The following is a 71,664-nucleotide window of genomic DNA, read 5'->3' as shown; positions in this document are numbered from 1 at the left end:
GAGCGTGGATGTTGTAGAAGTGAGCGTAGATGGTGTAGGAGTGAGGGTGGATGTTGTAGCGGTGAGCGTGGATGGTGTTGGGGTGAGGGTGGATGTTGTAGGGGTGAGCGTGGATGTTGTCGGGGTGAGGGTGGATGGTGTAGGGGTGAGTGTGGATGTTGTAGAGGTGAGCGTGCATGGTGTAGGGGTGAGCGTGGCTATTGTAGGGGTGAGCGTGGATGGTGTAGGGGTGAGCGTGGATGGTGTAGGGGTGAGCGTGGATGGTGTAGGGGTGAGCGTGGATGGTGTAGGGGTGAGCGTGGATGTTGTAGGGGTGAGCGTGGATGTTGCAGGAGTGAGCGTAGATGGTGTAGGGGGTGAGCGTGGAGGTTGTAAAGGTGAGGGTGGAGGTTGTAAAGGTGAGCGTGGATGGTGTAGGAGTGAGCGTGGATGTTGCAGGGGTGAGAGTGGATAGAGTTGGGTGTGGCGTGGATGGTGTTGGGGTGAGAGTGGATGGTGTCGGGGTGAGAGTGGATAGTGTCGGGGTGAGAGTGGATGGTGTCGAGGTGAGTATGGATGTTGGAGAGATGAGCGTGGATGGTATAGGGGAAAGCGTGGATGGTGTAGTGGTGAGCGTGGATGGTGTAGGGGTGAGCGTGGATGGTGTAGGGGTGAGCGTGGATGGTGTAGGAGTGAGCGTGGACATTATAAAGGTGAGCGTGGACGGTGTAGCGGTGAGCGTGGACGTTGTAGGGGTGAACGTGGATGTTGTAGGGGTGAGCGTGGATGTTGTCGGGGTGAGGGTGGATGGTGTAGGGGTGAGCGTGGATATTGCAGGAGTGAGCGTGGATGGTGTAGGGGTGAGAGTGGATGTTGTAAAGGTGAGCGTGGATGGTGTAGGGGTGAGAGTGGATGTTGAATGAGTGAGCATGGATGGTGTAGATGTGTGGATGGTATAGGGGAAAGCGTGGATGGTGTAGTGGTGAGCGTGGATGGTGTAGGGGTGAGCGTGGATGGTGTAGGGGTGAGCGTGGATGGTGTAGGAGTGAGCGTGGACATTATAAAGGTGAGCGTGGACGGTGTAGCGGTGAGCGTGGACGTTGTAGGGGTGAACGTGGATGTTGTAGGGGTGAGCGTGGATGTTGTCGGGGTGAGGGTGGATGGTGTAGGGGTGAGCGTGGATGTTGTAGAAGTGAGCGTAGATGATGTAGGAGTGAGGGTGCATGTTGTAGCGGTGAGCGTGGATGGTGTTGGGGTGATGGTGGATGCTGTAGGGGTGAGCGTGGATGTTGTCAGGGTGAGGGTGTATGGTGTAGGGGTGAGTCTGGATGTTGTAGAGGTGAGCGTGGATGGTGTAGGGGTGAGCGTGGCTATTGTAGGGGTGAGCGTGGATGGTGTAGGGGTGAGCATGGAGGTTGTAAAGGTGAGCATGGATGGTGTAGGAGTGAGCGTGGATGTTGTAGGGGTGAGAGTGAATGGGGTTGGGGTGGGCGTGGATGGTGTTGGGGTGAGTGTGGATGTTGGCGGGGTGAGCGTTGATGTTGCAGGGGTGAGCGTGGATGTTGCAGGAGTGAGCGTGAATGTTGTAGGGGTGAGCGTGGATGGTGTAGGGGTGAGAGTGGATGTTGTATGAGTGAGCATGGACGGTGTAGAGGTGAGTGTGGATGGTATAGGTGAAAGCATGGATGGTGTAGTGGTGAGCGTGGATGGTGTAGGGGTGAGAGTGGATGTGGTGGGGGTGAGCGTGGATGTGGTAGGGGTGAGCGTGGACAGTGTAGGGGTGAGCGTGGATGGTGTAGGAGTGAGCGTGGATGGTGTAGGGGTGAGCGTGGATGGTGTAGGTGTGAGCGTGGATGGTGTAGGAGTGAGCGTGGACATTGTAAAGGTGAGCGTGGACAGTGTAGCCGTGAGCGTAGACGTTGTAGGGGTGAACGTGGATGTTGTAGGGGTGAGCGTGGATGTTGTAGGCGTGAGGGTGGATGGTGTAGGGGTGAGCGTGGATGTTGTAAAAGTGAGCGTAGATGGTGTAGGAGTGAGGGTGGATGTTGTATCGGTGAGCGTGGATGGTGTTGGGGTGAGGGTGGATGTTGTAGGGGTGAGCGTGGATGTTGTCGGGGTGAGGGTGGATGGTGTAGGGGTGAGTGTGGATGTTGTAGAGGTGAGCGTGCATGGTGTAGGGGTGAGCGTGGCTATTGTAGGGGTGAGCGTGGATGGTGTAGGGGTGAGCGTGGATGGTGTAGGGGTGAGCGTGGATGGTGTAGGGGTGAGCGTGGATGGTGTAGGGGTGAGCGTGGATGTTGTAGGGGTGAGCGTGGATGTTGCAGGAGTGAGCGTAGATGGTGTAGGGGGTGAGCGTGGAGGTTGTAAAGGTGAGGGTGGAGGTTGTAAAGGTGAGCGTGGATGGTGTAGGAGTGAGCGTGGATGTTGCAGGGGTGAGAGTGGATGGGGTTGGGTGTGGCGTGGATGGTGTTGGGGTGAGAGTGGATGGTGTCGGGGTGAGAGTGGATAGTGTCGGGGTGAGAGTGGATGGTGTCGGGGTGAGTATGGATGTTGGAGAGGTGAGCGTGGATGGTGTAGGGGTGAGCGTGGATATTGCAGGAGTGAGCGTGGATGGTGTAGGGGTGAGAGTGGATGTTGTAAAGGTGAGCGTGGATGGTGTAGGGGTGAGAGTGGATGTTGTATGAGTGAGCATGGATGGTGTAGATGTGTGGATGGTATAGGGGAAAGCGTGGATGGTGTAGTGGTGAGCTTGGATGGTGTAGGGGTGAGCGTGGATGGTGTAGGGGTGAGCGTGGATGGTGTAGGAGTGAGCGTGGACATTATAAAGGTGAGCGTGGACGGTGTAGCGGTGAGCGTGGACGTTGTAGGGGTGAACGTGGATGTTGTAGGGGTGAGCGTGGATGTTGTCGGGGTGAGGGTGGATGGTGTAGGGGTGAGCGTGGATGTTGTAGGGGTGAGCGTGGATGGTGTAGGTGTGAGCGTGGATGGTGTAGGAGTGAGCGTGGACATTGTAAAGGTGAGCGTGGACAGTGTAGCCGTGAGCGTAGACGTTGTAGGGGTGAACGTGGATGTTGTAGGGGTGAGCGTGGATGTTGTAGGCGTGAGGGTGGATGGTGTAGGGGTGAGCGTGGATGTTGTAGAAGTGAGCGTAGATGGTGTAGGAGTGAGGGTGGATGTTGTAGCGGTGAGCGTGGATGGTGTTGGGGTGAGGGTGGATGTTGTAGGGGTGAGCGTGGATGTTGTCGGGGTGAGGGTGGATGGTGTAGGGGTGAGTGTGGATGTTGTAGAGGTGAGCGTGCATGGTGTAGGGGTGAGCGTGGCTATTGTAGGGGTGAGCGTGGATGGTGTAGGGGTGAGCGTGGATGGTGTAGGGGTGAGCGTGGATGGTGTAGGGGTGAGCGTGGATGGTGTAGGGGTGAGCGTGGATGTTGTAGGGGTGAGCGTGGATGTTGCAGGAGTGAGCGTAGATGGTGTAGGGGGTGAGCGTGGAGGTTGTAAAGGTGAGGGTGGAGGTTGTAAAGGTGAGCGTGGATGGTGTAGGAGTGAGCGTGGATGTTGCAGGGGTGAGAGTGGATAGAGTTGGGTGTGGCGTGGATGGTGTTGGGGTGAGAGTGGATGGTGTCGGGGTGAGAGTGGATAGTGTCGGGGTGAGAGTGGATGGTGTCGAGGTGAGTATGGATGTTGGAGAGATGAGCGTGGATGGTATAGGGGAAAGCGTGGATGGTGTAGTGGTGAGCGTGGATGGTGTAGGGGTGAGCGTGGATGGTGTAGGGGTGAGCGTGGATGGTGTAGGAGTGAGCGTGGACATTATAAAGGTGAGCGTGGACGGTGTAGCGGTGAGCGTGGACGTTGTAGGGGTGAACGTGGATGTTGTAGGGGTGAGCGTGGATGTTGTCGGGGTGAGGGTGGATGGTGTAGGGGTGAGCGTGGATATTGCAGGAGTGAGCGTGGATGGTGTAGGGGTGAGAGTGGATGTTGTAAAGGTGAGCGTGGATGGTGTAGGGGTGAGAGTGGATGTTGAATGAGTGAGCATGGATGGTGTAGATGTGTGGATGGTATAGGGGAAAGCGTGGATGGTGTAGTGGTGAGCGTGGATGGTGTAGGGGTGAGCGTGGATGGTGTAGGGGTGAGCGTGGATGGTGTAGGAGTGAGCGTGGACATTATAAAGGTGAGCGTGGACGGTGTAGCGGTGAGCGTGGACGTTGTAGGGGTGAACGTGGATGTTGTAGGGGTGAGCGTGGATGTTGTCGGGGTGAGGGTGGATGGTGTAGGGGTGAGCGTGGATGTTGTAGAAGTGAGCGTAGATGATGTAGGAGTGAGGGTGCATGTTGTAGCGGTGAGCGTGGATGGTGTTGGGGTGATGGTGGATGCTGTAGGGGTGAGCGTGGATGTTGTCAGGGTGAGGGTGTATGGTGTAGGGGTGAGTCTGGATGTTGTAGAGGTGAGCGTGGATGGTGTAGGGGTGAGCGTGGCTATTGTAGGGGTGAGCGTGGATGGTGTAGGGGTGAGCGTGGAGGTTGTAAAGGTGAGCATGGATGGTGTAGGAGTGAGCGTGGATGTTGTAGGGGTGAGAGTGAATGGGGTTGGGGTGGGCGTGGATGGTGTTGGGGTGAGTGTGGATGTTGGCGGGGTGAGCGTTGATGTTGCAGGGGTGAGCGTGGATGTTGCAGGAGTGAGCGTGAATGTTGTAGGGGTGAGCGTGGATGGTGTAGGGGTGAGAGTGGATGTTGTATGAGTGAGCATGGACGGTGTAGAGGTGAGTGTGGATGGTATAGGTGAAAGCATGGATGGTGTAGTGGTGAGCGTGGATGGTGTAGGGGTGAGAGTGGATGTGGTGGGGGTGAGCGTGGATGTGGTAGGGGTGAGCGTGGACAGTGTAGGGGTGAGCGTGGATGGTGTAGGAGTGAGCGTGGATGGTGTAGGGGTGAGCGTGGATGGTGTAGGTGTGAGCGTGGATGGTGTAGGAGTGAGCGTGGACATTGTAAAGGTGAGCGTGGACAGTGTAGCCGTGAGCGTAGACGTTGTAGGGGTGAACGTGGATGTTGTAGGGGTGAGCGTGGATGTTGTAGGCGTGAGGGTGGATGGTGTAGGGGTCAGCGTGGATGTTGTAAAAGTGAGCGTAGATGGTGTAGGAGTGAGGGTGGATGTTGTATCGGTGAGCGTGGATGGTGTTGGGGTGAGGGTGGATGTTGTAGGGGTGAGCGTGGATGTTGTCGGGGTGAGGGTGGATGGTGTAGGGGTGAGTGTGGATGTTGTAGAGGTGAGCGTGCATGGTGTAGGGGTGAGCGTGGCTATTGTAGGGGTGAGCGTGGATGGTGTAGGGGTGAGCGTGGATGGTGTAGGGGTGAGCGTGGATGGTGTAGGGGTGAGCGTGGATGGTGTAGGGGTGAGCGTGGATGTTGTAGGGGTGAGCGTGGATGTTGCAGGAGTGAGCGTAGATGGTGTAGGGGGTGAGCGTGGAGGTTGTAAAGGTGAGGGTGGAGGTTGTAAAGGTGAGCGTGGATGGTGTAGGAGTGAGCGTGGATGTTGCAGGGGTGAGAGTGGATGGGGTTGGGTGTGGCGTGGATGGTGTTGGGGTGAGAGTGGATGGTGTCGGGGTGAGAGTGGATAGTGTCGGGGTGAGAGTGGATGGTGTCGGGGTGAGTATGGATGTTGGAGAGGTGAGCGTGGATGGTGTAGGGGTGAGCGTGGATATTGCAGGAGTGAGCGTGGATGGTGTAGGGGTGAGAGTGGATGTTGTAAAGGTGAGCGTGGATGGTGTAGGGGTGAGAGTGGATGTTGTATGAGTGAGCATGGATGGTGTAGATGTGTGGATGGTATAGGGGAAAGCGTGGATGGTGTAGTGGTGAGCGTGGATGGTGTAGGGGTGAGCGTGGATGGTGTAGGGGTGAGCGTGGATGGTGTAGGAGTGAGCGTGGACATTATAAAGGTGAGCGTGGACGGTGTAGCGGTGAGCGTGGACGTTGTAGGGGTGAACGTGGATGTTGTAGGGGTGAGCGTGGATGTTGTCGGGGTGAGGGTGGATGGTGTAGGGGTGAGTGTGGATGTTGTAGGGGTGAGCGTGGATGGTGTAGGTGTGAGCGTGGATGGTGTAGGAGTGAGCGTGGACATTGTAAAGGTGAGCGTGGACAGTGTAGCCGTGAGCGTAGACGTTGTAGGGGTGAACGTGGATGTTGTAGGGGTGAGCGTGGATGTTGTAGGCGTGAGGGTGGATGGTGTAGGGGTGAGCGTGGATGTTGTAGAAGTGAGCGTAGATGGTGTAGGAGTGAGGGTGGATGTTGTAGCGGTGAGCGTGGATGGTGTTGGGGTGAGGGTGGATGTTGTAGGGGTGAGCGTGGATGTTGTCGGGGTGAGGGTGGATGGTGTAGGGGTGAGTGTGGATGTTGTAGAGGTGAGCGTGCATGGTGTAGGGGTGAGCGTGGCTATTGTAGGGGTGAGCGTGGATGGTGTAGGGGTGAGCGTGGATGGTGTAGGGGTGAGCGTGGATGGTGTAGGGGTGAGCGTGGATGGTGTAGGGGTGAGCGTGGATGTTGTAGGGGTGAGCGTGGATGTTGCAGGAGTGAGCGTAGATGGTGTAGGGGGTGAGCGTGGAGGTTGTAAAGGTGAGGGTGGAGGTTGTAAAGGTTAGCGTGGATGGTGTAGGAGTGAGCGTGGATGTTGCAGGGGTGAGAGTGGATGGGGTTGGGTGTGGCGTGGATGGTGTTGGGGTGAGAGTGGATGGTGTCGGGGTGAGAGTGGATAGTGTCGGGGTGAGAGTGGATGGTGTCGGGGTGAGTATGGATGTTGGAGAGATGAGCGTGGATGGTGTAGGGGTGAGCGTGGATATTGCAGGAGTGAGCGTGGATGGTGTAGGGGTGAGAGTGGATGTTGTAAAGGTGAGCGTGGATGGTGTAGGGGTGAGAGTGGATGTTGAATGAGTGAGCATGGATGGTGTAGATGTGTGGATGGTATAGGGGAAAGCGTGGATGGTGTAGTGGTGAGCGTGGATGGTGTAGGGGTGAGCGTGGATGGTGTAGGGGTGAGCGTGGATGGTGTAGGAGTGAGCGTGGACATTATAAAGGGGAGCGTGGATGGTGTAGCGGTGAGCGTGGACGTTGTAGGGGTGAACGTGGATGTTGTAGGGGTGAGCGTGGATGTTGTCGGGGTGAGGGTGGATGGTGTAGGGGTGAGCGTGGATGTTGTAGAAGTGAGCGAAGATGGTGTAGGAGTGAGGGTGCATGTTGTAGCGGTGAGCGTGGATGGTGTTGGGGTGATGGTGGATGTTGTAGGGGTGAGCGTGGATGTTGTCAGGGTGAGGGTGTAAGGTGTAGGGGTGAGTGTGGATGTTGTAGAGGTGAGCGTGGATGGTGTAGGGGTGAGCGTGGCTATTGTAGGGGTGAGCGTGGATGGTGTAGGGGTGAGCGTGGAGGTTGTAAAGGTGAGCATGGATGGTGTAGGAGTGAGCGTGGATGTTGTAGGGGTGAGAGTGAATGGGGTTGGGGTGGGCGTGGATGGTGTTGGGGTGAGTGTGGATGTTGGCGGGGTGAGCGTTGATGTTGCAGGGGTGAGCGTGGATGTTGCAGGACTGAGCGTGAATGTTGTAGGGGTGAGCGTGGATGGTGTAGGGGTGAGAGTGGATGTGGTGGGGGTGAGCGGGGATGTGGTAGGGGTGAGCGTGGATGTTGCAGGAGTGAGCGTGGATTTTGTATGAGAGCGTGGATGTTGAAGGGGTGAGTGTGGATGGTGTAAGGGTGAGCGTGGATGTTGGAGGAGTGAGCGTGGATGATGTAGGAGTGAGCGTAGATGGTGTAGGGGGTGAGCGTGGAGGTTGTAAAGGTGAGCATGGATGGTGTAGGAGTGAGCGTAGATGGTGTAGGGGGTGAGCGTGGAGGTTCTAAAGGTGAGCATGGATGGTGTAGGAGTGAGCGTGGATGTTGTAGGAGTGAGAGTGAATGGGGTTGGGGTGGGCGTGGATGGTGTTGGGGTGAGTGTAGATGTTGGCGAGGTGAGCGTTGATGTTGCAGGGGTGCGCGTGGATGTTGCAGGAGTGAGCGTGAATGTTGTAGGGGTGAGCGTGGATGGTGTAGGGGTGAGAGTGGATGTTGTAAAGGTGAGCGTGGATGGTGTTGGGGTGAGAGTGGATGTTGTATGAGTGAGCATGGACGGTGTAGAGGTGAGTGTGGATGGTATAGGTGAAAGAATGGATGGTGTAGTGGTGAGCGTGGATGGTGTAGGGGTGAGAGTGGATGTGGTGGGGGTGAGCGTGGATGTGGTAGGGGTGAGCGTGGACAGTGTAGGGGTGAGCGTGGATGGTGTAGGAGTGAGCGTGGATGGTGTACGGGTGAGCGTGAATGGTGTAGGTGTGAGCGTGGATGGTGTAGGAGTGAGCGTGGACATTGTAAAGGTGAGCGTGGACAGTGTAGCGGTGAGCGTGGACGTTGTAGGGGTGAACGTGGATGTTGTAGGGGTGAGCGTGGATGTTGTAGGCGTGAGGGTGGATGGTGTAGGGGTGAGCGTGGATGTTGTAGAAGTGAGCGTAGATGGTGTAGGAGTGAGGGTGGATGTTGTAGCGGTGAGCGTGGATGGTGTTGGGGTGAGGGTGGATGTTGTAGGGGTGAGCGTGGATGTTGTCGGGGTGAGGGTGGATGGTGTAGGGGTGAGTGTGGATGTTGTAGAGGTGAGAGTGCATGGTGTAGGGGTGAGCGTGGCTATTGTAAGGGTGAGCGTGGATGGTGTAGGGGTGAGCGTGGTGTAGGGGTGAGCGTGGATGGTGTAGGGGTGAGCGTGGATGGTGTAGGGGTGAGCGTGGATGTTGTAGGGGTGAGCGTGGATGATGGAGGAGTGAGCGTAGATGGTGTAGGGGGTGAGCGTGGAGGTTGTAAAGGTGAGCGTGGAGGTTGTAAAGGTGAGCGTGGATGGTGTAGGAGTGAGCGTGGATGTTGCAGGGTTGAGAGTGGATGGGGTTGGGTGTGGCGTGGATGGTGTTGGGGTGAGAGTGGATGGTGTCGGGGTGAGAGTGGATAGTGTCGGGGTGAGAGTGGATGGTGTCGGGGTGAGTATGGATGTTGGAGAGGTGAGCGTGGATGGTGTAGGGGTGAGCGTGGATATTGCAGGAGTGAGCGTGGATGGTGTAGGGGTGAGAGTGGATGTTGTAAAGGTGAGCGTGGATGGTGTAGGGGTGAGAGTGGATGTTGTATGAGTGAGCATGGATGGTGTAGATGTGTGGATGGTATAGGGGAAAGCGTGGATGGTGTAGTGGTGAGCGTGGATGGTGTAGGGGTGAGCGTGGATGGTGTAGGGGTGAGCGTGGATGGTGTAGGAGTGAGCGTGGACATTATAAAGGTGAGCGTGGACGGTGTAGCGGTGAGCGTGGACGTTGTAGGGGTGAACGTGGATGTTGTAGGGGTGAGCGTGGATGTTGTCGGGGTGAGGGTGGATGGTGTAGGGGTGAGCGTGGATGTTGTAGAAGTGAGCGTAGATGGTGTAGGAGTGAGGGTGCATGTTGTAGCGGTGAGCGTGGATGGTGTTGGGGTGATGGTGGATGTTGTAGGGGTGAGCGTGGATGTTGTCAGGGTGAGGGTGTATGGTGTAGGGGTGAGTGTGGATGTTGTAGAGGTGAGCGTGGATGGTGTAGGGGTGAGCGTGGCTATTGTAGGGGTGAGCGTGGATGGTGTAGGGGTGAGCGTGGAGGTTGTAAAGGTGAGCATGGATGGTGTAGGAGTGAGCGTGGATGTTGTAGGGGTGAGAGTGAATGGGGTTGGGGTGGGCGTGGATGGTGTTGGGGTGAGTGTGGATGTTGGCGGGGTGAGCGTTGATGTTGCAGGGGTGAGCGTGGATGTTGCAGGAGTGAGCGTGAATGTTGTAGGGGTGAGCGTGGATGGTGCAGGTGTGAGAGTGGATGTTGTAAAGGCGAGCGTGGATGGTGTAGCGGTGAGAGTGGATTTTGTATGAGTGAGCATGCACGGTGTAGAGGTGAGTGTGGATGGTATAAGGGAAAGCATGGATGGTGTAGTGGTGAGCGTGGATGGTGTAGGGGTGAGAGTGGATGTGGTGGGGGTCAGCGTGGATGTGGTAGGGGTGAGCGTGGATGATGTAGGGGTGAGCGTGGATGGTGTAAAGGTGAGCATGGATGATGTAGGAGTGAGCGTAGATGGTGTAGGGGGTGAGCGTGGAGGTTGTAAAGGTGAGCATGGATTGTGTAGGAGTGAGCGTGGATGTTGTAGGGGTGAGAGTGGATGTGGTGGGGGTGAGCGTGGATGTGGTAGGGGTGAGCGTGGATGTTGCAGGAGTGAGCGTGGATTTTGTATGAGAGCGTGGATGTTGAAGGGGTGAGTGTGGATGGTGTAAGGGTGAGCGTGGATGTTGGAGGAGTGAGCGTGGATGATGTAGGAGTGAGCGTAGATGGTGTAGGGGGTGAGCATGGAGGTTGTAAAGGTGAGCATGGATGGTGTAGGAGTGAGCGTAGATGGTGTAGGGGGTGAGCGTGGAGGTTCTAAAGGTGAGCATGGATGGTGTAGGAGTGAGCGTGGATGTTGTAGGAGTGAGAGTGAATGGGGTTGGGGTGGGCGTGGATGGTGTTGGGGTGAGTGTAGATGTTGGCGAGGTGAGCGTTGATGTTGCAGGGGTGCGCGTGGATGTTGCAGGAGTGAGCGTGAATGTTGTAGGGGTGAGCGTGGATGGTGTAGGGGTGAGAGTGGATGTTGTAAAGGTGAGCGTGGATGGTGTTGGGGTGAGAGTGGATGTTGTATGAGTGAGCATGGACGGTGTAGAGGTGAGCGTGGATGGTATAGGTGAAAGCATGGATGGTGTAGTGGTGAGCGTGGATGGTGTAGGGGTGAGAGTGGATGTGGTGGGGGTGAGCGTGGATGTGGTAGGGGTGAGCGTGGACAGTGTAGGGGTGAGCGTGGATGGTGTAGGAGTGAGCGTGGATGGTGTAGGGGTGAGCGTGGATGGTGTAGGTGTGAGCGTGGATGGTGTAGGAGTGAGCGTGGACATTGTAAAGGTGAGCGTGGACAGTGTAGCGGTGAGCATGGACGTTGTAGGGGTGAACGTGGATGTTGTAGGGGTGAGCGTGGATGTTGTAGGCGTGAGGGTGGATGGTGTAGGGGTGAGCGTGGATGTTGTAGAAGTGAGCGTAGATGGTGTAGGAGTGAGGGTGTATGTTGTAGCGGTGAGCGTGGATGGTGTTGGGGTGAGGGTGGATGTTGTAGGGGTGAGCGTGGATGTTGTCGGGGTGAGGGTGGATGGTGTAGGGGTGAGTGTGGATGTTGTAGAGGTGAGCGTGCATGGTGTAGGGGTGAGCGTGGCTATTGTAGGGGTGAGCGTGGATGGTGTAGGGGTGAGCGTGGATGGTGTAGGGGTGAGCGTGGATGGTGTAGGGGTGAGCGTGGATGGTGTAGGGGTGAGCGTGGATGTTGTAAGGGTGAGCGTGGATGTTGCAGGAGTGAGCGTAGATGGTGTAGGGGGTGAGCGTGGAGGTTGTAAAGGTGAGCGTGGAGGTTGTAAAGGTGAGCGTGGATGGTGTAGGAGTGAGCGTGCATGTTGCAGGGGTGAGAGTGGATGGGGTTGGGTGTGGCGTGGATGGTGTTGGGGTGAGAGTGGATGGTGTCGGGGTGAGAGTGGATGGTGTCGAGGTGAGTATGGATGTTGGAGAGGTGAGCGTGGATGGTGTAGGGGTGAGCGTGGATATTGCAGGAGTGAGCGTGGATGGTGTAGGGGTGAGAGTGGATGTTGTAAAGGTGAGCGTGGATGGTGTAGGGGTGAGAGTGGATGTTGTATGAGTGAGCATGGATGGTGTAGATGTGTGGATGGTATAGGGGAAAGCGTGGATGGTGTAGTGGTGAGCGTGGATGGTGTAGGGGTGAGCGTGGATGGTGTAGGGGTGAGCGTGGATGGTGTAGGAGTGAGCGTGGACATTATAAAGGTGAGCGTGGAAGGTGTAGCGGTGAGCGTGGACGTTGTAGGGGTGAACGTGGATGTTGTAGGGGTGAGTGTGGATGTTGTCGGGGTGAGGGTGGATGGTGTAGGGGTGAGCGTGGATGTTGTAGAAGTGAGCGTAGATGGTGTAGGAGTGAGGGTGCATGTTGTAGCGGTGAGCGTGGATGGTGTTGGGGTGATGGTGGATGTTGTAGGGGTGAGCGTGGATGTTGTCAGGGTGAGGGTGTATGGTGTAGGGGTGAGTGTGGATGTTGTAGAGGTGAGCGTGGATGGTGTAGGGGTGAGCGTGGCTATTGTAGGGGTGAGCGTGGATGGTGTAGGGGTGAGCTTGGATGGTGAAGGTGTGAGCGTGGATGGTGTAGGAGTGAGCGTGGATGGTGTAGTGGTGAGAGTGGATGGGGTTGGGTGTGGCGTGGATGGTGTTGGGGTGAGAGTGGATGGTGTCGGGGTGAGAGTGGATGGTGTCGAGGTGAGTATGGATGTTGGAGAGGTGAGCGTGGATGGTGTAGGGGTGAGCGTGGATATTGCAGGAGTGAGCGTGGATGGTGTAGGGGTGAGAGTGGATGTTGTAAAGGTGAGCGTGGATGGTGTAGGGGTGAGAGTGGATGTTGTATGAGTGAGCATGGATGGTGTAGATGTGTGGATGGTATAGGGGAAAGCGTGGATGGTGTAGTGGTGAGCGTGGATGGTGTAGGGGTGAGCGTGGATGGTGTAGGGGTGAGCGTGGATGGTGTAGGAGTGAGCGTGGACATTATAAAGGTGAGCGTGGACGGTGTAGCGGTGAGCGTGGACGTTGTAGGGGTGAACGTGGATGTTGTAGGGGTGAGCGTGGATGTTGTCGGGGTGAGGGTGGATGGTGTAGGGGTGAGCGTGGATGTTGTAGAAGTGAGCGTAGATGGTGTAGGAGTGAGGGTGCATGTTGTAGCGGTGAGCGTGGATGGTGTTGGGGTGATGGTGGATGTTGTAGGGGTGAGCGTGGATGTTGTCAGGGTGAGGGTGTATGGTGTAGGGGTGAGTGTGGATGTTGTAGAGGTGAGCGTGGATGGTGTAGGGGTGAGCGCGGCTATTGTAGGGGTGAGCGTGGATGGTGTAGGGGTGAGCTTGGATGGTGAAGGTGTGAGCGTGGATGGTGTAGGAGTGAGCGTGGATGGTGTAGGGGTGAGCGTGGATGGTGTAGGGGTGAGCGTGGATGTTGTAGGGGTGAGAGTGGATGTTGCAGGAGTGAGCGTAGATGGTGTAGGGGGTGAGCGTGGAGGTTGTAAAGGTGAGCGTGGAGGTTGTAAAGGTGAGCGTGGAGGTTGTAAAGGTGAGCGTGGATGGTTTAGGAGTGAGCGTGGATGTTGTAGGGGTGAGAGTGGATGGGGTTGGGTGTGGCGTGGATGGTGTTGGGGTGAGAGTGGATGGTGTCGGGGTGAGAGTGGATGGTGTCGGGGTGAGAGTGGATGGTGTCGGGGTGAGTATGGATGTTGGAGAGGTGAGTGTGGATGGTGTAGGGGTGAGCGTGGATGTTGCAGGAGTGAGCGTGGATGGTGTAGGGGTGAGAGTGGATGTTGTAAAGGTGAGCGTGGATGGTGTAGGGGTGAGAGTGGATGTTGTATGAGTGAGCATGGATGGTGTAGATGTGTGGATGGTATATGGGAAAGCGTGGATGGTGTAGTGGTGAGCGTGGATGGTGTAGGGGTGAGCATGGATGGTGTAGGGGTGAGCGTGGATGGTGGAGGAGTGAGCGTGGACATTCTAAAGGTGAGCGTGGACGGTGTAGCGGTGAGCGTGGACATTGTAGGGGTGAACGTGGATGTTGTAGGGGTGAGCGTGGATGTTGTAGAAGTGAGCGTAAATGGTGTAGGAGTGAGGGTGCATGTTGTAGCGGTGAGCGTGGATGGTGTTGGGGTGATGGTGGATGTTGTAGGGGTGAGCGTGGATGTTGTCAGGGTGAGGGTGTATGGTGTAGGGGTGAGTGTGGATGTTGTAGAGGTGAGCGTGGATGGTGTAGGGGTGAGCGTGGCTATTGTAGGGGTGAGCGTGGATGGTGTAGGGGTGAGCTTGGATGGTGAAGGTGTGAGCGTGGATGGTGTAGGAGTGAGCGTGGATGGTGTAGGGGTGAGCGTGGATGGTGTAGGGGTGAGCGTGGATGTTGTAGGGGTGAGAGTGGATGTTGCAGGAGTGAGCGTAGATGGTGTAGGGGGTGAGCGTGGAGGTTGTAAAGGTGAGCGTGGAGGTTGTAAAGGTGAGCGTGGATGGTGTAGGAGTGAGCGTGGATGTTGTAGGGGTGAGAGTGGATGGGGTTGGGTGTGGGGTGGATGGTGTTGGGGTGAGAGTGGATGGTGTTGGGGTGAGAGTGGATGGTGTCGGGGTGAGAGTGGATGGTGTCGGGGTGAGTATGGATGGTGTAGTGGTAAGCGTGGATGGTGTAGGTGTGAGCGTGGATGTTGTAGAGGTGAGCGTGAATGGTGTAGGGGTGAGCGTGGCTATTGTAGGGGTGAGCGTCGATGGTGTAGGGGTGAGCGTGGATGGTGTAGGAGTGAGCGTAGCTATTGTAGGGGTGAGCGTGGATGGTGTAGGGGTGAGTGTGGATGTTGCAGGAGTGAGCGTGGATTTTGTATGAGAGAGTGTGGATGTTTAAGGGGTGAGTGTGGATGGTGTAGGGGTGAGCGTGGATGGTGTAGGGGTGAGCGTGGATGTGGCAGGAGTGAGCGTGGGTGTTGTAGGAGTAAACGGAGATGGTGTAGGGGTGAGGGTGGATGGTGTAGGGGTGAGCGTGGACGTTGTAAAGGTGAGCATGGATGATGTAGGAGTGAGCGTAGATGGTGTAGGGGGTGAGCGTGGAGGTTGTAAAGGTGAGCATGGAGGTTGTAAAGGTGAGCATGGATGGTGTAGGAGTGAGCGTGGATGTTGTTGGGGTGAGAGTGAATGGGGTTGGGGTGGGCATGGATGGTGTTGGGGTGAGTGTGGATGTTGGCGAGGTGAGCATGGATGTTGCAGGGGTGAGCGTGGATGTTGCAGGAGTGAGCGTGAATGTTGTAGGGGTGAGCGTGGATGGGGTAGGGGTGAGTGTGGATGTTGTAGAGGTGAGCGTGGATGGTGTACGGGTGAGCGTGGCTATTGTAGGGGTGAGCGTGGATGGTATAGGGTTGAGCTTGGATGGTGAAGGTGTGAGCGTGGCTGGTGTAGGAGTGAGCGTGGCTGGTGTAAGAGTGAGCGTGGATGGTGTAGGGGTGAGCGTGGATGGTGTAGGGGTGAGCGTGGATGTTGTAGGGGTGAGAGTGGATGTTGCAGGAGTGAGCGTAGATGGTGTAGAGGGTGAGCGTGGAGGTTGTAAAGGTGAGCGTGGAGGTTGCAAAGGTGAGCGTGGATGGTGTAGAAGTGAGAGTGGATATTGTAGGGGTGAGAGTGGATGGGGTTGGGGTGGGCGTGGATGTTGGAGAGGTGAGCGTGGATGGTGTAGGGGTGAGCGTGGATGGTGTAGGGGTGAGCGTGGATGTTGCAGGAGTGAGCGTGGATGTTGTAGGGGTGAGCGTGGATGGTGTAGGGGTGAGAGTGGATGTTGTATGAGTGAGCATGGACGGTGTAGATGTGAGTGTGGATGGTATAGGGGAAAGCGTGGATGGTGTAGTGGTGAGCGTGGATGGTGTAGGGGTGAGCGTGGATGTTGTAGAGGCGAGCGTGGATGGTGTAAGGGTGAGCGTGGCTATTGTAGGGGTGAGCGTGGATGGTGTAGGGGTGAGCATGGACGTTGTAAAGGTGAGCATTGATGATGTAGGAGTGAGCGTAGATGGTGTAGGGGGTGAGCGTGGAGGTTGTGAAGGTGAGCATGGATGGTGTAGGAGTGAGCGTGGATGTTGTAGGGGTGAGAGTGAATGGGGTTGGGGTGGGCGTGGATGGTGTTGGGGTGAGTGTGGATGTTAGCGAGGTGAGTGTGGATGTTGCAGGTGTGAGCGTGGATGTTGCAGGAGTGAGCGTGAATGTTGTAGGGGTGAGAGTCAACAGAAGGTGTATATCGGATTAATTGTTTATGTGGCAGCTGCTACATTGGACAGACGGGACGTAACATCAGCGTAAGACTTAAAGAACATAAGAGAAATATTAAATTATCTCAAACACAACTGTCGGCAGTGGCAGAACATGCTTGTCAACAAGGACACTCAATTGATTTTGACAATGTTGCAGTGTTGTGTAAAACTAATTATTACTGGCAAAGACTAATTAGAGAATCCATTGAAATTGAGAGGAACAAGAATAACTTTAATCGCTCTGACAGCTACAGGCTTAGTGCGGCCTGGAAGCGTATAATTAAATAATACACATTACATTTTGATTTAAAGAATTACTAATCTACAACTCATTACTAATCATAACCAATGACTGATTACTAATCGATCATATAATTACAATACCCCCCCCCTCCGCCTCTAATCACCGCACCTGATATGAGTTAAGTGATGACGTCACCCTGCTGCTCTATATAAAACCGGGAGCAAGGGAGGGCTTTACCATTCTGGCGAATTGCCCGATGATGCTGGTTGTATTTACCAGCGAAACGTCGTACTCAAACTGTAAATGTGGATTCGCTCTTCAACACACCGGTGGGCTAAAGTAGTGAATTATTTGTCTTTTTGTCAACGTGACACCTTTTTTTGCTGATTGGCCGTGTCGGGTGGTGGAGGGTTACGACACATTTATAAATAAACGCGATCTAACCCAAAAAACCTTTATTATGAATTCGTCAATCTAGATAATTTATAAGTGCATAGCTCCATTGGCTTCCTAATATCGGAAGGAAGAGCGTTCCAGACGGCCGCAGAAGTGCATTTGAACGCACGCGATGTGTTGACCGTCTCCGTTCGATGGGTGGCAAAAAAGTGCAGTGATACCAACAACTGTTGGGGCGAGCACTGTTATTGAGCATCTATAAACGTTGTCACAGCACACAAGGAGGCGGTGTGGCCAGAGCCACACATTCCCAGCGCTGATATTTTACACACCGCACCGGATGCTCGTTTAAGGCCGAGCCAACCTAGGGGAGGCCCCAGACCGGTTCCGATATCCGATATCGCTCTCCTCTAACGTTTGACATAGCCAGGAATTCAACTTACAATGCCGGGTTCATAGAGCGGTGGCCACGGCCATGAATTTGACTCGGGAACGCCAGGTTCAAAGCAGCGATTCATAATTTACTTTGACAAGTGAAACATAAAAAAAACAATATATCCGCAACAATAACAGCAAAATAACGACACTGCTGCATGTCGTGACGCGGCGAGGCGACAGCATGACGACACCTGCGTGGGGTTCGCTGTGCTGCATCGCGTGGTTGAACTTCTTTTGCTCCGTACGTAGCCAACCGCGATAATCGGACTGCGGGGCAAGGACAGTTGTTCCCTCCACATTTAGAAACGTGCGTTTAAACAGATTATTTGATGTTCGGTTGGGGGCGAGGGAGCGGGGGGGACGACAATGCCGGCATGGCTCTCTCACCCAGCAGCACGTGGCCTCCTTCGTGCGAGAAGCACACGCCGGGCGTCGTGGGCGCGGAGGTGCAGGGCGTCACGGCGAAGCGGCGTGCTGGCTCCCCCAGGGACGCTCCGTTGAGCCGGGCCCCGCGCACGCAGCCCGGCCCTCCAGCGGCCCTGGGGTGGGGGGGGCGGTGACGGCACACCCGGGGCGCGCGACGCCTCCCGATAGAACGGCGCTCCTCCTTCTCGGCCCGCATGGCTACCGTCAGCGCCACGTAGCGCGCTAATGCAAGACAGGAAACAAATGCATTACGAGCGCAAAACAGAGCTACATACAAACAACACCAAACACCGGCATAGACTCGGCCTTGAACATGTGATCTCTCTCTCTCCACTGTTAATAACACAAAATAACTTTGCGCGCCATTGTGGAGAACATAACAAAGATAAATAAGCAGACAATTCGTTCTCCTTAACGTATTTGATTAACGTAAAAAATAAATGTATGGATTTGTACAGATCTCATCAGCCGCATCGTGGCCTTATGGAAGTGAATATAATTCTCACGTGGAAGGGCGGGTGGAAAAGTGCTGCCCCTTATTCTTTGGACAAAAGTATCTCAGAACTAGTTCAGCATTATCCGCTTCCGCGGGCTATTCTCTAGCAGGGGGCGGCACACTGCTTTGCGAGAGACACCAATAAGTCTGTCAACGAGCGTGAGCGCTCGCGATCGTGTGCTCTTACGAGTCCGTGCCATCGGAAATGCGCGCCGCTCACACGGAGTAGCAGCGCCACTTTAAGTGTCGAACAAAACTGGTCTGAGACTCAAGCATGGATGAGGAACGTCTCCCACAGGTGACCGCCTCCAGTTCCTCAGGTTTGGAGACTCCCGGCGAAACTGCGCTGGCCGCATCGCCGCACAAGGCTTGCGGGCGGGAACGGGAACAGGAGCAACAGCAGGAGTAGCAGCAGCAGGAGTAGCAGCAGCAGGAGCAGGAGCAGCAGGAGTAGCAGCAGCAGCTGGAGTAGCTGGAGTAGCTGGAGCAGCAGGAGTAGCTGCAGCAGCAGCAGGAGCAGCAGGAGTAGCAGCAGGAGCAGCAAGAGCAGCAGCAGGAGTAGCAGCAGGAGTAGCAGCAGGAGCAGCAGCAGGAGCAGCAGCAGCAGGAATAGCAGCAGCAGCAGCAAGAGCAGCAGCAGCAGGAGCAGCAGCAGGAGTAGCAGCAGCAGCAAGAGCAGCAGCAGGAGCAGCAGGAGTAGCAGCAGCAGGAGTAGCAGCAGCAGCAAGAGCAGCAGGAGCAGTAGCAGCAGAGCAGCAGGGTAACCGTGGGATGCGGATCATTGACGGCGTCGATTTGGGGTCCTGTTGAGGCCGGCGCTGTGCACTGCTCAGCAAGATAGGATGGGGCAGATTGGTACAGACCCTTGTAGATCAGACGCAGAATCTTTATTTAGACTGCAGGAGGAATGTGATGAGTTATGAGGCTCTTTTTCATAGATGTCCAGTATGGGTGGGCCAACAAGAAGAGCAGGCATGGTTTGTAAATAATCCTATGGTTTGATGGGTCACCAATGTAACCCATCTCGTATTGGGAACGTTATCGGATAAGATTTCCGCTTTGGAACTCTCAGGCGAGCCGCGCCATTTGACACAGCCCCGGGGGGGGAAGGTGGATGTCCGGTGCTGGCACAGCCGGAGGCGCCATCGCGACAGTCCACCGTTTCACGGAGTGACGCTGACGGCACAAATCGCAACAAAACTCAGAATAAAACCCTCGAATCGGGCAAAACGCCCCGACACAGCACGACGAACGTGGGCGGCTTTCTACCTGCAGGTGTCGCCGGCCCGTGCCGCTCGCGACGCCACCCAGGTAGAGCGGGGAGCGCAGGCCGAACTCCGGGCCCCTGCGGCGTGTCGGGGCGGCCTTCGCCGCCGAGCCGTCCACGTTCAGCTCCCCGTGAGCCTCAGGGCCCACCACCACCTCCACCTGCGCGACACGAAGCGGCGGACCGGCGGGCAACGTCACGCTGGGGGGTTGCCACCTCTGGGGTGCAAACACAACCGGGGCGCATCAGGATGTCACATCTAAAGTGATGTACAGATCACTATGAGCATCGAGGCCCACAGGGCTCCCCCACTACGCTGCTTTCTCTGTCTATACGGCTAGAAGGGAGATGTTTCGACTGTTGTAAGTAATGAGCTCCAATGTGTAACATCTGCAAATAACGGACTGCATTCACCATCAGCAGCTGCTGGGACAAGGGCTGCGCCTCCAGGTGCATGTCCAGGTGCCGCCTGTCGTCGTCCCCGCCGGTGGACGCGTACGCGAGCAACCCGTTGGCGTCGGTCTTCAGCTCCAGCGAGGTGCCTGTGAGAGGCACAGAGAGGGCACCGCCAACGTTGCTCACACATTAAAACTACACTATTTTTATTTGACCAGGTAAGGTGTCCTGAGCTATATAGCTCTTTTTCAGAAGTGACCCGCTTAAACACTCACAAATACGCCCACACACACACACACACTCTCCCACGTACACAAACTCCCACATAAACATTCACCCACGTAGATCTAAAACTCATTCCTTTAGAACTGCTTTTTGTGTACAGTTTGTTGGTCTTTTTCCCTGCACCTCGGACAAGCACGGTTGGCTACATACGGTGCCAAAGAAGTTCAACACACGTACGTACATTTCCACACTTCGTCAGCTGCGGTGGATCGCGCTGCGCATGCGTTTCCCCCACAAGAGGCGGTCGTGCGTGGCTCCGGCACCGGCACTGTTGCCCCCCTGCCCCCGCACGCCCCCTGCGTGTCCCCCCCACGGCCCCGCACAGCCACCCTCGCCGGGCCACGCCGGCACACCATCCTGCACGGGCCTCAGGTGCCGCGCTGATGAACCCTGGCCACACGGTCACCATCGGTCACCACCAGTCACCACCACAACCAGCCATGGTCACCACCGGTCACACAGTCACCTGTCTCTGTTTATTGTATTACCGTACTAAATTACCAGCATAAGTCTGGCCCAAGTGTGAACAATGGAGGAGGTGGATCATTTCTGTGGATGGATCCAAGACAGTCGTGGATATTCCAGACTTTTATAGCCAGGACCCATGTCTGATGACTAAGTGTTGAAGATGACAATATTGACGACGACAATGACAATGCTATCGACGATGATGTTGAGGATGATGGTGACGATGACTTTGTACGACGCGCGAGTGTGATAGCCACGTGTCCCCGCGGCGCTGCAGAGACACAGATGCACATGCACATACGCGTAGACACAGACACACGCAGAGACACAGACGCACATGCGCATACGTGTAGGCACAGACACACGCAGAGACACAGATGCACATGCACATACGCGTAGACACAGACACACGCAGAGACAGACGCACATGCACATACGTGCAGGCAGACAGACGCAGAGACACAGACGCATATGAGCATACGTGCAGGCAGACACACGCAGAGACACAGACGCACATGCGCATACGCAAAGACACAGACACACGCAGAGACACAGAAGCACATGTGCATACGCGTAGGTACAGACACACACAGAGAGACACAGATGCACACACACGCAGGCAAAGACGCACACGCGCAAGAAAGAACGACAAAGTGACACGAACACATGCACGCACGCGCTAGGGGGGGTGCACACGCATCGAGCTCGTCTCTTCTAACAAACCAGAGCCTGCGGTGGCAATACGGAAATTCCACGTTCCTATGGCCAAGACAGGGGAGACCGAGGCGGCATCTGGAGGAGTTGCACAGAGCGAAGAGCTAAATGGTTGGAGCCTTCGTTGTATCCGTCGCTCATGGTCCGCAGGGTGTCCTCTTTGTCTTCAGGACCACCGCCCCCTCTTGAGGGCGACGGACAGAATCTCACCCTGCCCACACACACAGACTGTTGGGATGAGTGCTGTTCGCGAGCACCTGTGAAGGTCAGCACGGCACACAAGAGGGTGAGTTACCAACACCATGCCCGACCACCTTTGTCTTCCTAGTGGCGATGTTTACACACTGCAAAAAATACTCATTTTTGGCCAAGTCAACCTAGGAGAGGCCCAGGACCAAATCAGATAATCGTCACTGCTGTTGGCCGTGAGTGGCAATCGAACTCAGGTTGCCGGATTCGTAGCGCATTGCGCTAACCGTTGCACCACCACTCCCCACGATGTACCACTCCCCGCAGTCACCTCTCGATTAGCCTGGGTAAGAGTGTTAAAGGCTGTATGGGGGACCTTTTGTCTTTGTTTTTATTATTGTTTGCAGTGATCAAGAAGGGCAACGTGCTTCACTTAGACATGGATGGGGGATGTGAGCCGCGTCAAGGGCCCGGTGCCCGGGCTGCTCACACACACACACACACAGCAGGAGCTGCACGTTGGAGGGCTGCCCCGTGAGTCTCTCCCCACCGCACCACTACCACCACAACCACCGCCACCGCGCGTCACACGTGACAGGAGTCACCGACCGTTGATACTGGGGTGGGTGGTGTGGCCGGCTTCAGGCCGGGCCGGTACTTGCAGGGAGTAGTAGAAGAGCAGGCCGCTTGGCTGCATGGTGCGGAACGTGAGCCTCGTCTCAGCACGGGGAAGGGCTCCTTGACGGCCAGCGACATGAACCCGTCGCCCGCCAGGTAGGCCTTGCGCGACACCTGCACGCCGAGGTCAGAGGGGGTGCGAGCGCTTGAGAGGCCGCGGGGCCAGCGGCGGGACCTCGGGGAGCACGGTTGCAAGTCGAGCGTCTCGGCTGCACGCGAGGGATGCGTGACAGACGCATCGTAAAGGTTTTTGGGTTACATCTGGCAAATCGCCCGATGACCTGGTGAAAACGTCACAGTACTCGAATTGTAAACGTTGCGGATTTACACACAAACAACAAAACCAAGTCTGCTGAAGTAGTCACTATTTGGCACGTTTTGTTCACGTGACAAACCTTACTAATTGGCCATGTCGGGTGGTGGTGGGTTAATGAAACATTTATATTCACACGGTCTATCCCAAAAATCCTTTACTATGATTAATATTGGTCACGAAAGCCTTCTACGTGTTAGACTGCGTAACACTTTCTTTCTAAACATTGTGTGACGTTACTCTTCTAACGAGACGTTTCTTTCTCGGAGGTTTTGCGAGCATGTGAGCTCTACGCACATTTTAGCGGGTTCAAAGCGTGATTCACATCTCATTGGGCGGCTACAAACCGACAAGTTGAGAGACTTCCAGTGACAATCACCCGGGTTCAGTTACGCAAACATTTGATCCTTCTAAAAACGAAATAACTTTTTTTTAACTAAGCTATTTTTATTTCACCTGGCCACAAGCCACAACTCAACAAAAGTGGCTTACAAAGTGGACATTTATAGCTGCCAAATACTTTAAACGCACGTTGATTGTAAATGTGGGAGGGAAATAAACTGGAGGACCCGGAGAACGAACGGCAAGGTGCGGTGCGCGTACCAGCACGTCGTCTGATCAGCTGGCGCTCACTCCGATCATGTTCCTTCTGCAGGTCCAGGTTGGTGTCCTGCACCTTGAGGCTCAGGAAGCAGCACTTGAGCCCCGTCTCCATCGTCACGTGGGTACGGCTCCTGCGAGACGCGACGACGCCAACCCCTTGGGGGTCAAATCTGTGCCATCGATCACCGATTCTGACACACTTCCAGGACAGTTGTATGTAGTCTCAGTAGCACTATCAGTGATTTAAACTCTAACAATGGCTGCTGCACCCCTTTCACTAAGAATGCAATGCAACCTGACAGATTCACCACCAACCACTGGGCAGACACCGGGAGTGCGCTACGATAGAGACCCATTGCTGGTAACAGACTACGAGTGCCACACACCCCTTCCCCCTAACTCTCTGTAAAATATGAAAAAAAAACTTTTTTTATTTTACCAGGTGAGCCCCACTGAGCTATAGATCTCTTTTTTAGAAGCGACCTGGCCACAAATGTTAGCCCAACAAAGTGGGTTATCATGTGGAAATGTATCGCAACCAAATACTCTAAACGCATATTTCTAAATGTAGAGGGAAAAGTCGGAGGACCCGGAGAAAAATCCACATGATCACGGGAAGAACATGCAGTCTCCAAATATACAGCAGGCGTTGGGGTCAAAATCGAACCCACGACCTCCTGTATACCAGGCGAATGCATTAACCTGACTGTCCTCAAAGATTCCTTGAGGAAGTAACCTTCTAATGTAAGTATGTATGCATGTTGAACTTCTTTCGCACCGTACCTTGGCCAACCGTGCTGTTATAATCATGATAAGTTTATATCTATGACTACAGGACTGCCAACAACACAGTCCCGTATATTTCATAAAAATGGTTGTATATTAAGTCAACACGTGTAAAAGATCGATTGAAATGAATTGGAAGGAGATAATATTTAAACTACCCCTACAGGTGGCAGTGCTACAGTATTGCATTTCAACCAATACTAAGAATTATATAATGTTAGTGCTCCTGTTAAATCAGGCTGCGCTCCTGACCTGAAGGATGGTTTGAGGATACAGCCTTCCAACATATCTGGTATAGATCATACTACTTCATGTAAAACTACAGTACAGCACTGATAGCAATACAGTCCATTACATGTTGTATTAAGGGTTGTTCATGCGTTAGAAGTAGACAGTAATTGAAATTACGCCTGCAGGTGGCAGAGAACCACGCCACGCTGGTGCGCTACACGGCGCTGCGGCAGAACCTAACGGTGCGCGTGGAGCGAATGGAGCAGGGCCATGACTGCTACACAGAGCTGGACTATAAGCTGCTGCGGGTGGAGATCAGGAAGATGGAGCAGCTGGTACAGCAGCTGAAGCTGGACGTCTCCAGCGCCACGCACGATCATCTCCACCCCTGGTTCAGTCACGATTGTCTCAAAGGCACGCAATTGTTTCCATCAGGGGTGCTGCAATGCCCACGGTTCCTTTTGGGCAGATATGCAGACTCAGCTTTTGCAGCTGAAGGTGGCACGTAAAAAGGGGAGTACCTTGGATCACTGGAATGCGGAGGCAGCAGTTCTTGCAGTCGCTGGACTGTGTTGGATGGCTTCTCATAGAGAGCTGAATTGAACTTCACGAGCAAATTTGTGAGGAAAATGTTAAAGCCACTGCTTCAGAATTTTCATAAATTTTGTGAAATCTGTACACAGTATCTGAACATGGAAAAGCTGTACTGTACTTTCTACTGCATGTACAAAATGGTGTTAAAGCTCGTGAAAAAATACACATACTGACAAAAAATTACAGCCCTTTATCATTGCACTCTGGTCATGGCGGAGCATTTGGGGGGGGGTTGGGTGGCACTTCATGTAAAATTAGGGATTTCGATCGGATCATTGGGGTTTATCTATATATAAAAAGGAAATTTGTAAATGTGTCTGTTCAAAATGTTTAGCATACTTCCTGACATGCAACTTGAAATGTGCCATGTGGGTACTTTCCAGACTGTACACAATGCAAAAATTAGAAAAATAGACTTTTGTTTTTTTTGGGGGGGAGGGGGGGGGGCGTAATAATGGATATATTTTGCACGGCAAGTGAGCTGTGACTTCACATCTGTGATGTCACCCGCGCATGCGGAAGCGTCACGCAGTGTGCCTGTTTTTAATTGTATCACTTAAAGAACCAGGCTCCAGTCTACATTATAGACTGCCAGTACACTCACCCAGCTTAATAACCAGGCTCCAGTCTACATTATAGATTGCCAGTACACTCACTCCGATGAAGAACCAGGCTACAATCTACATTAGTGTTTTAATTATTATTTATTTTTAATTTTTTATTCACTTTATTATTTTTCTATCTACGTGACTTTACCAAAAGAACCAAGGAATAGTATGAACTATTCACATATTTTGAAAAAAAAAGTGAATATCACTTTTACTGTATGATGATATACAAGAAACTGGTAGGTTATAAAAACCAAATAAGAATTGAAAGTAAAATACTTTGTTAGAGCTGCCTGAGGTTGTAATTTTAAGCATTTTTTTCCTCCGAATGAAGTGAAACACTTAATTATTGATTTCCAAATGTAATGACGCCATATTATTTATGAAAAAAATTCAGAGAAAGAACATAACACCGATTACTAGTCATTGTTGTAAATGTTCAGTGCAGTAACTCATAACATAACTTGCTTCCTCTGGTTTTCCCCTCCACATTTAGAAACATGCATTTAGAATATTTGGCTGCTATAAATGTCCACGTGATAAGCCACTTCGTTGAGCTAACATTTGTAGCCAGGTCGCTTACGAAAACGAGCTGTACAGCTCAGTGGGCCTAACCTGGTAAAATAAAAAAGGTTGCATTCTCAGGCACGTTCTTTGGCTGCTGTTCCATCATCCGCCTTGTCCAAATGCCATCATCTCTTCAAGAAATTATTCTCCTCGTGCGTTTATGACTAAAATAAAACAAATTAGGTTACCCTGTGTGTATGTATCACACGCTCGTCTTATAGACACACACAAAGACAAAAGACCCCCGCTTTAGCCTTAACATATTTTTTGTAAAATATATGGTTCAAAGAAGGCCGTATCGGGCATAGGCGGGTGTTGTCTGACCATACTTCACCAGTGCGTGCCGGTAACGCTGGGAGAGCGGGAGGTAGCGGGGCTTGACCAGGACCGGTTCAGATATCAGTCGCCTCTGATGTTCGCCGTGGTCGGGAACCGAACTCGGCTTGGATTTGAAGCGCCGTGTGCCAACCACTGTGCCACCGCTCCATCCCCACTGTACAGCACCGTACTCAACAACAACAAAAGCTTCAAAATACAATTCTGCAATAACGTATCATGCAGATAAATAACTCGTGCGTACAAAGTATGTGTGGGTGACGATCGTCCAGTAAATCAATGATCGCTCACGGAATAATTCTTCAAACAGTCGTGAAGATTAAAGCTGCAGGCATTGGCCACGCGGCACACAACACATGAGCCTCATAAACACCAATCTTGAGACTCGGTGAAGATTTGCTCAGTAAATAATTGACATTATTATGTCATTGTTATTATAGGACCAAACTTAGTACACGTAATGCTCTCGTGTGCGTGTTCGTGTAGCGGTTAGCGCGTTGCGTTGCTGTGAACCTGGCGACCCGGGTTCGATTCCCGCTCACGGCCAACACCGGTGACGATTTTATCTGAACCGGTCCTGGGCCTCCCCTAGGTCCACTCAGCCTCAAATGAGTACCTGGTGCGGTGTGTAAACATCGCCACTGGGGAGACAAAGACGGTCGGGCGTGGTGCTGGCCACCCACCCCCTCGTGTACCGTTCCGGCCTTCATAGGTGCTCGCTAACAGCACTTGCCCCTACAGTCTGTTAAGGCTACACGGGAGATATTTGTCTTTGTTGTGTCTATAAATGATGAGTAGCGATGGTAGTCTGTACTCGAGAGAGATGTTTGTACTGTACACGTGTCTGGAGCGTTATACACGAGGGGGTGGGTGGCCAGAAGCACGCCCGGCCGCCTTTGTCTCCCTTGTGGCGATGTTTACGCACGGCACTCGGCACTCATTTGAGGCTGAGTCGACTTAGAGGAGGGCGTAGAAGCGGACCGGTGTTGGCCCCGAGTGGGAATCGAACTCGGCTCGCCGGGTTTATAGCGCAGACACATCAACACACAGACATCAACACACAGACATCAACACACAGACACATCAACACACAGACACATCAACACACAAACACATCAACACACAGACACATCAACACACAGACACATCAACACAGACACATCAACACAGACACATCAACACACAGACACATCAACACAAACACATCAACACAAACACACCAACACACAGACACATCAACACACAAACACATCAACACACAGACACATCAACACACAAACACAGACACATCAACACACTGACACATCAACACACAAACACATCAACACACAGACACATCAACACACAGACACATCAACACAGACACATCAACACACACATCAACACACAAGGCACATCAACACACAGACACATCAACACACAAACACATCAACACACAACCACACACCCCTCACCCTCCCCTATAAAATATCCCAATTACTTAAATACTTCAACTAACTTTACTTTATTAAAACACGTCACGCGAGTCTAAGTCCAATCGTGTGTTCTGATTATTTTTAATTTATAAGTCAAATGGCTGTGCGCCTCGAGGCGCCGACATCAACAGCCGCTCTGGTCAATGGCCATCAAAATCAACAGCCGCGCAAACGAACCAGATCACATTTGATACACTTACAGAACGCCATCGCACGGCGTTTATATGACATGCTACGTAACGATGTTGTCGTGGATTGTAACGCGTTCACCATTGTTGTTGTTGTTTTTGTTGTGGTTCTCGTGAAGGGCGCGGTTCTCGCGAGATCTCGTGACGGGCGCGGCTCTCGCGAGATCTCGGTAACCCGGAAGAGGCGGGGTCTCAGAGACGGCAGGGCGGAAGCACGCATCAGACGGCGGAGGGAGGCGGAGAAGTTGGCTGTGACAGTGGCGCGGAACACGAAGACGGCCAAGCAACGCGAATCACAGCCCAGCAGTGCCGTGGAGTCCACGACGGCGACAACAGCTATGGCGAACGAAGCCGACATCCTCTCGCTCTGCGTGGCCATGGCGAACATGACTTTCCAAGGTGCGCGTCACTATCGCACAACACAGCAGCAATAACACACAACACAAACCTATAACATACAAAACACACATCAGCATTAATGTACAACATACAGCACTGTCGCACATGTATTATAATGTAAGTTCACAAATTAATATTCTCCACTGACTCAGATTTTAGTCCCCCCACCACCGTGTCCACAGAGCATGAAGTGTGCATGGAGACCCAGGCTACAGCCAGGAGTCCTCATAGAGGCCCCAGACCCCACATGTTTGAGGAGTTGTCTGGGTTCCCCGCACGTGGTGGAAAGAGAGGCGAATATGCACACCATATGGGCACCTGGAAAACAAGGAATGGTGCAGGATGGACACGAGGTGATGGCGGAGGCTCTTGTAGTAGCGGAGGACGAGATGCTAGAGATGGCCGAATCCCCCGCTCCCATCGTATGAGTGGACGTGGAAATGTGGACAAGGGGGATAGGTCGGGTTCCTGCCAGCGCCGGTAAGTTTAACTGAGCGCACACCGTGCATGTGTGTGCAGAGGGGACGCGGTGATTAGGCCACTGCACTATGTACCTGGGGACCTTAGTTTGATTTCCAGCCATGGCTACATCAGTGGAGATTGATATATGAACCGGTCCCCGGGCCTGCCCAAAGTCGATTTGTACCTGCTGCATTGTGAAAACTTTAGCAGCAATGGGGCAGTGAAGGCGGCCTGGTGCGGCTGACCAAACCACCCACCCCTTTACATGCCATTTAGGCCTTAATAGGCGCTCACTGACATCACTTGCTCTTACAACCTAGGTAGGCTACAAGAGGGTTATTTACTCTATATGATCCGGAAGGCCACCACAATACTCTTTTCCCATAGCGGTGAATGAGGCTCTCACCTCAATCCTCGGAGCCCACATCTGATTCTCCATGGTGCGCACGCCCTGGTTTTCATACAGCATCTAGAGATGTGTTCGAGTTAGACGCTATATACATCCATCAGTGTTTAGCTATTGCGTTATTTTTAGAGTCGGGGCATAATTTCAGCTGGGTCTGTCTGGGTCAGTAACATTTTGACTAATAACCTCAACCCGGCGCACCACATCCAGTATACATCTTGCTCTGCCTGTGGCTATTAGTCACGTTCCTATTATAGTCGACTAGCGACCTAGAATATAATGCAAACCTCGAGTAGAGCCTGGACACTGCCTCTGTCTGGGCAAAGCGCAGGTTTTTCTCATGTGCCTAATTCTTGCCCTCATCGCTGATGTTCTGTGCTGTTGTGTTTTGTTTGTGGTGCACCTGCGTTGCCACCACCAGCGGACCCTATACGATGTCCATCTGCAAGGCGCAGCGGCAGCAGCTGCTGATGGCCAAGCGGCGCATCTTCAAAGCCGATTCTGCGGTGCCAAGCCAATTGTGCTGGTTCGAGATCTCGGTAAATGTACTGGGGGGTGTGCAAACGTGGAGATGGAGTATCCTAGGTATCAGGTTTTGAGAAAGAAATGCCAATTATAAAAGGTTAACAGTTGCACCAAAATAATTATAGAATATAGAGACTTGTCATTTTGGTGACCCAGGTCACTCTCGGAAATGTATGCATTTAAACTTATTTCACACCATACATAGCCAACCATGCTGACCGGAGGTGCGGGAGGACAACTAAACACAACAAGTAGTTATAGGGAAATGAGTTGTCAATTTATATTTAAGAGTGCATAGCTCCAGTAGCTTCCTGATATTGGAAGAGCGTTCCAGAAGGCCGCAGAAGTGCATTTGAATGCGCTCGATGCAGTGACTATCTTTTTTCGATGAGTGGCCAAAAGCCACTACGAGGATGACTGGAGCTCATGTGATGGTTTATGCTCCTTGACAAAAAGTGAACACATCCTGGTCTCTTGAATTCTCAACTGGTTAAACAAACTAAACTTTGACGTTGTAAAGTATCTAGTTTAAATCGACATGCAACATTGATATATAAGAATAGATGTTAGCCTTTCTGGCAATAAAAATAGTGTTAAGATGTTATAACACCATTTTGAAACCTTTTGCAAGGAATCATGTCTGCATTAACCATATATGCTCGTGGTGAACATGCAAACAAAAAACATGCTCTGGTAGTATATGCATTGTCTTTTAAACTGATTGGTCCACACCATAGACAGCTTTCTTTAGAGCCATGCCCTCTTAAACTTGTGATGCTATGACACTTTTCCTATATGGACGCAACCATATATTTATACCTGGTTCAGTTTGTTAACATCACCAATGGGGAGACAAACACAGCTTGGTGTGGTGCTCACCACATCACCGTCTGGTGTACCTTTCCGGCCTTAATTAGTGTTCACGAAGAGCACTCGCTGCCCCCAATACTCTGTAAGCCTAAACAGGGAGTATTTTCTGTGGTTGGTTGAGCAAACCCACTGCACTCTGGTCCCGGCTCCAGTAATCACCCTGCTGTTAGAGTGGGTATCTGAGCTTGGTCAATTTGACCTAAAATAAACGTACAGGGCCATTACGTAGACAATGTTAGCAGTGACAAAGACAGCCAGGTCTGTGTGTTACTATGCCCACTGCTGTGCCAAGTCAACTCAGCGCGGCTCAGGCAGCGACAGGTTGTTTTTCTACTGCAAAAGCCGTGTCACTGAGTGACACGCAATGCGTGTAGATGACATGGTGATGCTGTGTCCTCACATTGTGCTTAAAATTGGTGCACCCCAACAGACCCTGTCATAGCAGCCAGTTTATGCTAATGGGGGATGCGACATGTGCGTGTTCTTTTTACAGAAATGTTTGAGCCAAAAATATGACCCTACCAACAAAGCTCTGGACTTGAAGGCGGTCAGAATTAATGAAGGTAATTGAAACAAACATTTGTGTTTTTTTAAGTTTACTTTGCACTCCTGCACATTGACAACTTGTCACAACTCAGCTTTATTATTTGAGCCGAGAATCGTTCATACTGTTTCTTTAGTCTCATTTGTTCTAGTTTATTCATCCTGTTAGCCTAAAGATATCATTGTCATGTCATTTTAACTAATATTTAATTAATTCATCCTTATACGCATCACTCACTGTATGCATCGCGAGGGTAGGAGTTGAGTTGAACGCAACGCGTAATGAATGCACGATCACCCTCCCCCACTCCCCAGAGCTGGAGGCACGTGGTGTCGACCTGGTTTTGAACCGGAAGGACCACATGGATGGTCTGAACAAGATCATCCGAGAGAATATTCCAATGGTACGGCCTTCTCCTCTCCCCACGTGTTTTAATGCTTTGCACCTAAGGTATAGTGTTGCTGCGTTAGCTCTCTTGGTCCATTCGTCTGTAGGGCATTATTACTCTTAAAACACATTCCTGCAGAGGGAGCTGGTAGGAACGTTGCTTGCCTCGAATGATGGCTCAACGAATTGGCGGCTTATAATTTAGAGATTGTGAGCATCCGCATACTCCAAACGCATGTTGTTGATTCTCCACGTGGAGGGAAAAATGTCGTGAAGATGGCCGGACGTGGTTGGTGGCCACCCACCCCCTCGTGTGTGCCGTGGCCGCCTTCCCCACCCCGCCCCTCCCTCCCCACCCAGCCCCTCCCCACCCTCCCCTCTCCACCCAGCCCCACCCCTCCCATTTTTGGATGGACGACAGACGGACACAATAATCCCTTGTGGGCTGGGTGGAACCAGGAGGTTCCTACCAGTACAAAATACGTACCAAACTGCAGTATAATGTGGCATTGGTATTAGCGACTAGATTAATTAGTGCTGGATTAGAGGCGCGTCGCCACACGTGGATGTTGGTGCGTGCTTCATGGTTGCGTAGCCCCCATTTTACCTCGCGGTCATCGCCGACCATCGACTTGAGATAAAACCAAAACGAGGCACGGCACGACATTTACATTGCTGCTATTGCTGCTAAACCGTAGGTGGTGGCACTGCACTGCGCTACGAACCTAGCGGCCCAAGTGTCTATTCCCGCTCACGGCCAAAATCAGTGACAATTATTCTGAACCGGTCCTGGGCTTCCACTAGGTCGACTCAGCCTCAAATGAGTACCTAGTGCGGTGAGTAAACATCGCCACTGGGGAGACAAAGGCGGTCGGCGTGGTGCTGGCCACCCACCCCCTCGTGTGCCATCCTGGCCTTCATAGGTTCTCGCTAACAGCACTTGCTCCTAGTCTGTTAAGGCTATACTGGGGATCTTTGTCTTTTGCCTCCCTTAGAGGGGAGCGGTAGTGCAGTTGTTCGCACGCTGCGCTATGAATCGAGCGACCAGAGTTCGATTTCCGCTCACGGCCAACACCAGTGACGATTATCTGAACCGGTCCTGGGCCTCCTCTCGGTCGACTTAGCCTCAAATGAGTACCTAGTGCAGTGTGTAAACATCACCACTAGGGAGACAGAGGCGGTCGGCGTGGTGCTGACCACCCTTGTGTACCGTGCTGGCTTTCATAGGTGCTCGCTCACAGCACTTTCTGCAAAAGACTGTTAAGGCTATAAGAGGGACCTTTTTCTTTTCTGTGCCTCCCTTGCTTTCCACTCCCACAGATCACATCCCTGAATCTAACGTGCAATGACCTGCACCGGTTGGATGACCTGGCAAAACTTGCCCAGCACACTCCATCTCTCAAGAAGCTGAACCTCTCCAAAAACAATGTGGGTGTGAGCGCCGTTCAATAAATCGCGACGTGACGCTCGCATGCCTGGTGCACCTCTGGTGCGAGCGTCGCGTTGGTTCAGATTCCTCGCCACAGCGAGTCGACCGTTCGTTACGCGATTCAATCCAAGTATCGATATACCTACTATTATATCTTATATCGTCTCCTTTTGTTTTGGTGCTTGTTCATTTCCGATTCGCTTGATATTATTTTAAGCATGTATTGGGTATCAGATATGCCTTTAATTAGTGGAAACGTAATTAATTATTTAAATGCAATGAATACACAAATGTGAAACGTACTATTGCAGTTTAGTACATCAACATGTATCACCTATGGGTGGTACCTGTTGATGTACTTTGTACAGTAGGCCCGCAACTCCGCATCAATACGTCAATTAACTTCAGTCATTGCACTCACAACGCATGCACCAAATGGTGTGTCGGAACCAGTTCTTTATTATTCATGCAAATTATATGCACGTTAAATTAGGCTAATGACACATAAGAGACAGACAAGGCAGACAACTAATTATATGGACAAAACATATTGGGCTGCATGAACAAGATAGGCAACAAGACAGTGCAGACAAGAGAGTACAGTGAGACATACGATGAGACGGTCAGTACAAATGGGACACAGTACATACTGGACAGGACAGACCACACAAACAAAATACAATTAATACAAACAAAAGACGAAACATAGCATGGACTCTTGAATTTGACCATTATGCTGAAATGGGCTAATTAATCAATTAAGTTGAGAGCTGATACATTCACTTAGAATATGTGATTGCAGTATTTGGCCTCCTTTGTTAACCCTTTTCAACGAATATTAAAGGAATTTCTGCATTGACTCTGCCCATTCGTAATGGAGGGCAATGTAACGTTCATAAAATGTGATCCAATATAAACGAAATGTTTGTATAATGTGTTGTTACTATCAAGGACACCCAACTGAATACCGCACACCAATGATGAAAGGGTTAACCAAAAGAGATGCAAACTATAGCACAAGGGACTGTTTACAAATATGCATACACATTTTGCCGTGACAGCTGCGCGTCAGCTTTTGCACGCTAAGGCAAATGCATTCTGCAAAGCGTTACAATCCATGCGTGGGCATGGATTGTAATGCATAACTTGTGGTAAGTTGCCCAGAAGCATGGCCCTTATGCCCCTAATTGTATGGAAATATCTCCCCTGCCATGCAGCTCAAAGATGTGAGGGAACTTTACCCACTGAAGGCCTTCAATTTGAAAGAGCTATGGCTGAACGGGAATCCGCTGTGCGACTCCTTCCACGACCCAAATGCCTACATGAGGTACCGCTCCTTCGTCATGAACGCGACATTGCCCGCTTACCCATTCGCCTGTCCGTCCACGCAGCTCCCCACTCACCCAGGCACTCACTCGTCCTCATGCTTATCCACCCACTCATCTACATGGTTTATCTTTGTGGTTGCCTGTTCAACCAATGGCTCGCCCGCACGCCTACTCCCCCACCCTCCAGCTTCACCCATGCACTCAACACCCCGCTCGCTCATGCGTTCATCCACCCGGTCACTCACACACACTCCCTTGGCCTTGTGTCCCATCTCTAACTGCATGTGTGTGTGTCAACAGCTTCGTGCGAAACCACTTTCCACAGCTCGTGATCCTGGTGAGTGACCCTCCACAGATGCCGGCCCTCAAGCTATCCCCACTCTCTGTGATATTTGTGTCTCCGTGCATTCCAGTTTCCCCACACATGCAAAAGTGCTTGTGATCAGAGGATTTTGCCAAATGCACCAAGTAAAACACTTCTGAAGAAGGTCATCATTTCCTGCCTTGGTCAAACTACTGCTGGATGAATACCTCCCCTAAGCCATTGAAATTTCTCATGATTGCGAAATTGTAATAACCCACCTAGCACCTGCCCATGAACAACTGTTAGATGGGTTCCATCTCATTGCTGCATTCTTGATCATCAGCCATTAACCCTTATGAAGACGTGTCCTGCCCGAGCCCACTTAAGTTTCTTAATTGTTTGTATAAGAGTTCACTTAAGAAAAGGTTACGTGCAGTTTACAGATGACACAGAGGAACATGAGCAGCTGTTGAATGTCATCTGTTTTTTGTTTTTGTCCTGCTGGCGGTTATCAACATCATCACTTATTGCTTCAATCATCTATCTCTAACACCATCTTTGACTATCTTCGTCACACATCTACCATCGTTACCACAATCATCACTATCATCATCATTGCCACAAACACCACCACTATTGCTGTCATCTTCATCCTGACCGCCAACATCATAATGTAATTCCATCATCACCATGATCCCTTTCACCATAACTACTACTTCCACAACAATCATTACCATCTTTACCATTATCTTCATCACCACGACTACTGTTTCCATAATCATGCTCACCACTATAATCAATCACAATCATTATCGCCATGATCTATACCACTTTTTACAACCACTACCTTCACCATTGTCACCATCAGGATGGGCAGATGCTTTCGCAGCTGCGAAGTTCTACGCCTGTGGTGCCCTCCACGCCTGCGGTGGTGCACAGAATTGCGGTACGCTTCGCTGCAACAATGAGAAATATTTATTCTCCCAACTTTTCGAGGGCCATGCGGCTCTTTGGCCACAACCCTGGCATTACTCCTACCACTTCCCATCCTCCATTTTGTCCACAGCCAGATGAAAGGAACAATATTTATTTTAAAATAATTATTATTAGAGGTTTAACGTATGCTTGAAATGGCTTAAGCATATACCAAGCTCTAATCAATCACTTGTTTACATATCCACCATTTTATTTTACAAAACATTGGCAAAAACTTAAACTTAATCAGCAGCAGCTTAACAGTTGCACCTCTTGTGCACTGACTTTGTGACATTATGACTGTTTCCGAAGTCGGCCAACATCAAAGCGTGCAGCTCCCATAGGAAAGCGAGCAAAGCGGCACAATGTAAGGGGTTTACATGACCCACTTGGAGTGGCGTCGCCCATTCAGGCTGCCATGGGATCCAGGCCAGGCCTAGTTATCTGGTTGGCAAACTGGGTAGTCATGTTGACGTCTCTCCTGTGTGCGTGCGCGCCCACTCTCGGGTGGCTGCAGGAGAACAGCTGGCAGTTCCAGCAGTGTGCGAACACCCTCATGGAACTGAACGTGAGTGCCGTCCCATCCGCACCGTTTATGGACACGACTGATAGCAAACGGTCGGGCGCATTCGCGTTTGACGAGCATCACTAACGATACCGCCCATCTCCCCTTCTATTCCACCCCTCTCTCTCCCCCCTTCCCTCATCACTGTCGCCGTCCGCCTCGGATCTCCGAAAACCGCGGTCGCCTACCTTCATCGTTCCTTTTCGTCCGACTACCGGACGGATTCCACGGGAGGCGTTCGTACAGTGAGCAGGCGTCCGCCGCAGATTGCTGGCGATCTCGGCACACATTCTCCTACCAACCCTTTCCTCCACAACCCTTATACATTGCAATTTATTTGTTTTTACCCCATTTGGGGGGAGAGGAAAAAAATAAAAAAATAACTATATTTGAAACTGTGTCCTCAAACTCACGACACACTAACACCTTGTACCCTGGTTGTTATTTCCCCCCACCTATAACCATGACATCACAAGACGCTGGCATGACGCAATGGTTGGTACACAATCCAGAAGTCGCTAGTTTGATCTGTTATCGTGGTAATCAATGGAAACGTTTCTTAAATCCATCCGGCTTATGTCCACACAACCGATATGCTTGAGTGGATAAACAATTGGAAGAACGCAAACATCCCAAAGAAGCGCCTCATTGTGGATCAAACCATCAGGAAGCTCACTGGCCCCTCACCACCGCAAGCAGTGGGACTCCATACATCAGATCCAACCTGGCCATGGCAGGAGAAATTTCCTCCACAAATTGAAAAAAAAAAGTGTCACCAAAATGCCACTGCAGGGCACCGCAACAGTGGAACACGTGCACACACCAGGAAGCTCTCTTGACCTGGTGAAGACCTCCAATACCAATAAGAGGCCACGGTCTTGGGTTATTCTTTGTGCTTTTGGGGTCCCTGACTCTGTTCACAATCATTAAGGACCATTATGGTGGGAAGGCCCGTGTAAACATACGGACCCGAGTGTCAGAGCCATTTCCTCCTGTTTACCGTGGGGTGCGACGGGGATGTCATCTGGCTCCGATACTATTTCACATAATTCCCGGTCGTGGCCAATAGCAGTGGTAAATTATATTTGAACCGGCCCTACTCCTCCCCTAAGTCGACTCAATCTTAATTGAATACCAGGTGTGGTTGGTAAAAATCAGCGCTGGGGAAACAAAGGCGTTTCTGGCAATAACACCCCAGCATGACAAGTTTGCGTCTGACTGGCAGTTTCTTAGCACAAGCCACTGTATAAAGTACAGACGATATGCATCTGACATTATATTCTCAGCATTTATGCGTTTATGTTTATAAGCAGTGTTTAGTAATAATTTTTAAAGAACCTCAAAATATTCAACTTAATTTTCGTTCACACGGTGAAAAACAAATGCAGTGCTGCTCAGCGGATTCAGGGTGAGACAACTGCAGCCAAACTGGAGTTGGTTAGAAGCACACTGCCCAGGTACGGAAACTTGTCTACTTTCTGTACTATTGCCCCATCACTCACACGATGACAAACATCCCCCCTATAGCCTTAACAGACTGTTGGGGCAGGTGGTGTTAGCGAGCACCTATTAAGGCTGGCATGGTATGCGATGGGGTAGATGGCCAGCACCATGCCCAACTGCCTTTGTCTCCCAAATGGTGTTGTTTACACACCGCACTAGGTACTCATTTGAGGCTGAGTCGACCTAGGGGAGGCCCAGGACCGTTTCACATAATCCTGACTGGTGTTGACCTTGAGCAGGAATTAAACTCAGGTCACCGGGTCTGTCGCGCTGCGCGCTAAATACGTATCATCATCATCATCACTGATATGGATAGGTGAGTTGATAGAAATTACATTTCATTCAACAGTTAATGGGCCAATTAACCAGTAGTTAATTAAATATGGGAGCAGTGGTTTACACACTGAAATATTAATTTGGAGACCCGAGTTTGAATCCAGCAATGTGACGGAGACATCGAGCGACGGAGACGAGACTGAGACAGCGAGCGACGGAGAGAGACAGAGACATCGAGCGACGGAGAGAGACAGAGACATTGAGCGACGGACAGAGACGGAGACAGCGAGCGACGGAGACATCGAGAGACGGAGACATCGAGCGACGGAGACATCGAGAGACGGCGACATCGAGAGACGGAGAGAGACGGAGACAGCGAGCGACGGAGACAGCGAGCGACGGAGACATCGAGCGATGGAGACATCGAGCGACGGAGAGAGACGGAGACATCGAGCGACGGAGAGAGACGGAGACATCGAGCGACGGAGAGAGACGGAGACAGCGAGCGACGGAGAGAGACGGAGACAGCGAGCGACGGAGAGAGACGGAGACAGCGAGCGACAGAGACGAAGACAGCGAGCGACGGAGAGAGACGGAGACAGCGAGCGACGGAGAGAGACGGAGACAGCGAGTGACGGAGAGAGACGGAGACAGCGAGCGACGGAGACGAAGACAGCGAGCGACGGAGAGAGACGGAGACAGCGAGCGACGGAGAGAGACGGAGACAGCGAGCGACGGAGAGAGACGGAGACAGCGAGCGACGGAGAGAGACGGAGACAGCGAGCGACGGAGAGAGACGGAGACAGCGAGCGACGGAGAGAGACGGAGACAGCGAGCGACGGAGAGAGACGGAGACAGCGAGCGACGGACAGAGATGGAGACAGCGAGCGACGGAGAGAGACGGAGACAGCGAGCGACGGAGACAGACGGAGACAGCGAGCGACGGAGAGAGACAGAGACAGCGAGCGATGAAGAGAGACAGGGACGACACAAAGGGACAGTGAGGGATAGGGGAAGGAAGCGGAGTGAGCGAGACGGGCAGAGCGCGGCGAGCGAGCTGCGGCTAAGCGGAATGACGGAGTCACAGACGTACTGTGAAGAGTTGTAATACAAGATGTGTCGGAGAAAACAAGAAAGTTGTTCGCGTCAAGTCGACCACTACAAATATAACCAACACTACCAAGACTTGGCCCACCCTGTTGGAGGCGACGGCCCATTATCACCATTAACATCACTACCATCATCAACATCACCATCACCAACATAATTAACTATCATCACTGCCATTACCGTCATTAACATCACCAACGTATTTATCACCATCAGTAACAGACATAGCATCACCATCATCACCAGCACCATCACTCAGCTCACTATACAGGGGGGGATGTACCGGTTCCAACATCATGTGGAGGTGTGAGGTGGTGCGAGGTGGTGTGATGAGGTGTGACAAGGCGTGTGGATGTGTGAGGTGTGTGGATGAGCGAGGGGGTGAGCGAAGATGGAATCAGGGTATATGGAGGGGCGTGAAGGTCTGGAGATGAGGGGCGTGAAAGTGTGAAGAGCGGTGTGGTGGCGGTGGTGTGTGGTGGTTTGTCGTGGTGGTGATGGTGCGTGGTGGTGTGTGGTGGTGTGTGGTGGTGTGTGGTGGTGTGTGGTGGTGCGTCGTGGTGATGGTGGTGCGTGGTGTTGTGTAGTGGTGGTGGTGTGTGGTGGTGCGTGGTGGTGTGTGATGGTGCGTGGTGGTGCGTGGTGGTGTGTCGTGGTGCGTGGTGGTGTGTGGTGGTGTGTGGTGGCGTGTGGTGGTGCGTGGTGGTGTGTTGTGGTGCGTTGTGCTGCGTGGTGGTGTGTGGTGTTGGTGGTGCGTGGTGGTGCGTGGTGGTGTGTGGTGCGTGGTGGTGCGTGGTGGTGCGTAGTGGTGTGTAGTGGTGTGTAGTGGTGTGTGGTGGCGTATGGTGGTGCGTGGTGGTGCGTGGTGGTGTGTGGTGCGTGGTGGTGGTGTGTGGTGGTGCGTGGTGGTGCGTGGTGGTGTGTCGTGGTGCGTGGTGGTGCGTAGTGGTGTGTAGTGGTGTGTGGTGGCGTGTGGTGGTGCGTGGTGGTGGTGGTGTGTGGTGGGGCGTGGTGTGTGGTGGTGCGTGGTGGTGCGTGGTGGTGTGTGGTGGTGCGTGGTGCTTGGTGGTGTGTGGTGGTGCGTGGTGGTGTGTGGTTGTGTGTGGTTGTGTGTGGTTGTGTGTCGTGGTGTGTGGTTGTGTGTCGTGGTGTGTGGTGGTGAGGTGCGTGGTGGTGGTGTGAGGTGTGTGGTGGTGTGTAGTGGTGGTGGTGCGTGGTGGTGCGTGGTGGTGTGTGGTGGTGTGAGGTGTGTGGTGGTGGTGGTGCGTGGTGGTGCGTGGTGGTGCGTGGTGGTGTGTGGTGGTGTGAGGTGTGTGGTGGTGTGTAGTGGTGGTGGTGTGTGGTGGTGCGTGGTGGTGCGTGGTGGTGTGTGGTGGTGCGTGGTGGTGTGAGGAGGTATGAGGAGTAGTCCACGTCACGCTGCTCGTTGATGACGTCGAGCGTTGCCGTCTGGCTGTGCCGCTGGTTGCAGAGCGAGCAGCTGGGCGTGCGGCACCAGGAGGAGGAGGATCAGTCCACGTGTCTCCTCCTCCTGCTCCTCCTCCTCACCGTGCTCCAAGCAGCGCGGCTCCGCGTCCTTGCGGCCGCCGGGGCCCCTGGGGGCACCGCCACCACCACAACAACGACGACGACGACGACGAAACTAGGACAACAACAATAACACTGGCACAACAACAACACTTGGAGGATGACAACACAGAGATAACAATAAACAACAATACTGGGACAACAGCGATTCCAACAACGACGACGACGCTGCGTGGAGAATCACAACAGTGATGATGACGGTGACAGCGATGACAGAGACAACAATGAACACAACAACACTGATCACAACCACTACAATAACAACGTGGCCATTAGCACCACCACCAACAACACGGGTTGCCATAGTACTACAACCACACCCCACAACAACAACCACCACCATCACCAACAACGCAACTACCAGACAGAGCAACAAGGTGACTATGACCAGCCTTGCCCTCTCCTGCTGTGCTGCCTTGCCCACCATGCCCTGAGACTGCCCTACCCCTGCCCATCCCCAGTTTTGCCCTCCTCTACACTACCCCACCCAGCCATACGCCTCTACCCCAATACTCTACCCTACACAGCCTTGCCCTCCCTGCCTCCTACCCTACTCTAAACCCTGCCCTTCCCTCCTCTCCTTCACTGCCCCCTACACCTGCGTCCTGTCCCCCTGGCCCAGTCGTGTCCTGCCCTTTGTCACTGCCCTGCTCCGTGCCCCCTGCCCTCATGCTGCTGCTGCTGCTGCGTGTAGATGTGGATGATGTTGTAGAGGAGGAGGCTGTGTTGGAGGTGTACACGCCGTGGCGGTGCAGCACCACCTCCTGGCGGCACCACGGCCCCCCCCCCCGTACCCCCAAGGAGGGTGGGAGGGGGGTGACAATGAACAGGTGAGCGTGCAGGCTAGTCACTGCACAGGTGAGTACTGTACAGGCAAGTGCACAGGCGAATGAGTATACAGGTGAGTGTGCAAGAGAATGTACAGGTGAGTGAGCGTTCATGTCAGTGTACAGGTGAACGTGCAGGTGAGTGTCACAGGCGAGCGTTCGGGCGAGCAACTGCAACGCGTCGTTGCCGCACTTGTGGCCCAGGTTGTGCTGGCAGGGCACGATGACCACGGGCTTGGAGAACATCTCCAGGCAGAGGGGCCACAGCTGCTGACGTGCTCCAGGTGGTCGTAGCGCGCCTGGGATTCGCGATCAGCAACGACGTCCGGCCCCGCACAGCGCCTCTGCACGCTCATCGCTACAGCTGTCACGCACAGGCAGAAAGCCTCGTCCCTACAGCTGTAACGCACAGGCGGACAGCCTCGTCCCTACAGCTGTCACGCACAGGTGGACAGCCTCGTCCCTACAGCTGTAACGCACAGGCGGACAGCCTCGTGCCTACAGCTGTAACGAACAGGCGGACAGCCTCGTCCCTACAGTTGTCACGCACAGGTGGACAGCCTCATCCCCAAAGCTGTCACGCACAGGCGGACAGCCTCGTCCCTACAGCTGTCACGCACAGGCGGACAGCCTCGTCCCTACAGCTGTCACGCACAGGCAGACAGCCTCATCCCTAAAACTCACGCACAGGCAGACAGCCTCGTCCCTAAAACTGTAACGCACGTGCATTGGAAGCGCTACCAACTCACGGAATTTGAAACACATTCCACTGTTACATGGACTTCCTGAGAAAGAGGTATGGTGTAGGTCTAACAATGGGCTTGTCAAATCAGAAGCTATCAGTGGGTAAGAGGTGAGTGTGCGGTTGGCAGTGACATGCAGTGGGAAATTCTAAAATGTGAGGTTTTTTTACTAAATCGGGGTAGGTTCCCAATGAATGTGTAGATTTAAGGATCAAACATAGCCTCTGGCAAGGAAACGGGTATACAAGTGAGCTGCTGGGAGATGGAACTGTTGTAAGGTTATGGCATGGTGCTTTTGTGAATGGTATACAGCTCCATTTTGTAAGAGTGCTTCTATGCAAAGACCGTGGTGCTGAAGAGACATTTCAACATCGCACATGTTATAAATAACCATTTTAATTGCATAACTCAGCCCCCAACTCACGGCGTTATAACTGCGGGCAACGAGTTTCAACCACAAATGCCTGCTAGGATGTCCCTGCCGTGTTGCCTGGCAAATGGCCCTCTGACCCGGTTAACGCGAAGACGCAATTCACCAAAAGTAAAAAATGAGTGTTGACCCAGACTCAGCGCTTGGGCGCCGCGGTGGCGAGATGTTCACTACCTCGCCTGCTGTAATATTTGGAATTTGTTTGCGTCTCTCCCCTCGGTCGCGTGTTTTTTTTTTCTCCAGGCCCTCTGGGTTTCTTCCTCCACATTTAGTATCAATCAGGATCACGCGTTTAAGAGTATTTGGCTGCTAACATTTCCACACGATGATAAGCCACTTCGTTGGACTATAATGTGTGGCCAGGTCTCTTCTGAAAAAAAGGCTACAATGGCTCAGTGGGCCCCACCTGCTAAAATAAACAAATAGTTTAGTGGCGTCCAGCGTTCAGCTCTCACGAGCCCCCTCCCCTCGCCCCACAGTTGGCCTCGGGGTTGGGCCAACCCCCCCCCCCCCCCAGGCCAATCGGGACTCAGCCCCCCTGGTCGAGGCACTGCGTCCCCACATTGAATCTACGCAGCTCAGCGACGGTAGCGAGGACCTCGGGTCGACCTTTTATCTTTCGACGTGTGTTTACAGAAACGAGTATAGCGAGTCATTCACGTTTGATGATTTTACCACGAGTCGAATAAATGTGTTCATTTTACATCGGTAAAAACACTTTTGTATGACTTAATAAACATTGCAATACTGTTTGCAATTTACTCAGGGCCCTCGTAGCCTGAATCCGGCCCTGTCTGGTCGGCGTCTCTCGCCCCTGAGGAGTCGAGCGCGCCCGGCGAGGGAAGCATGGCCTCCACCTCGTCGCGCTCGTGTCACTACGAGGAGGAGGAGGGCGAGGAGGTGGCGAGGCGGACGGAGGCCCCGAGGCAGCTGCTCGGGGCCTCTGCTGCGCGCCGGGGACGACGCGGGGCTGGCGAGCCTCGCGGCCTCCGTGCTGGTGAGCGTGCCTAGCAGTTGCACCATTCAATTCCGCTCGTCCAGACGGGGAGAATTCAATCACATTTATTCGATGCGACGTTTCTTATGGGATTTAATAAGCGACAACATTTTGACCCCAAACCGAGAGGATTCTGGGATGTTTGTGGTTTATTGGTAATAACTCTGGAAGGAAACGTCGCTGACCCATCAAGGTGGTACTCCTACTGCTCGCCTCGTCGAGAGGAATCCAAATATATGAGTCGTTAAGCTATGGGATATGAAATGGACGATCGACCAATAAAACAACATGTATTATGGGGTTGAATGCTTTTTGCTATTCACAAACTAGAACAAAAGCAGTCATGCAAATATCTGATTTAACACCGCACAGCAAAACCAGTTGCACCATTCAATTCCGCTCGTCCAGACGGGGAGAATTCAATCACATTTATTCGATGCGACGTTTCACATGGGATTTAATAAGCGACAACATTTTGACCCCAATCTGAGAGGATTCTGGGATGTTTGTGGTTTATTGGTAATAACTCTGGAAGGAGACGTCGCAGACCCATCAAGGTGGAACTCCTACTGCTCGCCTCATCGAGAGGAATCCAAAGATATGAGTAGTTCAGCTATGGGATATGAAATGGACGAGCGACCAATAAAACAACATGTATTATGGGGTTGAATGCTTTTTGCTATTCACAAAATAAAACAAAAGCAGTCATGCAAATATCTTATTTAACACAGCACAGCAAAATCAGTTGCACCATTCAATCCCGCTCGTCCAGACGGGGAGAATTCAATCACATTTATTCTTTGCGACGTTTCATATGGGATTTATTGAGCGACAACATTTTGACCCCAAATCGAGAGGATTCTGGGATGTTTGTGGTTTTTTTGTAATAACTCTGGAAGGAAACGTCGCAGACCAATCAAAGTAGTAATCGTACTGCTCGCCTCATCGAGAGGAATCCAAAGATATGAGTGGTTAAGCTATGGGATATGAAATGGATGAGCGACCAATAAATCAACATGTATTATTGGGTTGAATGCTTTTTGCTATTCACAAAATAAAACAAAAGCAGTCATGCAAATATCTTATTTAACACAGCACAGCAAAATCAGTTGCACCATTCAATCCCGCTCGTCCAGACGGGGAGAATTCAATCACATTTATTCGATGCGACGTTTCTTATGGGATTTAATGAGCGACAACATTTTGACCCCAAACCGAGAGGATTCTGGGATGTTTGTGGTTTTTTTGTAATAACTCTGGAAGGTAACGTCGCAGACCAATCAAGGTGGTACTCCTACTGCTCCCCTCATCGAGAGGAATCCAAAGATATGAGTGGTTAAGCTATGGGATATGAAATGGACGAGCGACCAATAAAACAACATGTATTATGGGGTTGAATGCTTTTTGCTATTCACAAAATAAAACAAAAGCAGTCATGCAAATATCTTATTTAACACAGCACAGCAAAATCAGTTGCACCATTCAATCCCGCTCGTCCAGACGGGGAGAAGTCAATCACATTTATTCAATGCGACGTTTCTTATGGGGTTTATTGAGCGAAAACATTTTGACCCCAAATCGAGAGGATTCTGGGATGTTTGTGGTTTTTTTTGTAATAACTCTGGAAGGAAACGTCGCAGACCCATCAAGGTGGTACTCGTACTGCTCGCCTCATCGAGAGGAATGCAAAGATATGAGGGGTTAAGCTATGGGAAATAAAATGGACGCTCGACCAATTAAACAACATGTATTATGGGGTTGAATGCTTTTTGCTATTCACAAAATAAAACAAAAGCAGGAAAGCAAATATCGTATTTAACACAGCACAGCAAAATCAGTTGCACCATTCAATCCCGCTCGTCCAGACGGGGAGAATTCAATCACATTTATTCGATGCGACGTTTCTTATGGGATTTAATGAGCGACAACATTTTGACCCCAAACCGAGAGGATTCTGGGATGTTTGTGGTTTTTTTGTAATAACTCTGGAAGGAAACGTTGGAGACCCATCAAGGTGGTACTCGTACTGCTCGACTCATCGAGCGGAATCCAAAGATATGAGTGGTTAAGCTATGGGATATGAAATGGACGAGCGACCAATAAATCAACATGTATTATGAGGTTGAATGCTTTTTGCTATTCACAAACTAGAACAAAAGCAGTCATGCAAATATCTGATTTAACACAGCACAGCAAAATCAGTTGCACCATTCAATTCCTCTCGTCAAGACGGGGAGAATTCAATCACATTTATTCTATGCGACGTTTCTTATGGGATGTATTGAGCGACAACATTTTGACCCCAAATCGAGAGGATTCTGGGATGTTTGTGGTTTTTTTTGTGATAACTCTGGAAGGAAACGTCGCAGACCCATCAAGGTGGTACTCGTACTGCTCGCCTCATCGAGAGGAATCCAAAGATATGAGTGGTTAAGCTATGGGATATGAAATGGACGAGCAACCAATAAAACAACATGTATTATTGGGTTGAATGCTTTTTGCTATTCACAAAATAAAACAAAAGCAGTCATGCAAATATCTTATTTAACACAGCACAGCAAAATCAGTTGCACCATTCAATCCCGCTCTTCCAGACGGGGAGAATTCAATCACATTTATTAGATGAGGCGTTTCTTATGGGATTTAATGAGCGACAACATTTTGACCCCAAACCGAGAGGATTCTGGGATGTTTGTGGTTTTTTTTGTAATAACTCTGGAAGGAAACGTCGCAGACCCATCAAAGTGGTACTCCTACTGCTCGCCTCAACGAGAGGAATCGAAAGATATGAGTGGTTAAGCTATGGGATATGAAATGGACGAGCGACCAATAAAACAACATGTATTATGGGGTTGAATGCTTTTTGCTATTCACAAAATAAAACAAAAGCAGTCATGCAAATATCTTATTTAACACAGCACAGCAAAATCAGTTGCACCATTCAATCCCGCTCGTCCAGACGGGGAGAATTCAATCACATTTATTCGATGCGACGTTTCTTATGGGATTTATTGAGCGACAAAATTTTGACCCCAAATCGAGAGGATTCTGGGATGTTTGTGGTTTTTTTGTAATAACTCTGGAAGGAAACGTCCCAGACCCATCAAGGTGGTACTCGTACTGCTCGCCTCATCGAGAGGAATGCAAAGATATGAGGGGTTAAGCTATGGGATATAAAATGGACGCTCGACCAATAAAAAACATGTATTAAGGGGTTGAATGCTTTTTGCTATTCACAAAATAAAACAAAAGCAGTAAAGCAAATATCGTATTTAACACAGCACAGCAAAATCAGTTGCACCATTCAATCCCGCTCGTCCAGACGGGGAGAATTCAATCACATTTATTCGATGCGACGTTTCTTATGGGATTTAATGAGCGACAACATTTTGACCCCAAACCGAGAGGATTCTGGGATGTTTGTGGTTTTTTTGTAATAACTCTGGAAGGTAACGTCGCAGACCAATCAAGGTGGTACTCCTGCTGCTCCCCTCATCGAGAGGAATCCAAAGATATGAGTGGTTAAGCTATGGGATATGAAATGGACGAGCGACCAATAAAACAACATGTATTATGGGGTTGAATGCTTTTTGCTATTCACAAAATAAAACAAAAGCAGTCATGCAAATATCTTATTTAACAAAGCACAGCAAAATCAGTTGCACCATTCAATCCCGCTCGTCCAGACGGGGAGAATTCAATCACATTTATTCTTTGCGACGTTTCATATGGGATTTAATGAGCGACAACATTTTGACCCCAAACCGAGAGGATTCTGGGATGTTTGTGGTTTTTTTTGTAATAACTCTGGAAGGAAACGTCGCAGACCCATCAAAGTGGTACTCCTACTGCTCGCCTCAACGAGAGGAATCGAAAGATATGAGTGGTTAAGCTATGAGATATGAAATGGACGAGCGACCAATAAAACAACATGTATTATGGGGTTGAATGCTTTTTGCTATTCACAAAATAAAACAAAAGCAGTCATGCAAATATCTTATTTAACACAGCACAGCAAAATCAGTTGCACCATTCAATCCCGCTCGTCCAGACGGGGAGAATTCAATCACATTTATTCTTTGCGACGTTTCATATGGGATTTATTGAGCGACAACATTTTGACCCCAAATCGAGAGGATTCTGGGATGTTTGTGGTTTTTTTTGTAATAACTCTGGAAGGAAACGTCGCAGACCCATCAAGGTAGTAATCGTACTGCTCGCCTCATCGAGAGGAATCCAAAGATATGAGTGGTTAAGCTATGGGATATGAAATGGATGAGCGACCAATAAAACAACATGTATTATTGGGTTGAATGCTTTTTGCTATTCACAAAATAAAACAAAAGCAGTCATGCAAATATCTTATTTAACACAGCACAGCAAAATCAGTTGCACCATTCAATCCCGCTCGTCCAGACGGGGAGAATTCAATCACATTTATTAGATGAGGCGTTTCTTATGGGATTTAATGAGCGACAACATTTTGACCCCAAACCGAGAGGATTCTGGGATGTTTGTGGTTTTTTTGTAATAACTCTGGAAGGTAACGTCGAAGACCCATCAAGGTGGTACTCATACTGCTCCCCTCATCGAGAGGAATCCAAAGATATGAGTGGTTAAGCTATGGGATATGAAATGGACGAGCGACCAATAAAACAACATGTATTATGGGGTTGAATGCTTTTTGCTATTCACAAAATAAAACAAAAGCAGTCATGCAAATATCTTATTTAACACAGCACAGCAAAATCAGTTGCACCATTCAATCCCGCTCGTCCATACGGGGAGAATTCAATCACATTTATTCAATGCGACGTTTCTTATGGGGTTTATTGAGCGACAACATTTTGACCCCAAATCGAGAGGATTCTGGGATGTTTGTGGTTTTTTTGTAATAACTCTGGAAGGAAACGTCGCAGACCCATCAAATTGGTACTCCTACTGCTCGCCTCAACGAGAGGAATGCAAAGATATGAGTGGTTAAGCTATGGGATATGAAATGGACGCTCGACCAATTAAACAACATGTATTATTGGGTTGAATGCTTTTTGCTATTCACAAAATAAAACAAAAGCAGTCATGCAAATATCGTATTTAACACAGCACAGCAAAATCAGTTGCACCATTCAATCCCGCTCGTCCAGACGGGGAGAATTCAATCACATTTATTAGATGAGGCGTTTCTTATGGGATTTAATGAGCGACAACATTTTGACCCCAAACCGAGAGGATTCTGGAATGTTTGTGGTTTTTTTGTAATAACTCTGGAAGGAAACGTCGCAGTCCCATCAAGGTGGTACTCCTACTGCTCCCCTCATCGAGAGGAATCCAATGATATGAGTGGTTAAGCTATGGAATATGAAATGGACGAGCGACCAATAAAACAACATGTATTATTGGGTTGAATGCTTTTTGCTATTCACAAAATAAAACAAAAGCAGTCATGCAAATATCTTATTTAACACAGCACAGCAAAATCAGTTGCACCATTCAATCCCGCTCGTCCAGACGGGGAGAAGTCAATCACATTTATTAGATGAGGCGTTTCTTATGGGATTTAATGAGCGACAACATTTTGACCCCAAACCGAGAAGATTCTGGGATGTTTGTGGTTTTTTTGTAATAACTCTGGAAGGAAACGTCGGAGACCCATCAAGGTGGTACTCGTACTGCTCGACTCATCGAGCGGAATCCAAAGATATGAGTGGTTAAGCTATGGGATATGAAATGGACGAGCGACCAATAAAACAACATGTATTATGAGGTTGAATGCTTTTTGCTATTCACAAACTAGAACAAAAGCAGTCATGCAAATATCTGATTTAACACAGCACAGCCAAATCATTTGCACCATTCAATTCCTCTCGTCAAGACGGGGAGAATTCAATCACATTTATTCGATGCGACGTTTCTTATGGGATTTAATGAGCGACAACATTTTGACCCCAAACCGAGAGGATTCTGGGATGTTTGTGGTTTTTTTTGTGATAACTCTGGAAGGAAACGTCGCAGACCCATCAAGGTGGTACTCGTACTGCTCGCCTCATCGAGCGGAATCCAAAGATATGAGTGGTTAAGCTATGGGATATGAAATGGACGAGCGACCAATAAAACAACATGTATTATTGGGTTGAATGCTTTTTGCTATTCACAAAATAAAACAAAAGCAGTCATGCAAATATCTGTTTTAACACAGCACAGCAAAATCAGTTGCAATATTCAATCCCGCTCGTCCAGACGGGGAGAATTCAATCACATTTATTAGATGAGGCGTTTCTTATGGGATTTAATGAGCGACAACATTTTGACCCCAAACCGAGAGGATTCTGGGATGTTTGTGTTTTTTTTGTAATAACTCTGGAAGGAAACGTCCCAGACCCATCAAGGTGGTACTCGTACTGCTCGCCTCATCGAGAGGAATGCAAAGATATGAGGGGTTAAGCTATGGGATATAAAATGGACGCTCGACCAATAAAAAAACATGTATTATGGGGTTGAATGCTTTTTGCTATTCACAAAATAAAACAAAAGCAGTAAAGCAAATATCGTATTTAACACAGCACAGCAAAATCAGTTGCACCATTCAATCCCGCTCGTCCAGACGGGGAGAATTCAATCACATTTATTCGATGCGACGTTTCTTATGGGATTTAATGAGCGACAACATTTTGACCCCAAACCGAGAGGATTCTGGGATGTTTGTGGTTTTTTTGTAATAACTCTGGAAGGTAACGTCGCAGACCAATCAAGGTGGTACTCCTGCTGCTCCCCTCATCGAGAGGAATCCAAAGATATGAGTGGTTAAGCTATGGGATATGAAATGGACGAGCGACCAATAAATAAACATGTATTATTGGGTTGAATGCTTTTTGCTATTCACAAAATAAAACAAAAGCAGTCATGCAAATATCTTATTTAACACAGCACAGCAAAATCAGTTGCACCATTCAATCCCGCTCGTCCAGACGGGGAGAATTCAATCACATTTATTCGATGCGACGTTTCTTATGGGATTTAATGAGCGACAACATTTTGACCCCAAACCGAGAGGATTCTGGGATGTTTGTGGTTTTTTTGTAATAACTCTGGAAGGTGACGTCGCAGACCAATCAAGGTGGTACTCCTACTGCTCCCCTCATCGAGAGGAATCCAAAGATATGAGTGGTTAAGCTATGGGATATGAAATGGACGAGCGACCAATAAAACAACATGTATTATGGGGTTGAATGCTTTTTGCTATTCACAAAATAAAACAAAAGCAGTCATGCAAATATCTTATTTAACACAGCACAGCAAAATCAGTTGCACCATTCAATCCCGCTCGTCCAGACGGGGAGAAGTCAATCACATTTATTCAATGCGACGTTTCTTATGGGGTTTATTGAGCGAAAACATTTTGACCCCAAATCGAGAGGATTCTGGGATGTTTGTGGTTTTTTTGTGATAACTCTGGAAGTAAACGTCGCAGACCCATCAAGGTGGTACTCGTACTGCTCGCCTCATCGAGAGGAATCAAAAGATATGAGTGGTTAAGCTATGGGATATGAAATGGACGAGCGACCAATAAAACAACATGTATTATGGGGTTGAATGCTTTTTGCTATTCACAAAATAAAACAAAAGCAGTCATGCAAATATCTTATTTAACACAGCACAGCAAAATCAGTTGCACCATTCAATCCCGCTCGTCCAGACAGGGAGAAGTCAATCACATTTATTCAATGCGACGTTTCTTATGGGGTTTATTGAGCGAAAACATTTTGACCCCAAATCGAAAGGATTCTGGGATGTTTGTGGTTTTTTTGTAATAACTCTGGAAGGAAACGTCGCAGACCCATCAAGGTGGTACTCGTACTGCTCGCCTCATCGAGCGGAATGCAAAGATATGAGGGGTTAAGCTATGGGATATAAAATGGACGCTCGACCAATTAAACAACATGTATTATGGGGTTGAATGCTTTTTGCTATTCACAAAATAAAACAAAAGCAGTAAAGCAAATATCGTATTTAACACAGCACAGCAAAATCAGTTGCACCATTCAATCCCGCTCGTCCAGACGGGGAGAATTCAATCACATTTATTCGATGCGACGTTTCTTATGGGATTTAATGAGCGACAACATTTTGACCCCAAACCGAGAGGATTCTGGGATGTTTGTGGTTTTTTTGTAATAACTCTGGAAGGAAACGTCGGAGACCCATCAAGGTGGTACTCGTACTGCTCGACTCATCGAGCGGAATCCAAAGATATGAGTGGTTAAGCTATGGGATATGAAATGGACGAGCGACCAATAAAACAACATGTATTATGAGGTTGAATGCTTTTTGCTATTCACAAACTAGAACAAAAGCAGTCATGCAAATATCTTATTTAACACAGCACAGCAAAATCAGTTGCACCATTCAATTCCTCTCGTCAAGACGGGGAGAATTCAATCACATTTATTCTATGCGACGTTTCTTATGGGATTTATTGAGCGACAACATTTTGACCCCAAATCGAGAGGATTCTGGGATGTTTGTGGTTTTTTTGTGATAACTCTGGAAGGAAACGTCGCAGACCCATCAAGGTGGTACTCGTACTGCTCGCCTCATCGAGAGGAATCAAAAGATATGAGTGGTTAAGCTATGGGATATGAAATGGACGAGCGACCAATAAAACAACATGTATTATTGGGTTGAATGCTTTCTGCTATTCACAAAATAAAACAAAAGCAGTCATGCAAATATCTTATTTAATACAGCACTGCAAAATCAGTTGCACCATTCAATCCCGCTCGTCCAGACGGGGAGAATTCAATCACATTTATTAGATGAGGCGTTTCTTATGGGATTTAATGAGCGACAACATTTTGACCCCAAACCGAGAGGATTCTGGGATGTTTGTGGTTTTTTTGTAATAACTCTGGAAGGAAACGTCCCAGACCCATCAAGGTGGTACTCGTACTGCTCGCCTCATCGAGAGGAATGCAAAGATATGAGGGGTTAAGCTATGGGATATAAAATGGACGCTCGACCAATAAAACAACATGTATTATGGGGTTGAATGCTTTTTGCTATTCACAAAATAAAACAAAAGCAGTAAAGCAAATATCGTATTTAACACAGCACAGCAAAATCAGTTGCACCATTCAATCCCGCTCGTCCAGACGGGGAGAATTCAATCACATTTATTCGATGCGACGTTTCTTATGGGATTTAATGAGCGACAACATTTTGACCCCAAACCGAGAGGATTCTGGGATGTTTGTGGTTTTTTTGTAATAACTCTGGAAGGTAACGTCGCAGACCAATCAAGGTGGTACTCCTGCTGCTCCCCTCATCGAGAGGAATCCAAAGATATGAGTGGTTAAGCTATGGGATATGAAATGGACGAGCGACCAATAAAACAACATGTATTATGGGGTTGAATGCTTTTTGCTATTCACAAAATAAAACAAAAGCAGTCATGCAAATATCTTATTTAACACAGCACAGCAAAATCAGTGGCACCATTCAATCCCGCTCGTCCAGACGGGGAGAAGTCAATCACATTTATTCAATGCGACGTTTCTTATGGGATTTATTGAGCGAAAACATTTTGACCCCAAATCGAGAGGATTCTGGGATGTTTGTGGTTTTTTTGTAATAACTCTGGAAGGAAACGTCGCAGACCCATCAAGGTGGTACTCGTACTGCTCGCCTCATCGAGAGGAATGCAAAGATATGAGGGGTTAAGCTATTGGATATAAAATGGACGCTCGACCAATTAAACAACATGTATTATGGGGTTGAATGCTTTTTGCTATTCACAAAATAAAACAAAAGCAGTAAAGCAAATATCGTATTTAACACAGCACAGCAAAATCAGTTGCACCATTCAATTCCTCTCGTCCAGACGGGGAGAATTCAATCACATTTATTCTATGCGACGTTTCTTATGGGATTTATTGAGCGACAACATTTTGACCCCAAACCGAGAGGATTCTGGGATGTTTGTGGTTTTTTTTGTAATAACTCTGGAAGGAAACGTCGCAGACCCATCAAAGTGGTACTCCTACTGCTCGCCTCATCGAGAGGAATCGAAAGATATGAGTGGTTAAGCTATGGGATATGAAATGGACGAGCGACCAATAAAACAACATGTATTATGGGGTTGAATGCTTTTTGCTATTCACCAACTAGAACAAAAGCAGTCATGCAAATATCTGATTTAACACAGCACAGCAAAATCAGTTGCACCATTCAATTCCTCTCGTCAAGACGGGGAGAATTCAATCACATTTATTCGATGTGACGTTTCTTATGGGATTTAATGAGCGACAACATTTTGACCCCAAACCGAGAGGATTCTGGGATGTTTGTGGTTTTTTTGTGATAACTCTGGAAGGAAACGTCGCAGACCCATCAAGGTGGTACTCGTACTGCTCGCCTCATCGAGCGGAATCCAAAGATATGAGTGGTTAAGCTATGGGATATGAAATGGACGAGCGACCAATAAAACAACATGTATTATTGGGTTGAATGCTTTTTGCTATTCACAAAATAAAACAAAAGCAGTCATGCAAATATCTGTTTTAACACAGCACAGCAAAATCAGTTGCACCATTCAATCCCGCTCGTCCAGACGGGGAGAATTCAATCACATTTATTCGATGCGACGTTTCTTATGGGATTTATTGAGCGACAACATTTTGACCCCAAATCGAGAGGATTCTGGGATGTTTGTGGTTTTTTTGTAATAACTCTGGAAGGAAACGTCCCAGACCCATCAAGGTGGTACTCGTACTGCTCGCCTCATCGAGAGGAATGCCAAGATATGAGGGGTTAAGCTATGGGATATAAAATGGACGCTCGACCAATAAAAAAACATGTATTATGGGGTTGAATGCTTTTTGCTATTCACAAAATAAAACAAAAGCAGTAAAGCAAATATCGTATTTAACACAGCACAGCAAAATCAGTTGCACCATTCAATCCCGCTCGTCCAGACGGGGAGAATTCAATCACATTTATTCGATGCGACGTTTCTTATGGGATTTAATGAGCGACAACATTTTGACCCCAAACCGAGAGGATTCTGGGATGTTTGTGGTTTTTTTGTAATAACTCTGGAAGGTAACGTCGCAGACCAATCAAGGTGGTACTCCTGCTGCTCCCCTCATCGAGAGGAATCCAAAGATATGAGTGGTTAAGCTATGGGATATGAAATGGACGAGCGACCAATAAAACAACATGTATTATGGGGTTGAATGCTTTTTGCTATTCATAAAATAAAACAAAAGCAGTCATGCAAATATCTTATTTAACACAGCACAGCAAAATCAGTTGCACCATTCAATCCCGCTCGTCCAGACGGGGAGAATTCAATCACATTTATTCTTTGCGACGTTTCATATGGGATTTATTGAGAGACAACATTTTGACCCCAAATCGAGAGGATTCTGGGATGTTTGTGGTTTTTTTGTAATAACTCTGGAAGGAAACGTCGCAGACCCATCAAGGTAGTAATCGTACTGCTCGCCTCATCGAGAGGAATCCAAAGATATGAGTGGTTAAGCTATGGGATATGAAATGGATGAGCGACCAATAAATCAACATGTATTATTGGGTTGAATGCTTTTTGCTATTCACAAAATAAAACAAAAGCAGTCATGCAAATATCTTATTTAACACAGCACAGCAAAATCAGTTGCACCATTCAATCCCGCTCGTCCAGACGGGGAGAATTCAATCACATTTATTCGATGCGACGTTTCTTATGGGATTTAATGAGCGACAACATTTTGACCCCAAACCGAGAGGATTCTGGGATGTTTGTGGTTTTTTTGTAATAACTCTGGAAGGTAACGTCGCAGACCAATCAAGGTGGTACTCCTACTGCTCCCCTCATCGAGAGGAATCCAAAGATATGAGTGGTTAAGCTATGGGATATGAAATGGACGAGCGACCAATAAAACAACATGTATTATGGGGTTGAATGCTTTTTGCTATTCACAAAATAAAACAAAAGCAGTCATGCAAATATCTTATTTAACACAGCACAGCAAAATCAGTTGCACCATTCAATCCCGCTCGTCCAGACGGGGAAAAGTCAATCACATTTATTCAATGCGACGTTTCTTATGGGGTTTATTGAGCGAAAACATTTTGACCCCAAATCGAGAGGATTCTGGGATGTTTGTGGTTTTTTTGTAATAACTCTGGAAGGAAACGTCGCAGACCCATCAAGGTGGTACTCGTACTGCTCGCCTCATCGAGAGGAATGCAAAGATATGAGGGGTTAAGCTATGGGATATAAAATGGACGCTCGACCAATTAAACAACATGTATTATGGGGTTGAATGCTTTTTGCTATTCACAAAATAAAGCAAAAGCAGTAAAGCAAATATCGTATTTAACACAGCACAGCAAAATCAGTTGCACCATTCAATCCCGCTCGTCCAGACGGGGAGAATTCAATCACATTTATTCGATGCGACGTTTCTTATGGGATTTAATGAGCGACAACATTTTGACCCCAAACCGAGAGGATTCTGGGATGTTTGTGGTTTTTTGTAATAACTCTGGAAGGAAACGTCGGAGACCCATCAAGGGGGTACTCGTACTGCTCGACTCATCGAGCGGAATCCAAAGATATGAGTGGTTAAGCTATGGGATATGAAATGGACGAGCGACCAATAAAACAACATGTATTATGAGGTTGAATGCTTTTTGCTATTCACAAACTAGAACAAAAGCAGTCCTGCAAATATCTTATTTAACACAGCACAGCAAAATCAGTTGCACCATTCAATTCCTCTCGTCAAGACGGGGAGAATTCAATCACATTTATTCTATGCGACGTTTCTTGTGGGATTTATTGAGCGACAACATTTTGACCCCAAATCGAGAGGATTCTGGGATGTTTGTGGTTTTTTTGTGATAACTCTGGAAGGAAACGTCGCAGACCCATCAAGGTGGTACTCGTACTGCTCGCCTCATCGAGAGAAATCCAAAGATATGAGTGGTTAAGCTATGGGATATGAAATGGACGAGCGACCAATAAAACAACATGTATTATTGGGTTGAATGCTTTCTGCTATTCACAAAATAAAACAAATGCAGTCATGCAAATATCTTATTTAATACAGCACTGCAAAATCAGTTGCACCATTCAATCCCGCTCGTCCAGACGGGGAGAATTCAATCACATTTATTAGATGAGGCGTTTCTTATGGAATTTAATGAGCGACAACATTTTGACCCCAAACCGAGAGGATTCTGGGATGTTTGTGGTTTTTTTGTAATAACTCTGGAAGGAAACGTCCCAGACCCATCAAGGTGGTACTCGTACTGCTCGCCTCATCGAGAGGAATGCAAAGATATGAGGGGTTAAGCTATGGGATATTAAATGGACGCTCGACCAATAAAACAACATGTATTATGGGGTTGAATGCTTTTTGCTATTCACAAAATAAAACAAAAGCAGTAAAGCAAATATCGTATTTAACAGAGCACAGCAAAATCAGTTGCACCATTCAATCCCGCTCGTCCAGACGGGGAGAATTCAATCACATTTATTCGATGCGACGTTTCTTATGGGATTTAATGAGCGACAACATTTTGACCCCAAATCGAGAGGATTCTGGGATGTTTGTGGTTTTTTTGTAATAACTCTGGAAGGAAACGTCCCAGACCCATCAAGGTGGTACTCGTACTGCTCGCCTCATCGAGAGGAATGCAAAGATATGAGGGGTTAAGCTATGGGATATAAAATGGACGCTCGACCAATAAAACAACATGTATTATGGGGTTGAATGCTTTTTGCTATTCACAAAATAAAACAAAAGCAGTCATGCAAATATCTTATTTAAGACAGCACAGCAAAATCAGTGGCACCATTCAATCCCGCTCGTCCAGACGGGGAGAAGTCAATCACATTTATTCAATGCGACGTTTCTTATGGGATTTATTGAGCGAAAACATTTTGACCCCAAATCGAGAGGATTCTGGGATGTTTGTGGTTTTTTTGTAATACCTCTGGAAGGAAACGTCGCAGACCAATCAAGGTGGTACTCCTACTGCTCCCCTCATCGAGAGGAATCCAAAGATATGAGTGGTTAAGCTATGGGATATGAAATGGACGAGCGACCAATAAAACAACATGTATTATGGGGTTGAATGCTTTTTGCTATTCACAAAATAAAACAAAAGCAGTCATGCAAATATCTTATTTAACACAGCACAGCAAAATCAGTTGCACCATTCAATCCCGCTCGTCCAGACGGGGAGAAGTCAATCACATTTATTCAATGCGACGTTTCTTATGGGGTTTATTGAGCGAAAACATTTTGACCCCAAATCGAGAGGATTCTGGGATGTTTGTGGTTTTTTTGTAATAACTCTGGAAGGAAACGTCGCAGACCCATCAAGGTGGTACTCGTACTGCTCGCCTCATCGAGAGGAATGCAAAGATATGAGGGGTTAAGCTATGGGATATAAAATGGACGCTCGACCAATTAAACAACATGTATTATGGGGTTGAATGCTTTTTGCTATTCACAAAATAAAACAAAAGCAGTAAAGCAAATATCGTATTTAACACAGCACAGCAAAATCAGTTGCACCATTCAATCCCGCTCGTCCAGACGGGGAGAATTCAATCACATTTATTCGATGCGACGTTTCTTATGGGATTTAATGAGCGACAACATTTTGACCCCAAACCGAGAGGATTCTGGGATGTTTGTGGTTTTTTGTAATAACTCTGGAAGGAAACGTCGGAGACCCATCAAGGTGGTACTCGTACTGCTCGACTCATCGAGCGGAATCCAAAGATATGAGTGGTTAAGCTATGGGATATGAAATGGACGCTCGACCAATAAAACAACATGTATTATGGGGTTGAATGCTTTTTGCTATTCACAAAATAAAACAAAAGCAGTAAAGCAAATATCGTATTTAACACAGCACAGCAAAATCAGTTGCACCATTCAATCCCGCTCGTCCAGACGGGGAGAATTCAATCACATTTATTCGATGCGACGTTTCTTATGGGATTTAATGAGCGACAACATTTTGACCCCAAATCGAGAGGATTCTGGGATGTTTGTGGTTTTTTTGTAATAACTCTGGAAGGAAACGTCGCAGACCAATCAAGGTGGTACTCCTACTGCTCCCCTCATCGAGAGGAATCCAAAGATATGAGTGGTTAAGCTATGGGATATGAAATGGACGCTCGACCAATAAAACAACATGTATTATGGGGTTGAATGCTTTTTGCTATTCACAAAATAAAACAAAAGCAGTAAAGCAAATATCGTATTTAACACAGCACAGCAAAATCAGTTGCACCATTCAATCCCGCTCGTCCAGACGGGGAGAATTCAATCACATTTATTCGATGCGACGTTTCTTATGGGATTTAATGAGCGACAACATTTTGACCCCAAATCGAGAGGATTCTGGGATGTTTGTGGTTTTTTTGTAATAACTCTGGAAGGAAACGTCCCAGACCCATCAAGGTGGTACTCGTACTGCTCGCCTCATCGAGAGGAATGCAAAGATATGAGGGGTTAAGCTATGGGATATAAAATGGACGCTCGACCAATTAAACAACATGTATTATGGGGTTGAATGCTTTTTGCTATTCACAAAATAAAGCAAAAGCAGTAAAGCAAATATCGTATTTAACACAGCACAGCAAAATCAGTTGCACCATTCAATCCCGCTCGTCCAGACGGGGAGAATTCAATCACATTTATTCGATGCGACGTTTCTTATGGGATTTAATGAGCGACAACATTTTGACCCCAAACCGAGAGGATTCTGGGATGTTTGTGGTTTTTTGTAATAACTCTGGAAGGAAACGTCGGAGACCCATCAAGGGGGTACTCGTACTGCTCGACTCATCGAGCGGAATCCAAAGATATGAGTGGTTAAGCTATGGGATATGAAATGGACGAGCGACCAATAAAACAACATGTATTATGAGGTTGAATGCTTTTTGCTATTCACAAACTAGAACAAAAGCAGTCCTGCAAATATCTTATTTAACACAGCACAGCAAAATCAGTTGCACCATTCAATCCCGCTCGTCCAGACGGGGAAAAGTCAATCACATTTATTCAATGCGACGTTTCTTATGGGGTTTATTGAGCGAAAACATTTTGACCCCAAATCGAGAGGATTCTGGGATGTTTGTGGTTTTTTTGTAATAACTCTGGAAGGAAACGTCGCAGACCCATCAAGGTGGTACTCGTACTGCTCGCCTCATCGAGAGGAATGCAAAGATATGAGGGGTTAAGCTATGGGATATAAAATGGACGCTCGACCAATTAAACAACATGTATTATGGGGTTGAATGCTTTTTGCTATTCACAAAATAAAGCAAAAGCAGTAAAGCAAATATCGTATTTAACACAGCACAGCAAAATCAGTTGCACCATTCAATCCCGCTCGTCCAGACGGGGAGAATTCAATCACATTTATTCGATGCGACGTTTCTTATGGGATTTAATGAGCGACAACATTTTGACCCCAAACCGAGAGGATTCTGGGATGTTTGTGGTTTTTTGTAATAACTCTGGAAGGAAACGTCGGAGACCCATCAAGGGGGTACTCGTACTGCTCGACTCATCGAGCGGAATCCAAAGATATGAGTGGTTAAGCTATGGGATATGAAATGGACGAGCGACCAATAAAACAACATGTATTATGAGGTTGAATGCTTTTTGCTATTCACAAACTAGAACAAAAGCAGTCCTGCAAATATCTTATTTAACACAGCACAGCAAAATCAGTTGCACCATTCAATTCCTCTCGTCAAGACGGGGAGAATTCAATCACATTTATTCTATGCGACGTTTCTTGTGGGATTTATTGAGCGACAACATTTTGACCCCAAATCGAGAGGATTCTGGGATGTTTGTGGTTTTTTTGTGATAACTCTGGAAGGAAACGTCGCAGACCCATCAAGGTGGTACTCGTACTGCTCGCCTCATCGAGAGAAATCCAAAGATATGAGTGGTTAAGCTATGGGATATGAAATGGACGAGCGACCAATAAAACAACATGTATTATTGGGTTGAATGCTTTCTGCTATTCACAAAATAAAACAAATGCAGTCATGCAAATATCGTATTTAACAGAGCACAGCAAAATCAGTTGCACCATTCAATCCCGCTCGTCCAGACGGGGAGAATTCAATCACATTTATTCGATGCGACGTTTCTTATGGGATTTAATGAGCGACAACATTTTGACCCCAAATCGAGAGGATTCTGGGATGTTTGTGGTTTTTTTGTAATAACTCTGGAAGGAAACGTCCCAGACCCATCAAGGTGGTACTCGTACTGCTCGCCTCATCGAGAGGAATGCAAAGATATGAGGGGTTAAGCTATGGGATATAAAATGGACGCTCGACCAATAAAACAACATGTATTATGGGGTTGAATGCTTTTTGCTATTCACAAAATAAAACAAAAGCAGTCATGCAAATATCTTATTTAAGACAGCACAGCAAAATCAGTGGCACCATTCAATCCCGCTCGTCCAGACGGGGAGAAGTCAATCACATTTATTCAATGCGACGTTTCTTATGGGATTTATTGAGCGAAAACATTTTGACCCCAAATCGAGAGGATTCTGGGATGTTTGTGGTTTTTTTGTAATACCTCTGGAAGGAAACGTCGCAGACCAATCAAGGTGGTACTCCTACTGCTCCCCTCATCGAGAGGAATCCAAAGATATGAGTGGTTAAGCTATGGGATATGAAATGGACGAGCGACCAATAAAACAACATGTATTATGGGGTTGAATGCTTTTTGCTATTCACAAAATAAAACAAAAGCAGTCATGCAAATATCTTATTTAACACAGCACAGCAAAATCAGTTGCACCATTCAATCCCGCTCGTCCAGACGGGGAGAAGTCAATCACATTTATTCAATGCGACGTTTCTTATGGGGTTTATTGAGCGAAAACATTTTGACCCCAAATCGAGAGGATTCTGGGATGTTTGTGGTTTTTTTGTAATAACTCTGGAAGGAAACGTCGCAGACCCATCAAGGTGGTACTCGTACTGCTCGCCTCATCGAGAGGAATGCAAAGATATGAGGGGTTAAGCTATGGGATATAAAATGGACGCTCGACCAATTAAACAACATGTATTATGGGGTTGAATGCTTTTTGCTATTCACAAAATAAAACAAAAGCAGTAAAGCAAATATCGTATTTAACACAGCACAGCAAAATCAGTTGCACCATTCAATCCCGCTCGTCCAGACGGGGAGAATTCAATCACATTTATTCGATGCGACGTTTCTTATGGGATTTAATGAGCGACAACATTTTGACCCCAAACCGAGAGGATTCTGGGATGTTTGTGGTTTTTTGTAATAACTCTGGAAGGAAACGTCGGAGACCCATCAAGGTGGTACTCGTACTGCTCGACTCATCGAGCGGAATCCAAAGATATGAGTGGTTAAGCTATGGGATATGAAATGGACGCTCGACCAATAAAACAACATGTATTATGGGGTTGAATGCTTTTTGCTATTCACAAAATAAAACAAAAGCAGTAAAGCAAATATCGTATTTAACACAGCACAGCAAAATCAGTTGCACCATTCAATCCCGCTCGTCCAGACGGGGAGAATTCAATCACATTTATTCGATGCGACGTTTCTTATGGGATTTAATGAGCGACAACATTTTGACCCCAAATCGAGAGGATTCTGGGATGTTTGTGGTTTTTTTGTAATAACTCTGGAAGGAAACGTCGCAGACCAATCAAGGTGGTACTCCTACTGCTCCCCTCATCGAGAGGAATCCAAAGATATGAGTGGTTAAGCTATGGGATATGAAATGGACGCTCGACCAATAAAACAACATGTATTATGGGGTTGAATGCTTTTTGCTATTCACAAAATAAAACAAAAGCAGTAAAGCAAATATCGTATTTAACACAGCACAGCAAAATCAGTTGCACCATTCAATCCCGCTCGTCCAGACGGGGAGAATTCAATCACATTTATTCGATGCGACGTTTCTTATGGGATGTAATGAGCGACAACATTTTGACCCCAAATCGAGAGGATTCTGGGATGTTTGTGGTTTTTTTGTAATAACTCTGGAAGGAAACGTCCCAGACCCATCAAGGTGGTACTCGTACTGCTCGCCTCATCGAGAGGAATGCAAAGATATGAGGGGTTAAGCTATGGGATATAAAATGGACGCTCGACCAATTAAACAACATGTATTATGGGGTTGAATGCTTTTTGCTATTCACAAAATAAAGCAAAAGCAGTAAAGCAAATATCGTATTTAACACAGCACAGCAAAATCAGTTGCACCATTCAATCCCGCTCGTCCAGACGGGGAGAATTCAATCACATTTATTCGATGCGACGTTTCTTATGGGATTTAATGAGCGACAACATTTTGACCCCAAACCGAGAGGATTCTGGGATGTTTGTGGTTTTTTGTAATAACTCTGGAAGGAAACGTCGGAGACCCATCAAGGGGGTACTCGTACTGCTCGACTCATCGAGCGGAATCCAAAGATATGAGTGGTTAAGCTATGGGATATGAAATGGACGAGCGACCAATAAAACAACATGTATTATGAGGTTGAATGCTTTTTGCTATTCACAAACTAGAACAAAAGCAGTCCTGCAAATATCTTATTTAACACAGCACAGCAAAATCAGTTGCACCATTCAATTCCTCTCGTCAAGACGGGGAGAATTCAATCACATTTATTCTATGCGACGTTTCTTATGGGATTTATTGAGCGACAACATTTTGACCCCAAATCGAGAGGATTCTGGGATGTTTGTGGTTTTTTTGTGATAACTCTGGAAGGAAACGTCGCAGACCCATCAAGGTGGTACTCGTACTGCTCGCCTCATCGAGAGAAATCCAAAGATATGAGTGGTTAAGCTATGGGATATGAAATGGACGAGCGACCAATAAAACAACATGTATTATTGGGTTGAATGCTTTCTGCTATTCACAAAATAAAACAAATGCAGTCATGCAAATATCTTATTTAATACAGCACTGCAAAATCAGTTGCACCATTCAATCCCGCTCGTCCAGACGGGGAGAATTCAATCACATTTATTAGATGAGGCGTTTCTTATGGAATTTAATGAGCGACAACATTTTGACCCCAAACCGAGAGGATTCTGGGATGTTTGTGGTTTTTTTGTAATAACTCTGGAAGGAAACGTCCCAGACCCATCAAGGTGGTACTCGTACTGCTCGCCTCATCGAGAGGAATGCAAAGATATGAGGGGTTAAGCTATGGGATATTAAATGGACGCTCGACCAATAAAACAACATGTATTATGGGGTTGAATGCTTTTTGCTATTCACAAAATAAAACAAAAGCAGTAAAGCAAATATCGTATTTAACAGAGCACAGCAAAATCAGTTGCACCATTCAATCCCGCTCGTCCAGACGGGGAGAATTCAATCACATTTATTCGATGCGACGTTTCTTATGGGATTTAATGAGCGACAACATTTTGACCCCAAATCGAGAGGATTCTGGGATGTTTGTGGTTTTTTTGTAATAACTCTGGAAGGAAACGTCCCAGACCCATCAAGGTGGTACTCGTACTGCTCGCCTCATCGAGAGGAATGCAAAGATATGAGGGGTTAAGCTATGGGATATAAAATGGACGCTCGACCAATAAAACAACATGTATTATGGGGTTGAATGCTTTTTGCTATTCACAAAATAAAACAAAAGCAGTCATGCAAATATCTTATTTAAGACAGCACAGCAAAATCAGTGGCACCATTCAATCCCGCTCGTCCAGACGGGGAGAAGTCAATCACATTTATTCAATGCGACGTTTCTTATGGGATTTATTGAGCGAAAACATTTTGACCCCAAATCGAGAGGATTCTGGGATGTTTGTGGTTTTTTTGTAATACCTCTGGAAGGAAACGTCGCAGACCAATCAAGGTGGTACTCCTACTGCTCCCCTCATCGAGAGGAATCCAAAGATATGAGTGGTTAAGCTATGGGATATGAAATGGACGAGCGACCAATAAAACAACATGTATTATGGGGTTGAATGCTTTTTGCTATTCACAAAATAAAACAAAAGCAGTCATGCAAATATCTTATTTAACACAGCACAGCAAAATCAGTTGCACCATTCAATCCCGCTCGTCCAGACGGGGAGAAGTCAATCACATTTATTCAATGCGACGTTTCTTATGGGGTTTATTGAGCGAAAACATTTTGACCCCAAATCGAGAGGATTCTGGGATGTTTGTGGTTTTTTTGTAATAACTCTGGAAGGAAACGTCGCAGACCCATCAAGGTGGTACTCGTACTGCTCGCCTCATCGAGAGGAATGCAAAGATATGAGGGGTTAAGCTATGGGATATAAAATGGACGCTCGACCAATTAAACAACATGTATTATGGGGTTGAATGCTTTTTGCTATTCACAAAATAAAACAAAAGCAGTAAAGCAAATATCGTATTTAACACAGCACAGCAAAATCAGTTGCACCATTCAATCCCGCTCGTCCAGACGGGGAGAATTCAATCACATTTATTCGATGCGACGTTTCTTATGGGATTTAATGAGCGACAACATTTTGACCCCAAACCGAGAGGATTCTGGGATGTTTGTGGTTTTTTGTAATAACTCTGGAAGGAAACGTCGGAGACCCATCAAGGTGGTACTCGTACTGCTCGACTCATCGAGCGGAATCCAAAGATATGAGTGGTTAAGCTATGGGATATGAAATGGACGCTCGACCAATAAAACAACATGTATTATGGGGTTGAATGCTTTTTGCTATTCACAAAATAAAACAAAAGCAGTAAAGCAAATATCGTATTTAACACAGCACAGCAAAATCAGTTGCACCATTCAATCCCGCTCGTCCAGACGGGGAGAATTCAATCACATTTATTCGATGCGACGTTTCTTATGGGATTTAATGAGCGACAACATTTTGACCCCAAATCGAGAGGATTCTGGGATGTTTGTGGTTTTTTTGTAATAACTCTGGAAGGAAACGTCCCAGACCCATCAAGGTGGTACTCGTACTGCTCGCCTCATCGAGAGGAATGCAAAGATATGAGGGGTTAAGCTATGGGATATAAAATGGACGCTCGACCAATAAAACAACATGTATTATGGGGTTGAATGCTTTTTGCTATTCACAAAATAAAACAAAAGCAGTCATGCAAATATCTTATTTAAGACAGCACAGCAAAATCAGTGGCACCATTCAATCCCGCTCGTCCAGACGGGGAGAAGTCAATCACATTTATTCTATGCGACGTTTCTTATGGGATTTATTGAGCGAAAACATTTTGACCCCAAATCGAGAGGATTCTGGGATGTTTGTGGTTTTTTTGTAATAACTCTGGAAGGAAACGTCGCAGACCAATCAAGGTGGTACTCCTACTGCTCCCCTCATCGAGAGGAATCCAAAGATATGAGTGGTTAAGCTATGGGATATGAAATGGACGCTCGACCAATAAAACAACATGTATTATGGGGTTGAATGCTTTTTGCTATTCACAAAATAAAACAAAAGCAGTAAAGCAAATATCGTATTTAACACAGCACAGCAAAATCAGTTGCACCATTCAATCCCGCTCGTCCAGACGGGGAGAATTCAATCACATTTATTCGATGCGACGTTTCTTATGGGATTTAATGAGCGACAACATTTTGACCCCAAATCGAGAGGATTCTGGGATGTTTGTGGTTTTTTTGTAATAACTCTGGAAGGAAACGTCCCAGACCCATCAAGGTGGTACTCGTACTGCTCGCCTCATCGAGAGGAATGCAAAGATATGAGGGGTTAAGCTATGGGATATAAAATGGACGCTCGACCAATAAAACAACATGTATTATGGGGTTGAATGCTTTTTGCTATTCACAAAATAAAACAAAAGCAGTCATGCAAATATCTTATTTAAGACAGCACAGCAAAATCAGTGGCACCATTCAATCCCGCTCGTCCAGACGGGGAGAAGTCAATCACATTTATTCTATGCGACGTTTCTTATGGGATTTATTGAGCGAAAACATTTTGACCCCAAATCGAGAGGATTCTGGGATGTTTGTGGTTTTTTTGTAATAACTCTGGAAGGAAACGTCGCAGACCAATCAAGGTGGTACTCCTACTGCTCCCCTCATCGAGAGGAATCCAAAGATATGAGTGGTTAAGCTATGGGATATGAAATGGACGAGCGACCAATAAAACAACATGTATTATTGGGTTGAATGCTTTTTGCTATTCACAAAATAAAACAAAAGCAGTCATGCAAATATCTTATTTAACACAGCACAGCAAAATCAGTTGCACCATTCAATCCCGCTCGTCCAGACGGGGAGAAGTCAATCACATTTATTCAATGCGACGTTTCTTATGGGGTTTATTGAGCGAAAACATTTTGACCCCAAATCGAGAGGATTCTGGGATGTTTGTGGTTTTTTTGTAATAACTCTGGAAGGAAACGTCGCAGACCCATCAAGGTGGTACTCGTACTGCTCGCCTCATCGAGAGGAATGCAAAGATATGAGGGGTTAAGCTAGGGGATACAAAATGGACGCTCGACCAATTAAACAACATGTATTATGGGGTTGAATGCTTTTTGCTATTCACAAAATAAAACAAAAGCAGTAAAGCAAATATCGTATTTAACACAGCACAGCAAAATCAGTTGCACCATTCAATCCCGCTCGTCCAGACGGGGAGAATTCAATCACATTTATTCGATGCGACGTTTCTTATGGGATTTAATGAGCGACAACATTTTGACCCCAAACCGAGAGGATTCTGGGATGTTTGTGGTTTTTTGTAATAACTCTGGAAGGAAACGTCGGAGACCCATCAAGGTGGTACTCGTACTGCTCGACTCATCGAGCGGAATCCAAAGATATGAGTGGTTAAGCTATGGGATATGAAATGGACGAGCGACCAATAAAACAACATGTATTATGAGGTTGAATGCTTTTTGCTATTCACAAACTAGAACAAAAGCAGTCATGCAAATATCTTATTTAACACAGCACAGCAAAATCAGTTGCACCATTCAATTCCTCTCGTCAAGACGGGGAGAATTCAATCACATTTATTCTATGCGACGTTTCTTATGGGATTTATTGAGCGAAAACATTTTGACCCCAAATCGAGAGGATTCTGGGATGTTTGTGGTTTTTTTGTAATAACTCTGGAAGGAAACGTCGCAGACCAATCAAGGTGGTACTCCTACTGCTCCCCTCATCGAGAGGAATCCAAAGATATAAGTGGTTAAGCTATGGGATATGAAATGGACGAGCGACCAATAAAACAACATGTATTATTGGGTTGAATGCTTTTTGCTATTCACAAAATAAAACAAAAGCAGTCATGCAAATATCTTATTTAACACAGCACAGCAAAATCAGTTGCACCATTCAATCCCGCTCGTCCAGACGGGGAGAAGTCAATCACATTTATTCAATGCGACGTTTCTTATGGGGTTTATTGAGCGAAAACATTTTGACCCCAAATCGAGAGGATTCTGGGATGTTTGTGGTTTTTTTGTAATAACTCTGGAAGGAAACGTCGCAGACCCATCAAGGTGGTACTCGTACTGCTCGCCTCATCGAGAGGAATGCAAAGATATGAGGGGTTAAGCTATGGGATATAAAATGGACGCTCGACCAATTAAACAACATGTATTATGGGGTTGAATGCTTTTTGCTATTCACAAAATAAAACAAAAGCAGTAAAGCAAATATCGTATTTAACACAGCACAGCAAAATCAGTTGCACCATTCAATCCCGCTCGTCCAGACGGGGAGAATTCAATCACATTTATTCGATGCGACGTTTCTTATGGGATTTAATGAGCGACAACATTTTGACCCCAAACCGAGAGGATTCTGGGATGTTTGTGGTTTTTTGTAATAACTCTGGAAGGAAACGTCGGAGACCCATCAAGGTGGTACTCGTACTGCTCGACTCATCGAGCGGAATCCAAAGATATGAGTGGTTAAGCTATGGGATATGAAATGGACGAGCGACCAATAAAACAACATGTATTATGAGGTTGAATGCTTTTTGCTATTCACAAACTAGAACAAAAGCAGTCATGCAAATATCTTATTTAACACAGCACAGCAAAATCAGTTGCACCATTCAATTCCTCTCGTCAAGACGGGGAGAATTCAATCACATTTATTCTATGCGACGTTTCTTATGGGATTTATTGAGCGACAACATTTTGACCCCAAATCGAGAGGATTCTGGGATGTTTGTGGTTTTTTTGTGATAACTCTGGAAGGAAACGTCGCAGACCCATCAAGGTGGTACTCGTACTGCTCGCCTCATCGAGAGGAATCCAAAGATATGAGTGGTTAAGCTATGGGATATGAAATGGACGAGCGACCAATAAAACAACATGTATTATTGGGTTGAATGCTTTCTGCTATTCACAAAATAAAACAAAAGCAGTCATGCAAATATCTTATTTAATACAGCACTGCAAAATCAGTTGCACCATTCAATCCCGCTCGGCCAGACGGGGAGAATTCAATCACATTTATTAGATGAGGCGTTTCTTATGGGATTTAATGAGCGACAACATTTTGACCCCAAACCGAGAGGATTCTGGGATGTTTGTGGTTTTTTTGTAATAACTCTGGAAGGAAACGTCCCAGACCCATCAAGGTGGTACTCGTACTGCTCGCCTCATCGAGAGGAATGCAAAGATATGAGGGGTTAAGCCATGGGATATGAAATGGACGAGCGACCAATAAAACAACATGTATTATGAGGTTGAATGCTTTTTGCTATTCACAAACTAGAACAAAAGCAGTCATGCAAATATCTTATTTAACACAGCACAGCAAAATCAGTTGCACCATTCAATCCCGCTCGTCCAGACGGGGAGAATTCAATCACATTTATTCGATGCGACGTTTCTTATGGGATTTATTGAGCGACAACATTTTGACCCCAAATCGAGAGGATTCTGGGATGTTTGTGGTTTTTTTGTGATAACTCTGGAAGTAAACGTCGCAGACCCATCAAGGTGGTACTCGTACTGCTCGCCTCATCGAGAGGAATCCAAAGATATGAGTGGTTAAGCTATGGGATATGAAATGGACGAGCGACCAATAAAACAACATGTATTATTGGGTTGAATGCTTTCTGCTATTCACAAAATAAAACAAAAGCAGTCATGCAAATATCTTATTTAACACAGCACAGCAAAATCAGTTGCACCATTCAATCCCGCTCGTCCAGACGGGGAGAAGTCAATCACATTTATTCAATGCGACGTTTCTTATGGGGTTTATTGAGCGAAAACATTTTGACCCCAAATCGAGAGGATTCTGGGATGTTTGTGGTTTTTTTGTAATAACTCTGGAAGGAAACGTCGCAGACCCATCAAGGTGGTACTCGTACTGCTCGCCTCATCGAGAGGAATGCAAAGATATGAGGGGTTAAGCTAGGGGATACAAAATGGACGCTCGACCAATTAAACAACATGTATTATGGGGTTGAATGCTTTTTGCTATTCACAAAATAAAACAAAAGCAGTAAAGCAAATATCGTATTTAACACAGCACAGCAAAATCAGTTGCACCATTCAATCCCGCTCGTCCAGACGGGGAGAATTCAATCACATTTATTCGATGCGACGTTTCTTATGGGATTTAATGAGCGACAACATTTTGACCCCAAACCGAGAGGATTCTGGGATGTTTGTGGTTTTTTGTAATAACTCTGGAAGGAAACGTCGGAGACCCATCAAGGTGGTACTCGTACTGCTCGACTCATCGAGCGGAATCCAAAGATATGAGTGGTTAAGCTATGGGATATGAAATGGACGAGCGACCAATAAAACAACATGTATTATGAGGTTGAATGCTTTTTGCTATTCACAAACTAGAACAAAAGCAGTCATGCAAATATCTTATTTAACACAGCACAGCAAAATCAGTTGCACCATTCAATTCCTCTCGTCAAGACGGGGAGAATTCAATCACATTTATTCTATGCGACGTTTCTTATGGAATTTATTGAGCGAAAACATTTTGACCCCAAATCGAGAGGATTCTGGGATGTTTGTGGTTTTTTTGTAATAACTCTGGAAGGAAACGTCGCAGACCAATCAAGGTGGTACTCCTACTGCTCCCCTCATCGAGAGGAATCCAAAGATATAAGTGGTTAAGCTATGGGATATGAAATGGACGAGCGACCAATAAAACAACATGTATTATTGGGTTGAATGCTTTTTGCTATTCACAAAATAAAACAAAAGCAGTCATGCAAATATCTTATTTAACACAGCACAGCAAAATCAGTTGCACCATTCAATCCCGCTCGTCCAGACGGGGAGAAGTCAATCACATTTATTCAATGCGACGTTTCTTATGGGGTTTATTGAGCGAAAACATTTTGACCCCAAATCGAGAGGATTCTGGGATGTTTGTGGTTTTTTTGTAATAACTCTGGAAGGAAACGTCGCAGACCCATCAAGGTGGTACTCGTACTGCTCGCCTCATCGAGAGGAATGCAAAGATATGAGGGGTTAAGCTATGGGATATAAAATGGACGCTCGACCAATTAAACAACATGTATTATGGGGTTGAATGCTTTTTGCTATTCACAAAATAAAACAAAAGCAGTAAAGCAAATATCGTATTTAACAGAGCACAGCAAAATCAGTTGCACCATTCAATCCCGCTCGTCCAGACGGGGAGAATTCAATCACATTTATTCGATGCGACGTTTCTTATGGGATTTAATGAGCGACAACATTTTGACCCCAAACCGAGAGGATTCTGGGATGTTTGTGGTTTTTTGTAATAACTCTGGAAGGAAACGTCGGAGACCCATCAAGGTGGTACTCGTACTGCTCGACTCATCGAGCGGAATCCAAAGATATGAGTGGTTAAGCTATGGGATATGAAATGGACGAGCGACCAATAAAACAACATGTATTATGAGGTTGAATGCTTTTTGCTATTCACAAACTAGAACAAAAGCAGTCATGCAAATATCTTATTTAACACAGCACAGCAAAATCAGTTGCACCATTCAATTCCTCTCGTCAAGACGGGGAGAATTCAATCACATTTATTCTATGCGACGTTTCTTATGGGATTTATTGAGCGACAACATTTTGACCCCAAATCGAGAGGATTCTGGGATGTTTGTGGTTTTTTTGTGATAACTCTGGAAGGAAACGTCGCAGACCCATCAAGGTGGTACTCGTACTGCTCGCCTCATCGAGAGGAATCCAAAGATATGAGTGGTTAAGCTATGGGATATGAAATGGACGAGCGACCAATAAAACAACATGTATTATTGGGTTGAATGCTTTCTGCTATTCACAAAATAAAACAAAAGCAGTCATGCAAATATCTTATTTAATACAGCACT

General features: G+C 48.0%; 2 protein-coding genes across 7 annotated transcripts; one reads left to right on the top strand and one right to left on the bottom strand.

The window, feature by feature from the left end:
* Positions 1-17,045: 17,045 nt before the first annotated feature.
* Positions 17,046-27,734, bottom strand: LOC142925732 (uncharacterized). Of its 5 annotated transcripts, none has more exons than XM_076069152.1 (6): positions 25,939-27,733; positions 22,819-22,949; positions 20,035-22,016; positions 19,587-19,714; positions 19,175-19,333; positions 17,046-17,522 (listed from the first exon to the last, which is right to left on the bottom strand). In XM_076069152.1, exons 3-6 carry the CDS (start codon positions 20,207-20,209, stop codon positions 17,367-17,369), a joined length of 618 nt encoding a protein of 205 aa, XP_075925267.1. In that variant the 5' UTR covers positions 20,210-22,016; positions 22,819-22,949; positions 25,939-27,733; the 3' UTR covers positions 17,046-17,366. The 5 variants fall into 5 exon arrangements, with proteins under 5 accessions (XP_075925267.1, XP_075925265.1, XP_075925268.1 ...); XM_076069150.1 differs by having other exon boundaries at positions 17,430-19,333; positions 20,035-20,243; positions 21,045-22,016; positions 25,939-27,734; XM_076069153.1 differs by having other exon boundaries at positions 17,430-17,631; positions 25,939-27,731.
* A 77-nt stretch (positions 27,735-27,811) lies between these two features.
* LOC142925731 (uncharacterized) lies at positions 27,812-36,185 on the top strand. Of its 2 annotated transcripts, none has more exons than XM_076069147.1 (11): positions 27,812-28,002; positions 28,155-28,482; positions 29,292-29,409; positions 30,759-30,828; positions 31,124-31,212; positions 32,517-32,624; positions 33,843-33,952; positions 34,254-34,290; positions 35,126-35,203; positions 35,750-35,800; positions 36,044-36,185. In XM_076069147.1, exons 1-11 carry the CDS (start codon positions 27,942-27,944, stop codon positions 36,044-36,046), a joined length of 1,053 nt encoding a protein of 350 aa, XP_075925262.1. In that variant the 5' UTR covers positions 27,812-27,941; the 3' UTR covers positions 36,047-36,185. The 2 variants fall into 2 exon arrangements, with proteins under 2 accessions (XP_075925262.1, XP_075925263.1); XM_076069148.1 differs by having other exon boundaries at positions 27,813-28,002; positions 28,185-28,482.
* The last annotated feature ends 35,479 nt before the right edge of the window (positions 36,186-71,664 follow it).

The sequence above is a fragment of the Petromyzon marinus genome, chromosome 23 (assembly GCF_048934315.1).
Source record: "Petromyzon marinus isolate PM22_M1 ecotype Great Lakes invasive population chromosome 23, UKy_Petmar_22M1.pri1.0, whole genome shotgun sequence".
Lineage (NCBI taxonomy): Eukaryota > Metazoa > Chordata > Hyperoartia > Petromyzontiformes > Petromyzontidae > Petromyzon > Petromyzon marinus.
Note: the sequence above shows the minus strand (reverse complement) of the source record. Positions and strands in the feature narration are given on the sequence as shown.

Coding starts and splice junctions, on each gene's coding strand:
- LOC142925732 (XM_076069150.1), bottom strand. CDS start 20,209: ATGGTGTGCCGGCGTGGCCCGGCGAGGGTGGCTGTGCGGGGCCGTGGG. Junction 19,715..20,034: donor AGCTGACGAAGTGTGGAAAT/GTACGTACGTGT, acceptor TGCCTCTCACAG/GCACCTCGCTGGAGCTGAAG. Junction 19,334..19,586: donor TGTCCCAGCAGCTGCTGATG/GTGAATGCAGTC, acceptor CGTGTCGCGCAG/GTGGAGGTGGTGGTGGGCCC.
- LOC142925731 (XM_076069147.1), top strand. CDS start 27,942: ATGGCGAACGAAGCCGACATCCTCTCGCTCTGCGTGGCCATGGCGAAC. Junction 28,483..29,291: donor TCGGGTTCCTGCCAGCGCCG/GTAAGTTTAACT, acceptor TGCCACCACCAG/CGGACCCTATACGATGTCCA. Junction 29,410..30,758: donor TGTGCTGGTTCGAGATCTCG/GTAAATGTACTG, acceptor TTCTTTTTACAG/AAATGTTTGAGCCAAAAATA.